We start from the raw sequence: 60948 nt of genomic DNA on the forward strand, positions 1-60948 counted from the left end.
GGCATGGGAGGATCTATGGGAGGTTCCGATAACATTCAATAGCATCTCGGCCAGTGCTCCATAGGCTGTGCAGCTCTCTAAAGGTTTGGGGCTGGGCGGCGGCGGTGCTTATGGTTTCCTTTCTGCTGTTGCGCTTCTGTTTCCCGAAGTGCCCCGCACCACAGGGTAAAGGCAAGAGGAGCCTTGCTGTTATTTGGCTGTCTTTTGACAGTTCTGGGGAAGAGCTGAAAGGGTTAGGATTGAGATTAAGGTTCTAAGTCGTTTGCTCAGTCATCTGTGGATCTTAATCCTCCCAGCTGTCACTAAGGAGTTAACTCCCACAGAGCAGTTTTTTCATCACATCTCCGAGGGGAACAATTGCTTAAGTATGTGGGTTCCCCTTCCTCACCTCAAAAATACCAGGAGGAAATGTTGCAAGCAGCCTGGTGGGGCTGCTTCTGGAAAGAAGTGTGGTAAGATGCATGTCTTCTGTAAAGACACTTCTGGGGAAGAGCTTTCCCTCAGGTGGAGTCAGTTTGGGGTGGCCAAATTTCAGGGAGACAGGGCAGACCAGGACCATAATGAGGAAACAGGGTAGACACCCTGCCCCCCCGCCCCCCAGCACTGGGGGTCCCAGCTGGATCAGTGCTACAAAATCACTGTGATCCCAGTTGATTATGTACAACGTGCCAGGCACTTCACATACACACACTCATTTAATACCCATTAAACGAGAGCAAATATAGACCCACTTCACAGAGGAAGAAGCTGCATTTCAGAGGCACTAGTAACTGCTCCAGGTCATAGTGCTCGTAGTGGCAGACCCAGGATTCATGCCTGTGCAACCACCTAGCACGGCCTCCCTGCTCAGTCTCGGGGCTGCCCCCTTACCCTTCACCCTTTGTCAGGGATGGGGCAGACACCCTGTGAGCTGGTTTCTATTTCTCTTCCCAAAGAACCACTCCAGTGTATTTCTTTTCCTTTCCAGGGCCTGGAAGTGAAAAATACAGTGATGACACCAAATACACTGGTCAGTATTTCCTGGTTTGTGTGTTTGCTTATTTTTAAAGCAGTGGAGGGTTCTCCTGGGATAAGTGCGTGTGGGTCGCCTCCTGTGGTCTAACTCCCAAGTCCCTTCAGGAGACCCCACCTTAGAAACCCCCTTCCAGTACCCCACTCAGAAGGGCCCCCAATAACAAGTCCTGGGTGCCATTTTTTGAATCAGTCAGACAAGGAAAGAAAGGTAAGTGCACCGTGTTTTGTGAAAAGAGGTCCTCCCTGGAGCAGACCAACAGAGCTTGGTGCCTCTTTTTCTTTTCTTAATTAAAGTACAGGCTAAAGACCAGCTAGGAACGTGAGAGATTCTTTTTCCCACAAGGCAGCAGACTGATTTTTTTCAGGCAGCCAAAGGTGGAATAGTAACATCTGGGTTTTTCCAACAGGCCTCAGTTGGGTTTCTCAGCTTAGGGAGGGAGCCAAGCTCTGTGTCCTGGTCCAGGCCCCTCCTGGGCTGGCAGGCACAGAGCTGCCCTGGGCCCTGGGGTGAGGGTCAGCATGTATGGTCTTGTTTCCTTAGATGGCCTGCCTGTGGCTGACCTGACCCCCCCACCGCTGAAGCCCAGGAAGGTCTGGATCATCTACTCAGCTGACCACCCCCTCTACGTGGACGTGGTCCTGAAATTCGCCCAGTTCCTGCTCACCGCCTGCGGCACGGAAGTGGCCCTGGACCTACTGGAAGAGCAGGCCATCTCGGAGGCGGGAGTCATGACCTGGGTGGGCCGTCAGAAGCAGGAGATGGTGGAGAGCAACTCTAAGATCATCATCCTGTGCTCCCGCGGCACGCGTGCCAAGTGGCAGGCGCTCCTGGGCCGGGGGGCGTCTGTGCGGCTGCGCTGCGACCGCGGGAAGCCCGTGGGGGACCTGTTCACCGCAGCCATGAACATGATCCTCCCGGACTTCAAGAGGCCAGCCTGCTTCGGCACCTACGTAGTTTGCTACTTCAGCGAGGTCAGCTGTGACGGCGACGTCCCCGACCTGTTCGGCGCGGCGCCGCGGTACCCGCTCATGGACAGGTTCGAGGAGGTGTACTTCCGCATCCAGGACCTGGAGATGTTCCAGCCGGGCCGCATGCACCGCGTGGGGGAGCTGTCGGGGGACAACTACCTGCGAAGCCCGGGCGGCAGGCAGCTCCGCGCCGCCCTGGACAGGTTCCGGGACTGGCAGGTCCGCTGCCCCGACTGGTTCGAACGTGAGAACCTCTACTCGGCCGATGACCAGGATGCCCCGTCCCTGGACGAAGAGGTGTTTGAGGAGCCACTGCTGCCTCCGGGAACCGGCATCGTGAAGCGGGCGCCCCTGGTGCGCGAGCCTGGCTCCCAGGCCTGCCTGGCCATAGACCTCCTGATCAGAGAGGAAGGAGGATCAGCAGTGGCAAAGCTGGAACCTCACCTGCAGCCCCGGGGTCAGCCAGCACCGCAGCCCCTCCACACCCTGGTGCTTGCCGCAGAGGAGGGGGCCCTGGTGGCCGCGGTGGAGCCTGGGCCCCTGGCTGACGGTGCCGCAGTCCGGCTGGCACTGGCGGAGGAGGGCGAGGCCTGCCCGCTGCTGGGCAGCCCGGGCGCTGGGCGAAATAGCGTCCTCTTCCTCCCTGTGGACTCCGAGGACTCATCCCTTGGCAGCACCCCCATGGCGTCTCCTGACCTGCTTCCGGAGGACGTGAGGGAGCACCTCGAAGACTTGATGCTCTCGCTCTTCCAGCAGAGTCTGAACTGCCAGGCCCAGGGGGGCTGCAGTAGACCCGCCATGGTCCTCAAAGACCCACACACGCCTTACGAGGAGGAGCAGCGGCAGTCAGTGCAGTCTGACCAGGGCTACATCTCCAGGAGCTCCCCGCAGCCCCCCGACGGACTCACGGAAATGGAGGAAGAGGAAGAAGAGGAGCAGGACCCAGGGAAGCCGGCCCTGCCGCTCTCTCCCGAGGACCTGGAGAGCCTGAGGAGCCTCCAGCGGCAGCTGCTTTTCCGCCAGCTGCAGAAGAACTCGGGCTGGGACACGGTGGGGTCAGAGTCAGAGAGGCCCAGTGCATGAGGGCGGCTCCCCAGGGACTGCCCAGATCCCAGCCTTGAGAGGAGTGTGTGTGCACGTGGGTGCACAAGTATTCATCTGTGTGTACATGTCTGCCTGTGTATATGTTCGTGTGTGAAATGTAGGCTTTAAAATGTAAATGTCTGGATTTTAATCCCAGGCATCCCTCCTAACTTTTCTTTGTGCCTCGGTCTGGTTATCGTCTATCCCCAGGGGAATCCACACAGCCGGCTCCCAGGAGCTAATGGTAGAGCGTCCTTGAGGCGCCATCATTCATTCATTCAGCATTTATTGTGCACCTACTATGTGCCAGGCATTTGGGATACCAAGATAAATTGCATGTGGCATGGCCCCAGCCATGAAGGAACTTAACCGCTAGTGCCAATGGGCCGGGCACGGTGGCTCATGCCTGTAATCCCAGCACATTGGGAGGCCGAGGCAGGTGGATCACTCTGAGGTCAGGAGTTCGAGACCAGCCTGGCCAACATGGTGAAACCCCATCTCCACTAAAAATACAAAAATTAGCCGGGCGTGGTGACACATGCCTGTAGTCCTAGCTACTTGGGAGGCTGAGGCAGGAGAATTGCTTGAACCTGGGAGGCAGAGGTTGCAGTGAGCCGAGATTGTGCCATTGCACTGCAGCCTGGATGACAGAGCGAGACTCCATCTCAAAAAAAAAAAAAAAAAAAAGAATGGTCACATGGGATGTAAACACTGAATGGGCCAGGTGCAGTGGCTCATGCTTGTAATCCCAGCTCTTTGGGAAGCCGAGGCAGGTGGATTGCTTGAGCTCAGGAGTTCAAGACCAGCCTGGGAAACAATAGTGAGACCTCGTCTCTACCAAAATTTTTTTTTTAGTCAGTCATGGTGGCACATGCCTGTAGTCCCAGCTACTCGGGAGGCTGCTGCGAGATGATCACTTGAGCCCAGGAGGTGGAGGCTGCAGTGAGCTATAATGGTACCGTTGCAATCCAGCCTGGGCAACAGAGTGAGACCCTGTCTCAAAAAAAATAAAAAAGTAGAAAGATGGAGTGGAAGCCTGCCCAGGGCTGTGAGCATGCACGGGAAAGGCACCCAGGCCAGGGAGGTCCCCGAGATGCCTGAGCTGAAGGATTGTGGTTGGGGAACGCGTAGTCCCGGCAAGGAAGCAGCCTGTGGGTAAGTGCTGGGAGGTGAGTGGAGTGAGCGTGTCAGGGAGCTGCTGGTGGAGCCTGGAGGGGAAGGAGGGAGGCAGTGAGAGAGATTGGGGTGGGGGTTGGGGGGATGTCACCAGAGCTCAGGCTGGCGACAGCCTTGTGCGCATCAGTCCCGAGGCCTGGGGCACCTTTTGTCTGATGAGCCTCTGCGTGGAGAGAGACTGAGGGCTAAACACAGCTGGATGTCACCTGAGCTCATTTATAGGAAGAGAGAAATGTTGAGGTGAAACATAAAAGCATCTGGCAGGAAGGTGAGTCTGAAGCCCTGCACCCGCATTCCGACTGTCAGTGGGGAGCTGTTAGCACGCAGGATTCTTCAGAGCAGCTGGGCTGGAGCTCCCCTGAGCTCAGGAAGCTCCAGGGTGCAAGGGCAAGGAAAGGAGGGGTGGTGGGTCAGTGAAGATATGGGCAGACCTTGTGTGGGGAGAGGAAGGGGTGCTGCTGTGACTTCAGGGTCTGAGGTCCAAAGACAGCATTTGAAAAGAGGCTCTGAAGCCAGTGTTTGAAGAATTTGTTCCTGAAGTACCTCCTGGGGGTAGGCTGGAAGCTTCTGGCTCAGGGTCCTGAAGAACACATTGACACTGACACAGTGCCGTCTGACACTGGAATAGGGTGCCCTTCATTCCTACGCCTGAGTCCTTAACCTTATTTCCAACCTCCAGTGAGGGGGAGAAGATTCGAAAATGTGACAGGAGAGCAAACAGGACAGTTTGCATGTGTATGTGTGTGCGCATGTGTGTGTACACACATACGTGTACGTGAAAGAGATTATCAATAAAAGTGCATAAATGTGTTGATCTGGTAAGAGTTTCTAGCAGGAGTTTCGAGCCACATATTGTAGGTCAAGAAGTTGCTAGTTGCAGAGTTTTTTGTTGCAGTTAAGACTTTACCTAGTGGCAGCAGGGCCACCAAAGCTCTGTGTCCCAGATGGTGCATGGCCCATAATCCACCCAACAGCAGCAAAGGACCAGGCAAAGGAGAACAGGAGCGGAGGCCTCCCAGCCACTAGCCTTTTGGGCTCAGTCTCTCCTCCAGTAATCCCGGAGAGGGGCTTTGTTGGGTCTGGACACCTGCCGTGCATTCTCTGACCTTTCCCCAGCTTCCAATAAACACCTATTCGACGCCCAGAGTATAGGATGCCACGATGCCCTCTTCCCTGCGTGCAGCACGTGTTCCCGTCTGCTCCCATTCCTCAGGAGCCTTGAATTCTAGCTCTGCTGGCCTTTGAGCCCATGCCAGTAAATGTCCCGATGGGCATTGCCTACTATGTCCAGGGCAGCTGCCTTTGTTCTCCCAACAGCTTTATTGGAATACAATGCACTTACCATATGATCCACAATTGACCCTGCACAATTTGATGCCAGTTTAGTATAGTCGCAGTTCAGCAGCCATCAGCACAGTCAGTCTTAGAGTTTATTACCCCCAAAAGAAATCCAGCCCCCCTTAGTCACCACCCCAACCTCCCCATCCCTAGGCACCCCTAGGCTACTTTGATCTCTGTAGAGTTGCCTCTTCTGGACGTGACATATAGAAAGGAGTCATAAATTCTCCAGGGTGTCTATTTCTTCTTTAATGTCATTCCCTGTTTCTCCTCACATTCCCTCCCTGTTTCCTGGGCCCAGTCTCACACTGTTCATTGCTTACCCTAAATGCTATTAATTCCATCACTCTGAGTATGGTGTCCGCTGTCTGCCGAATGCCAAGAGCTCCAAGAGTGTGTGTAAATAAAGCCACACCTTTATTTTTGTATTATTCTGAACCATGGCTAATAAATTGTTTCACCAAGAAATGTCTCTCTAAGAAGAGATGCCCTCCACGCTGGGGTTGCTCTGCCCCTCCCACCTCTTCAGCTCCTCTCCTGAGTGTGCAGAGGTGGTTCCGGCTGGGAAAGAAGCAGCGGAGCATCTAACCAGGCCTGTGTCCAGGCCAGTTATGCATGCGCCCACCAGCAAGCTACTTTTTCCTGCCTACTATCTTGATCCTAGTTTTTTGTTTTTTTTTTTAAAGGAATAGTTACTTCTTTGATTCAAAACCAATTTCTCTTTTCTGCGTAGGAAGGTCCTTGAAGGTGTTTAGGGTCTAAAAAGAGTGGTGTTCAGTCTCTGAAACATCCATTCAGCAGTTTGAGCTGGGATCTCTGAATGCAAGGGTATGATGGATATACTTCTTTCTTGCTTTTGTTGTGTTTTGGTTTTCTGTTTGTTTTTAAGTCAGGGTCTCTCTGTCACCAGGCTGTATTACAGTGGTGCAATCATGGCTCACTGCAGCCTCGACCTCCCAGGCTCAAGCAATCCTTCCACCTCAGCCTGCTCAGTGGCTAGAACTACAGGCGCGCACCACTGTGCCCGGCTAATGTGTGTGTGTGTGTATTTTTTGTAGAAATGGGGTTTCACCATGTTATCCAGGCTGGTCACGAACTCCTGGGCTCAAGCCATCTGCCCGCCTCAGCCTCCCAAAGTGCTGGGATTGTAGGCCGGAGCCCACCGTGCCTGGCCTTTCCTGTTTATCTTTGAAAATTAAATAGGGCATAAGAGAGAAGAAGATGTACTTACAATGCAGTGGGCAGTTTTAACTCTATAGCCTTTGGTCTCTGTGGTTGGTGCTCCCCTTCCTAAATAAACAGGTATGCAGGCCCTCTTCTGCCTTAGCGCCCTGCCAGCTGGGACTCCAGCAAGGCCCGGGGCACCTGAGGGCAGAGTGAGATGGAGGGCCGCTGCTCCAGCAGCCAGGCCTGCATCCCACAAGTCAAGTGTGTCGGACAGAGGGTCCTTACAAAGAAGAGGCAGCAGGATTGGGGGCTGGCCAGCTGCTCGTCCGCCCTAGGTAGCTTGCTCATCTGTAAAGTGGGTGGGGCAGGAGTTCCCACCTCATGGGGTCCTAGGAAGCCTGCAGTATCCCTGAGTGGCACCAGCCTGCTTCTGGGGCAGAGCAGTTTGTGCCCCCTGAGGTACCACTGATCCTCTTTCCCTGCTGTTAGGTATTGCTCTCTCCCTCCGGTGTTTGCCTTTTCAGATTATAAAAGTACTATGTGTTCCCACATTTGGTGTCTCTCAGGAGCTCAGGAAGTACTTGGCTGAGTGAACATGTCCACTGTGGAAAAATGGCAACAATATGGATTCCATGGGTATATTTTATAGAAGAATATGAAGAAAAGCAGCTACCCCTAAACCCATGGCACAGGCTGTTCATGGTAATTCTGTACCCGACACTTTCCCCACGGGACCTCCCCTCACTCTGAAATGGCATCCAGGTCCATCTTGCCCTCCACCTCTGCCTGGCTCTTCATGCCCCATCGTCTCTCCCAGATCCTAGCACTGGGGCCACACTCCCGCCCTGTCCATTTAGGTTGATGAAGGCAGGCAGTCACCCGGGTGGGCCAGTCGCGCCTGTAAGAGGAACATGCAGTCTTCTGTCTCATGGTTTGAAGGGTGCCAGGAAGCCTGGCCCAGCCCACCTCCCCCTGGAGTCCTTCCCAGGAGGAATAGCCCCTTAGGTCATTGACCGTAGGATGAGTTCGCTCACTGGATCCTTCCTCTCTGATGAGACAGGAAGAAGGTACACAGTGACTGGGTAGGAGGAGGAGAGGGAGTAGAAAGGATGGATGCGGGTGGCTGGTCCCTGCATTTGCCTGCTTCCTTGCATGGGTGTCCCACTGGCCGCCTCTGCTCCCCAGTGTCATGGGATTCTCTCAGAAGATGAAAACAGCCCCTGCTTTTTTGCTAGAATGGCTGAGCTTTCATGGAAAGGAAGCTGGACCCAAGCAACAGCCGACTACTAAAGGTTGCCTGGAGCAGTGCAGATGTGGGAGGAAGAAGGGCCTTGGTGCACACTGGCTTTTCTTCCTGACTGCAATGTGGCATTGTGCCAGCTACCTCCTCTTTCTGGGCCTCAGGAAAATGGAGAGAAAGCAGCCCTGAAGGTGGCTGCAACAAGGGAAGGGGCAGAGGGCCTGACAGTCAACCACGCACTATATTTTCCTATTCTTCCTTAGGGCAAGAACTGCATGGCCAGACTCAGGCAAGGCCTAGGTGTGGGCTGGGCATTGCCTACACGTGAAGAGATCACTCCGTGTTCCTACTGCACCTGTCACAAAGCGCCTTCTGATATGCCTGGCAAACCAAAATCGGTGAGCGCCACCTTGCTTCCCTGGAAGACATTTCTAAATATTCATAACATGCTTGGTCAAATCACCTTATTTTACATCCATTCCAGGGAGAAATGAAGACATGGTCCTACGCTGTTCTGTAATTATTTTCTATGTAAATTTTGTTCCTTGTTACAATTATACGTGTCTTAGGGGAAAGGACCATTTCACATGTGTCACGTCATGTGATTCTCACCACAGCCCTGTAATTGCTCCTGTTTTATAAATAACGACATAGTTCCAGTTGATGGCCAAAGCCACAGTTAACGAGAGGCAGAGAGAGCTCAGGCTCCCAGGAGCTTCCACTCTCAGACCTTGCCTCCCGGGCTCTCCTGAGTCAAACCCCTGCGTAGCATTTGGCACAGCCAGAAGCAGCAAGCTAGGGTCACAACACACAGAGGGGCTGTGTAATACTGGCTGCCTCTGTGCTAAGAATATCACTATGTGTTTATTTTGGTGCAGACCCAATGTTCTTCCTTAGACTTAATACTACGCTTCATGTTAAAATAAAACCAAACAAAAACCCATGGCCTTGTTCTTCTTATTCATAAGTAAGAATTTGTGCTTCTGGCTGGGGCAAGAGTGATAGAGGAGGGCACGGTATTTAAAAATTAGTTTCTCAAGATGTTCCCCCTTTGGAAAGCTACTCTTAGAAAGAAATGGGAAGCCAGGCGTGGTGGCACACTTCTGTAGTCCCAGCTACTTGGGAGGCTGAGGCAGGAGGATTGTTTGAGCCCAGGAGTTTGAGGCTGCAGTGAACTATGACGGCGCCACTGCACTCCAGCCCGGGTGACAGAGTGAGATCCTGTCTCAAAAAGAAAGAAAAAGAAAGAAAGAAGGAAAGAAAGAAAAGTGCGAGAGAGAGCCCAGGGTGATGAGAAAAAATCGTTCTCAGGCTGAGTCCATTAGAGCTGAGTGGCTGTGCCAACAAAGCCTGTCAAGACACTCACCAGCTCCAGGCCACAGCTTCACTGCCTCCCTGAAAAACATGCCAACTGCCTAGAAGGAAAGGGCCAAGGTGTACTCATAATGTTAACACAAACTTACAAAATAATGGCGAATGTCACAGTGACATTTAAGAATTTTGTAAGGAAACCAGGACAGAAAAGATCTTAAAACAAACCACACAGGAAGCTTGTCACAAGTCTCAAGTTTTTTATTTTCAGAACAGAGTCTGGTTTTATTTTTAAAAAGAGAAGGAAAAAAGTGATAAATGCTAGTGAGGTGCCACTTCCCTCCTTCTTCCAGGCTCTAACCGCCAGCTAGCTCTCTTTCACAAAACCCACGGATGCAGAATCAGGGCATGTTAAAATGGAACAGTCTTTAGAGAGGGTCTACTCGTTTTAAAATAAGTAAGGATTTGGGGACTAACAGAGAGGAAGCCCCTGACTTGCTGAAATGTTAGGAGCAGGCAGTTCTCGAGATTCTGAGCCCAGGATCCTTTCCTGTGAACCATGCACATGCTAGCACTTGCCTCAGGAGACAGTGCCCTGCCTTGGCTGTCAGGTCCATGGGGAAATCTCAGGTTTGCCCCTTCACTAGGGATGCCCTAGAAAGCAAGGGCAAAGGAAGCTTTAGGAGTCATCGTGACTGGCGCAGGGGAAGTGGGTGCAAGGACTCAAGAAAAACACAGCAGAGGAAGGGACTGACCCTCTGAGCACACGGTGGTTGGCCCACATGTGTAAAAGAGGGTGACTGGGGCTGAACTGGGGGCCTGGTGTCTGCCAGAATTGGCCAAGTTGCCATCAGCTTCTTGACATATCCAGGGAAGTGGCAGCTCATTGGAACTTATCACAGCCTCCTACCAAAAACCTAACAGTACAGAGATTTTACAGTCAGGGAGGCCCAGCAGGAGATGGCCATCCAAACAATAGAAGGGGGGCCGGTCAGGGGCCAGCCAGAGGCTGGCCATGGCTCAGACACAATGTCCTTTCACAGTCACTGAGATTAGGTAGCAGAGAAACAGAGCAAAGCTGGACAGAGGACATGGGAACAGGGAGCAGCTGTTGGTACCCACCCAGGGCCCAGGCCCCAGAACCTTGAGTACAATCAAAGGGAGAGGAGAGGAGTCAGTGGGGGCAGGGGAACAAGGCAGAAAAAAATACCAATTAAGTGTGAAATCCAGCCAGCTATTGGGCCACATAGGGTGAGGGACTGGAAGCACAGATTGTGCATGGAGTGTAAACATTTTCCCCCGCTGTTCCCTGCTCTGAGAGCATGAGGAGGCTCAAGAGAACTCTGGTCAAGCCTTCTGCCCCTCTTATGTCTGTCTACAAGGGTGTCTTCTGCCCCAAGCCCCCAAGCAGTTGGAAGAGGGGGCTTCAAGCGGGAGGCAGGGGCTTGGCCTGGGTGCTGAGTTAACGGCCAGTGACTTGGCACTTCTGGCCCTCCAGAGTGCCAGGCCCTGCCCCACACCCAGCCCAGGCACCCAAGCCCTCCCTCCGGCCTTCTCTGCTGGGGCTTCACACACCCAGTGCAGAGCAGGGAATGTTCTGCAAGTGCAGCCTGGCTGGCTTCTCTCCCAGCCACCTTTACAGGGAGCATCAGGACCAGGGCTTTCAAGAGCCACAAACTCTAAAGAATGTGAGAGTTGAAATTACCTTCAACCTTAGAGATCACTCATCTAACTTCTACTTTTTTAATGTGAGAAAACAGGCCCAGGAAATAAAAATGATATGTCACTCAAAGCCAATGAGTGACAGAATCAGAACTAGAATCCACATCTTCTGGTAACTCGTCTAGAGTTTATTACACTACATAAAACTTCCCAAACGTAAGAATGGAGAAGGGGAAACAAAAATTCTTCAAGTTTCACCCCCACCACATCCCGTTGAGGGTGGAGGGAAGTGAGTATTTCCTGGCCTTGTTAGCTGCTGTCCTCCTGCCCCCTTAAAATACGTAAAAATACTTATCCTGCCTCAAAGACTGCAAGAGTGACATTCCACACCAAGACTGTAAGTGCACAGTCCCCAGATGTCTCTTGTCATCACCCTCAATGAGAGGAAGAGGGAAAGTTCTGCAGCCTGCCTTGGCCCTAACGAGACTCTTAACCAGACCAGAGGTGGGAGGTCACCACCTCACTTTCTGATCTACACTTCCTAGAGGAAAGACAGGTGGGGAATGGGGCTTCCTACTCCCTTGGGCCCATGGGAGGCCCAACTTCACACCCATCCAGGAACCCCACCGAAGCTATTACTCTAAGCCCAGATCCGACCCAGTTGGCACCAAACCACAGGAATGATAAGAGTTCTAGGTGCAGAGGGAGGAACAGAGAGAGGCCAAGCCAATGGCTGATACTCCGCAGACCCTGTAATAACACTGGCACCAAAACCCAGCTGGAGCCAGTGGCCATGGCAAATGCAACTTCTGAGTATTTTGTCTTCATTTTTTGCAAGCAGCATCAGTGCATGATGCAACAAAAGTTGAAAGCACGGAGGTAGAAATGCTCACTCACCCAAGAAAGGGTGCAGTTTGGTCCTTAGAGAATGGATCCCCTCCTCTCCCTGAGCTGAGAAGAGAGGAGCAGTATTGAGGAAGATCCTGGGTGAGATTCTCCCTTCAGGGGGAGTACCTGGGCAGCTCCCAGGGGCCCAGCTCTTCCTGGGAATTCATGGTCACAAATCCAGGCAGAAAAGAGGAGGGTAGTGATAAGTATGGTGTAGGGGGCAGGGCCTCCCCAGATCTCCTACCCATTGCAAAGGGCCACAGGGTGGACACGAGAAAACAACACTACACACACAGAGACATACACTTTGTATCTATCACCTGGAAGAAATCCGATAGACACATCAGTGGAAAGGGGGTTCTGGGTCAATTTCAAGGCATGGGACAATGGCCACTAACCACAGCCTAAAAGAGGCTGGCACTTCTAAGCAAGGGAGAAGGTCCAAGGCCCAGCACCCCTCTCCTCCTAATGGGAATTAGGATGGGAATTAGAGTGGACGTGGGCAAAGCAAGAAGCGGAGGTACCAGCCCCTTGGAAGTCAGCACTGGGGTAGGATAGAAGAGAGGAGAGGGTAAGTGCACCTACCTCTCTCACCGTTAACTGCTGGTCTCCCTCCAAGCGGTCCTCACCCCAGGGGTGCAGAAGGACACCCTGGCCCTTAGCCCTGAAAAGGGTTACCTCTTCCAAATAGACCCTGATCAAATCTGGGTGACAGAAGGTAGAAGACAAGGGGGTTGGGGACTCTCAAGCCAAAACCAAGGACCCGTGCCCTTCACCCTCAATTCTGGGAGGCCACAGCCAGGGTGTTGACATAGCCATGAGCCCCTCCTTCGTTCTCCGAGATGCAGTGGCCCAGCTGGGAGCCTCCCTGAGGTGGTGGCGGAGGTGGTGGAGGGGCGGAGGGCGGAGCACCGTAGCCCCCTCTGGCCCGACTCGGGGAGGCCCGACTGCCCCGGTCCCAGCAGCCCTCCAGGGCCTCCAGGCCCCGGCAGCCGAGGAAGAAGAGGTTCTTGAGCATGAAGATGGAGAGGGGCTGCTGGTAGCTGACCACCAGGAGGCAGCGCAGCGCCAGCAAGGGCACGTCCACCAGGCAGCCGCCCAGCAGGCGCAGAAGGCGGCTGCAGCTGCCAGGCCCGGAGGCCTGGCCCCAGGATGCAGCCGCTGCGGCCGCGGCGTTGAGCTCGTAGAGCCAGAGCACCGGCGAGGCGAGGGTGAGGAAGTAGACGGCGATGAGCAGGTAGCGCAGGTGCGCGGGCAGCGGCACGCGGCCCTCCAGCATCAGCTCCACCAGCGTGAAGCTGTCGAGCAGGTCCAGGCACGTGCCCAGGAAGCATCCGGCCGCGCGGTGCCGCTGGGGCTGCAGCAGCAGGGGTCCTGCCGATCCCGGGGGCGCGCCCGCCTCGCTGATGGCCCGCACCAAGCTGTAGAGCAGGGGCACCGACAGCGCCATGGTGAGACGGAAGCCCGTGGTGCCGAAGGGCGCGCGCAGCTCGATGAGGTCTAGGATGGACGTGCCCAGGATCAGCACCACCTTGGGAGTGAAGGCGATGGAGTAGATAAGCCAGGCCAGGTAGGCGAAGGCGAACTCGCCCGCTGCCGCGGCCGCCCCCAGGCCGCCCCCCGCGCCGCCGGCGCCCCCGCGGGCTCCGCGTGCCTTGGCCCCAGCGGTAGCGGCCGAGGGAGCGGGCAGGTGCAGGGGCGGCGCGGCGTGGTGGTGGTGCAGGTGGTGGTTGTGCGCGCCGCTGGCCGCGCCGCCCCGACGGCCCCGGCTGTTCTTGGCGAAGAAGATGGCCCAGCCCACCACCACCACCAGGTCAGTGGCGATCCAGGAGCACCAGTACAGGTCGGTTACGGCGATGAGGTACAGGTCCAGCAGGCCGCCCTGCGCCAGCAGCAGCACCACGGACAGCGCCTGGTAGCCCCAGCGGCACCTGGGACTGGGGGCGCAGCCGCGGCGCCGACCCCTGCGGCTGGGGCGGTCTGGGCAGCCGCAGCAGCAGCAACACGGGCAGCAGGAGGCGCCGCTGCCGGTCCCGGTGCCGCCCGCGCCCCCCGCCGAGCGGCTCCCGGGGCCCCCGACGGCCCCGGCCGCTGCGCCCCCGCCGAAGTCCGCGGCTGTCATGCTGCAGGAGGAGGTGGGCGTGGAGGTGGAGGAGGAGGTGGCGGCTGAGGAGGAGAAGGCGACAGGCGCAGGGCCGGCCGGGGCGCCCACCTGAGCCGGCGGCCCCAGGAGCGCGGCGTTGGGCACCAGCGGCTTGCTGACGCTGAGGCTCTCGTCGTCGTCCTCGCGCTCGGCGCCCGTGCTGCTGCTCGGGGAGCCGCCGCCCCCGCCACGTCTGCCGCCGCCTCCCCCGCGGCTGGTGCTGGTGCTGGTGCTGCTGTCGCCCGAGCCTCTCCGGCCGCGGAAGGAGCCCCCGCGGAGGAAGAGGGGCTGCAGCCGGGCGGCGGCCGGGGGCGGCGGGAAGGAACCGGACGCGGTGGAGACCGAGCGAGGGTGGCCGAGCGCCGGGCGCATTGTCCTCCGAGGGGCTCTGGGGCCGCCCAGCTGTTCCCTCCCCGCCAACCCTGGGCGGGCGAGGCGGGCTAGGCGGCCGAGGGGAGCCGGGGCCCGCCGCCTCCCCAGCAGTGGGGACTCGCACCTGGGCCGGGCGGCGGCGAGATCCGGACTGGAGCCACTGGACTGGGCGAGCCGGGCCGGGCTGCAGGGAGCGGGGGCAGGCGGGGAACCGAGCGGACCGCGGTGAAGGCAGGCGAGGCGGGGGCGGGGCGGGGCGGGGAGCGAGTCCCGCCGGGAGGGAGGGAGGCTGGCGGCGGGGAAACCAGGACTGGATTCGAGGGGGAGAGGAGGCAGCGAGACCAGAGGAGGAGAAAGCGCGGCACGCTGGATCAACGGGAAGAGAAGGGGCGGCGGTGCCGTGCGTCACAGTCGGGTCGGGAGCCCCGTGGCCTGGAGGAAGCGGGAAGAGGCGCGGGCAGCCGCCAGGGCGAGGCGATCCGGTGCGGGGGCACTCCCATGGAGCGCGGACTCCTAAGGAAGTCGCTGGGAGTCCCACCGGCTGCACCGCAGGGCGTTAGTACCTAGATGGCTTCGGTGCCCCCAAACGATGGGCTCAAGCTACAGGGCAGGCTTTGCACCTGGCCTTCTCAGCTCTGAGGCAGGCAGTGGGCAGCCTCGCCTCCACCCTCCGTCCAGCGCCCTTCCCATGGGGCCATCCGCCTCTCCCTAAGGCACTAAAAACCAGTGGAGGAGTCAGGCCATGTTGGCAAAAAGGCCCAGGGCAGCAGCCCCAGACCTATAGTCCTAAATATCCATGTACCCAGCCCTGGGGTCACGAGCCATCTCAGGGACGACCCGATTCCAGCGGATGGAGAAGTTCCCTGAAAACACCTGCCTGGGAGGAGAGACTAGGGAACAGGATTGGGCAAGTGGCATCCGCCCAGCGGGCTTCTCAAAGGTTTTTAAAGCAGAATGGGACATAACAGGAAGATGTGTCTAGCAGAGAGGAAAATAAAGGGGCATTTAGAGGTGTGGGCACCTGGATGAAAACAAAGGCTCCAAAGGGATGATGGTGAGGGTTACAGCCCATCACAGTAGACAGAGACACCAAGGAAGGAATGCAGTCAGTGGCCCTGCGTAGACAGGCTCAGGAGAGAGCACACCAGCTCACCCCAGGTGAGCTAGGACTGGATGTCGATGCAGCAACTCTGGAAGGCAGAAGGTAGAGTGCTGCCTTTAGGGGTTTAAGGGAGAAAGAAATGACTAGAGCAGTCGGGGCTCGAAAACAATCTGAGGTTCACCAATAATGGAGACATCCCATTCCCAGCCCCATGAAAACAAGACAGAAAGCCTGCCTGCCCTGTTCGCCTCCACACCCTTCTGGGGCCTGTGGGCTCCCTGATTTCATGACCTTTGAAGCTGCTGCTGCGGGCTCATCTCCCCTAGGTAACAGCTTGCAGCATGATAATACCATGCAGTGTGAGGGAGCTGCATGCAGTGGAGCCGCAGGGGTTAGTCAGGCCTCGCCCCTAAATCCGCCTCTTGAATAAGGGTCAGTTTCAGCCAAACCTGTCTTTTCCAGTTCCCTGGAGGTCAGTCTGCACAGCCAATCCCTGGTAAATATACAATTTAGAACCTGCACCATCTCCACCTCCTCCACACACACCACCTTTGGAAAGCTGGCACGGTGGTGAGGGCAGGAGCTCTGTGGCCGCCATCCCAGCTGTGCCACTTAACACCTTTGTGGTCTTAGCCTGAATATTTCACCTCAGAATGTCGATCTGTGAAAAGGACCCCACCCCAGCCGGGCATGGTGGCTCACGCCTGTAATCCCAGCACTTTGGGAGGCCGAGGCGGGCGGATCACCTGAGGTCGGGAGTTTGAGACCAGCCTGACCAACATGGAGAAACCCCATCTCTATTGAAAATACAAAACTAGCCGGGCATGGTGGCGCATGCCTGTAATCCCAGCTACTCGGGAGGCTGAGGCAGAAGAATCGCTTGAACCCGGGAGGCAGAGGTTGCAGTGAGCCAAGATTGTGCCATTGCACTCCTGCCTGGGCAACAAGAATAAAACTCCATCTCAAAAAAGAAATTGTTAAAGGACCTCACTCCTACCTTAAGGGATTGTTTTGAGTATGAAGACAGATCACGTGTGCAACCTCTCTTCGATGACAGAGCCAGTCCCTGGCTCACAGTCCATGCTCAGTTAAAGGTCTCTGTGTTATCATCATTCCATTAGCCCATGCCTTAGCCTCCCAGGGAACATCGACTCATAGCAGGGGCCACCAATGGCTGTTTTCTGCCTGGATTCTGAGTCCTGCTCCCCAACAGCGTTGCACTTTGGTAAGTGCCCAGGAGCAAAGCTGCCATGGTTAGGAGCACTGGTTCTTGGAGCCGGTCTTCTCAGGCTCACAGTGTGAGACATCCAGGGTGCCAGTTGGGGCCACCCATGTGGGGCAGGGTGGAAAGTGAACAGTCTAGCGGGTACAGTCACCACTCAGGGTGAGCAACACAGCAGGCCTGGCAGCTACCAGGGCTAAGCCAGTCCAGGTCAAAGAGTGGTCTTATTGGGGAGCTGCCAGTTGCTAATGGGGGTGATTATAGCAGCCTCCCCATCCCTCCAGGGGAACACCAGCCAGCAGCTCACGCGGAAGCTGGCCCAGGCCTCTTGCACAAATAAGTAAAGTGGTGGAAGAAGGAAGCAGCTGGTGGGGCGCGGTGGCTCACGCCTGCAATCCCAGCAATTTGGGAGGCAGAGGTGGGCAGATCACGTGAGGTCAGGAGTTTGAGACCAGCCTGGCCAACACAGTGAAACTCCGCCTCTACTAATAATACAAAAATTAGCCAGGGGTGGTGGCATGCACCTGTAATCCCAGCTACTCGGGAAGGCTAAGGCAGGAGAATCACTTGAACCCGGGAGGCGGAGCTTGCAGTGAGCCGAGATCGCGCCATTTCACTCCAGCCTGGGCAACAGAGTGAAACTGTGTCTCAAAAAAAAAAAAAAGAAAGAAAAGAAAAGAAAAAGGAAGCAGCTGATGAAGCAAGAGCTGGACTCCTGAGAGCCAGGGAAGAGCACCCTCCCACTCCCCAGCGCACACCCTACCCTGTCTCAAAACAAAACAAAACTAAACTAAAAGTAAAAAATAAACCGGCTGGGCGCAGTGGCTCACGCCTGTAATCCCAGCACTTTGGGAGGCTGAGGCAGGTGGATCACCTGAGGTCAGGAGTTTGAGACCAGCCTGAACAATATGATGAAACCCTGTCTCTACTAAAAATACAAAAATTAGCCAGGCCTGGTAGCATGCACCTGTAATCCCAGCTACTTGGGAGGCTGAGACAGGAGAATCTCTTGAACCCGGGAGGCAGAGGTTGTGGTAAGCTGAGATCACACCATTGCACTCTAGCCGGGACAACTCCTCCTTTTGAGAAGGAGTGAAACATATAACCAATTAAGCACAATGAAGTATTATGAATATTATGACCAAATTCAGAGTCCAGAAGAGATACAAAATAGGAGTGGGGCAGCAAAGCCTTCACAGAGGACAAGACGAGAGAGCTGTTTTGAAGGCTGAGCAGGTGTTGGGTAGCAGATAGGAGGTAGAGCTGGATCAGAAGAGCATTCCAGGAGCAAGATGGACAAAGGGCCTAAGGCATACAGTAGCAGGCCCTATACAGTTACAAATATTGGCTCTGCTTGAATATGAAGTACAAGAGAGCATGCAATGAAAGGCACAGCTGAGGAAAACAGGTAGGGCTAAGTTACAGTGGGCCTCGGACTCTAAGCCGAACCTGGGCTGCATTCTAAGGCAGGAAGGGACTCTTGAAAGCAGAAGTATACCAAGCACGGAGCTGCGTGTTAGAAAAGTTGCTCTGTAATGCAGACAATGGATTAGAGGGAATGAAAAATGGAGGTACAGAGACTATGTTCTGGTTCTGGCAATACTGTGAACTAAATCATATAAAAACTCCCCAGTTTACCAAAAAAAACAACACTCAATGAAATACAACATTCTTTAAATGCATAGTTAATCTCAAAGAGTAAGGGAAACTCTTGGAACCATAAATGAAGAGGAAACCAGACTGGAAAGTGAAATAAATGAGGCTGTGAGTGCCTTCAGATATATAGTCAGTCTCACTTAGCCACATTGTCTAATATGGTGGGGACTGGCCACATGCGGCTCTCTAACTTTAAATTTAGGCCAGGCACGGTGGCTTACGCCTGTAATCCCAGCACTTCGGGAGACCGAGGCAGTTGGATCACCTGAAGTCAGAAGTTCGAGACCAGCCTGGTCAACATGGCAAAACCCCGTCTCTACTAAAAATACAAAAATTAGCGGGGCTTGATGGCATGGGCCTGTAGTCCTAGCTACTCAGGAGGCTGAGATGGGAGAATCGTTTGAACACGGGAGGCAGAGGTTGCAGTGAGCCAAGATGGTGCCACTGCACTTTAGCCTGTGTGATAGAGCAAGACTCCATCCCCTCAAAAAAAAGTTTCAAAAAAAAAGTGTCTTGCATATTTCTTCTCCTTTCTTCTCTTAATTTATTCAAAAAGCAATTGCATAAAACTGTAATTGTATTGTTGGGCCTTAACATATAGAAATGTAATAGGTTTGACAATAATAGCACAAAGAAGGTAGTTGAGGGCAAAGCTGTATTAAGGCAAGGAAATGACATAAGATGGTAACTCAAATCCACAGAAATAAATGAAGACAGCCAGAAATGGTAAAATACAGATATAGATAAATATTTTTTAATATCTTACATATAGGCCAAGCATGGTAGCTCACATCTGTAATCCCAGAACTTTGGGAGGCCAAGGCATATGGATTGCTTGAGCTCAGAAGTTTGAGACCAGCCTAGGTAACATGGTGAAACCCCATCTCTACAAAAAATATTTTAAAAATTAGCCAGGCGTCAAAAACAAGTAAATAAATAAATAAAAATTAGCCGGGCGTGGTGGTGCATGCCTATAGTTCCAGCTACTTGACTTGGGAGGCTGAGGCAGGAGAACTGCTTGAACCCCGGAAGTGGATCTTGCAGTGAGCCAAGATCCACCACTGCACTCCAGCCTGAGCAACAGAGTGAGACCCCATCTCAAAAAAAAAAAAAAAAAAAAAAAAATTAGCCCGGTTTGGTGGCACATGCCTGTAGTTCCAGCCACTTAGGAGGCTGAGGTAGGAGGATCACTTGAGCCCAGGAGATTGAGGCTACAGTGAGCCCCGATCGTGCCATTGCACTCCAGCCTGAGTGACAAAGCAAGACCCTGTCTCAAAAAAAATGTTATATATGTATAATGTATAATAATAATGGCACCAAAAAGGCAAAGAAGGAATAGAGCTATCTAGAAACGAAGTCTCTTTATCTCACTGGAATTAAGTTGGTATAAATCTGAAGTTAATTTTGATAAGCTAATATGTATAAGCTCTAGAGCGACACTAAGAAAATAACTCAAAAAGTAGTTTAGAAATCATTAAAGGAATTAAAATGTTACACTATGAAAACTCACTCAATACAAAAAAGAAAAGAAATATTAAAAAAAAAAAAAAAACTAGCCAGGCGTAGTGGCTCATGCCTGTAATCCCAGCACTTTGGGAGGCAGAGGCGGGTGGATCACCTGAGGTCAGAGTTCAAGACCAGCCTGATCAATACAGTGTTTCACCAATACTCCGTCTGGGGGGAAAGCAAACAAACAAACACTTCAGTCCTACCTGAGGTGCTCAAAAATAAACAAACAAACAAAAAACCTGGCCGGGTACATTTGAGATCAGCCTGGGCAAGATAGCAAGACCTCATCTCTAAGAATAATTTTTTTTTTTCAAGACAGAATCTTGCTCTATCCCCCAGGCTGTAGTGCAGTGGCACGATCTCGGCTCACTGCAACCTCCGCCTCCCGGGTTCAAGCGATTCTCATGCCTCAGCCTCCCAAGCAGCTGGGATTACAGGCGCCCGCCACCACACCAGGCTTATTTTTGTATTTTTAGTAGAGACAGTGTTTCTCTATCTTGGTCAGGCTGGTCCCAAACTCCCGACCTCAGGTGATCTGCACGCCTCAGCCTCCCAAAGTGCTGGGATTACAGGCGTGAGCCACCATGACTGGCCATAAAAATAATTTTTTTTTTTTAAGTAGCCGGACATAGTGGCATGTGCCTGTAGTCCTAGCCACCCAGGAGGCTAAAGTGGGAGGGTCATTTGAGGCCAGGAGTTTGAAGTTACAATGAGCTATGATCATGCCACTGTACTCCAGCTTGGGTGACAGAGCAAGACTGTGTCTCAAAAAAAAGAAAAGAAAAGAAACCTTCAGATTTCAAGTATATAGTAGTCCTCCCTTTATCCGTGAGGGATTCATTCCAAGACCTCCAGTGGATGCCTGAAACTGAAGATATACATATACTATGTTTATTTTCCTATACATACCTATGATAAAGTTTAATTTATAAATTAGGTACAGTAAGAGATTAAGAATAGTAACTAATAATAGAACAATTATAACAATATAATAAAAGTGTATGTGAATGTGGTGCCTCTCTATCTCAAAATATCTTAATATTTTCAGACAGTGCTTTACCACGGAACTGAAACCATGAAAACTGAAACTGCAAATAGGAGAGACTGCTGTATAGTCACTGAAAAAATTTAATGGATGAGCTCAACAGCAAATTAGACACAACTGAAGTGAGTACATTTAACAATATATATGAAGACATTCTCTAGAATGTAGTACAGAGAGCTAGAGACTGAAAATATCTAGGAGACAAGAGACATGAGAGATAGATTGGAATATCCAAAATATGTCTAACAGAAGCTCCAGAGAGAGAATATAAAAGAATAAGGGAAAGACAATACAGAAATGTGAACTGAGAATTTTCCAAAATTGGTGAAAGAACTTCTCCAACCCACAGATTTAGGAATTGCAATGAATCCTAAACAGGATGAATAAAAATAAACATGCTCCGAGATGTTTTCAAGTAAAATCGTAGAACTCTAGACAAGAAAAAGATCTTAAGAGAAATCAAACAGTAAAAAACAAATTACTTACAACAAACAACAATTAGATTAATGGCAGACTTCTCATCAGAAATAACAGAAGTCAGAATGCAGTGGATGGTAGAAATAAAGCTAAATAATCAGTAATCACAATAGATGTCATATTAAACAACAGATGATCAGATTGGATTTTTTTTAAATGTCCAGTTATAGGCTTTTACAAGAAATATCCCATGGCCTGGCATGGTGGTTCACGCCTGTAATCCCAGCACTTTGGGAGGCTGAAGCAGAAGGAACCCTCGAGCCCAGACTGGGCAACAAAGTGAGATGCCATTTCTAAAAAAAAAAAAAAAAAAGAATCGGTTTTTTTTTTTGGCGGGGGGCGGGGGTTTGTTTTTGTGTTTGTTTTTTTAATGAAGTTTCGCTCTTGTTGCCCAGGCTGGAGTGCAATGGTGAGATCTCAGCTCACCACAACCTCCTCCTCCCAGGATCAAGCGATTCTTCCGCCTCAGCCTCCCGAGTAGCTGGGATTACAGGCATGCGCCACCATACCCAGCTAATTTTGTATTTTTAGTAGTGACAGGGTTTCTCTATGTTGGTCAGGCTGATCTCGAACTCCTGACCTCAGGTGATCCTCCCACCTCGGCCTCCCAGAATGCTGGGATTACAGGCATGAGCCACCATGCCCGGCCTTCAAAAAATCGTTTTTAATTAGCCAGGTGTAGTGATACATGCCTGTAGTCCCAGCTAGTCAGAAGGCTGAAGTGGGAGGATCCCTTGAGCCCAGGAGTTGGAGGTTGCAGTGAGCTATGATCACACCATTGCACCCCAGCCTGGGTGACAGAGCAAGACCGTGTCTCAAAAATAAATAAATAAAAGAAAAAGAGAAATATCCCTAAAATATAAAGACAAAGTAAAAAAGGGCTGAAGAAAAAAATACACAAATATAATTTAATGCATGTATATAATTAAACTAGGCAAATATCAACTTTAAAAAGTGGGTTCGGCAATATTAATACCAGAAAAAATAAACCATACGACAAAGAATATTCTTAGGGATAACGAAGTTCACTATATAATGATGAAAGACAGTACACCACAGTAGTGAAGGGCACACACTCTATAGCCAGACTACCTGGATTCAAACCCTGACTCCACCATTTAGTTTCATTTTACTTTTATTTTTTTTTATTTTTTGGAGACGGAGCCTCACTTTGTCACCCAGGCTCGAGTGCAGTGGCACGATCTTGGCTCACTGCAACCTCTGCCTCCCAGGTTCAAGCAATTCTCCTGTCTCAGCCTCCCAAGTAGCTGGGATTATAGGCGCCTGCCACCACACCCAGCTAATTTTTTTTTTTGTATTTTTAGTAGAGACAGAGTTTCGCCATGTTGGCCAGGCTGGTCTGGAACTCCTGACCTCAGGTGATCTGCCCGCCTTGGCCTCCCAAAGTGCTGGGATTACAGACGTGAGCCACCGCGCCCAGCTGACTCCACCATTTAGAAGCTGAGTGACCTTAGGCAAATTACTTAATCTCTCTTTCCTTGATTTTCCCACCAGAAAATGGGGAAAATAATAGTACCCACTTCATAGAGTTGTTATGAGGAGTAAATGAATTAATATATAGAAAGTGCTCAGCACTTCTGCAGCAAAAACATATTATACATTGTATTTAGTAACATGATCATTAATTTCACTCTTTATTTCAATATGTATGCATGTTGACTTATGCCGATCTAATTTCTTTCTGCTTTACAAATATTCTATTTTATCCATTCAAAATATTTAGAAACAAGATATGGAATTTTGTAGATTTAGCTAATGAATTATAAGAATTCTTGAAATGTCACTATGAAAGTAAGAAAAACAGACTAGAATACTTCAAAATTAAATTCTGGTGCTTCATTTATACATATAAAGAGAGATGGAGAGATTATGAAATGGAAATGTTTCAATCAAAGCAAAAAAAATGAAATTTAACATCAATAAACAGTAGAAAGAAGAGAAAAATCTCAAAAAAAAAAAAAAAAAGAAAGTGCTCAGCACAAAGTGCTATATAAATATTTGCTGCTGTAAAAGGACCAAGTTCCAGAAAGACTATAGTTCTGAATGTGTATGTATTCAATAACATAGCCCTAAAATATATAAATAAAAATGGATAATATTTATGAGACATTGGCAAATAACCTAATGATAGTGAGAAATATAAACACATCTCTCAGTAATTGATAGTTCAAACAGATAAAACATTGGTACAGATGTATACAAGTTGAACCATATCATTAACAAGCTTGATCTAAACGGCTGAATTTAGAGCTCTGTACCTCCAAAATTAGATACTACACATTGTTTACAATTTTACATGCAACATTTACAAAGCCTGACCATGTACAGACCAATCCTTTGACCTCACAACAATTAGATTAGAATAAAATCACAAAACGATGACCAACCACCCCCCACATATTTGGAAGTTTAAAGACATACTTCCAAATGAATCATCCAAAAATTAGAAAATATTTAGAACTAAATGAACATAAAAACACCACCTGTCAAAATGGATGGGACATAGCCAAAGCAGAAGCAGAACAGTTATAGCCTTAAATGTTTGTGTTACAAAAGGAGAAAATTGAACATTTAATAAGGTAAACATCCAACTTAATAAATTGGCTGAGCACAGTGGTTTGTCATCCCAGCACTTTGGGAGGCTAAGGCAGGAGGGTCACTTGAGGCTAGTAGTTTGAGATCAGCCTGGGTAACATAGCAAGACGTTGTCTCTATAAAAAATTAAAATATCAGCCAGGCATGATGGTACATGCCTGTAGCCCCAGCTACTTGGGAGGCTGAGGTGAAGGACCTCTTGAGCCCAGCAGTTTGAGGCTACAGTGATCCATGATCACACCACTTCCAGCCTAGGCAACAGAGTGAGATCCTGTCTCAAAATAAATAAATAAAAGTTGGAGAAAGAAAAGCAAGTACAATGAAAACACAAAGAAGGAAATATGATTGGGTATGGTGGCTCATGCTTGTAATCCTAACACTTTGTTTTTTGTTTGTTTGTTTTGTTTTGAGATGGAGTCTCACTCTGTCGCCCAGGCTGGAGTGCAGTGGTGCGATCTCAGCTCACTGCAACCTCTGCCTCCTGGGTTCAAGCAATTATCCTGCCTCAGCCTCCTGAGTAGCTGGGACTACAGGCGCACGCCATCATGCCCGGCTAATTTTTGTATTTGTAGTAGAGACAGGGTTTCACCATGTTAACCAGGATGGTCTTGATCTCCTGACCTCGTGATCTGCCAGCCTCAGCCTCCCAAAGTGCTGGGATTACAGGCGTGAGCCACCGCACCCAGCAATCCTAGCACTTTGAGAGGCCAAGGCATCAACTTTCAAACTGGGTAACGGATAGAGGCTGAAAGAGATTTGAGGTGTATGCTAGAAATGTGGACATTAAGGGTGATACTGATGAGGACTCAGAAAGAAAAGAGGAGAGCTGTAGCGAAACCTCAATCTTCTTAGAGAATACCTAAGTAATCTTGAACAGAATGCTGGTGGGAATATACAGTAAGGCCATTCTTTTTTTTTTTTTTTTTTTTTTTAAACAGAGTCTCACTCTGTCGCCCAGGCTGAAGTGTAATGGCGTGATCTTGCTGCAACCTCCACTTCCTGAGTTCAAGTGATTCTCCTGCCTCAGCCGCCCGAGTAGTTGGGACTACAGCTGCATGCCACCACACCCGGCTAATTTTTGTATTTTTAGTAAAGACGGGGTTTCACCATGTTGACCAGGCTGGTCTAGAACTCCTGACCTCAAGTGATGCACCCGCCTTGACCTCCCAAAGTGCTGGGATTACAGGCAGTAAGACCATTCTGATGGGGCCACAGATGGAAATGAAGAACATTTACTGGAAGCTGGACAAAAGGCCATCCTTGTTAGGAAGAAGCAAAGAACTTGGCTAAATTGTGTTCATGTTCTATCATTTTGTGGAGGTAACAATTGCAAGCAATGAAACTTGCAATTGGATGTTTGGCTTAGGAAATCTCTAAACAAAGTATTGAACGAGTTACCTAGCTCCTTCTGACTGCTTCCAGTAAAATTCAAGAGAGACATAAATGACTTAAAGACAGAACTGTTAAGCAAAAAGTAATAAGAACTTGAAATTCTGAAAAATGATCAGCCCATCCATATAGAAAAGAACAAGAACCCCGTCTGGAGAGAGCACTAATGGTGTTGCTGTGTTGCCAAGCTCCTTTAGTAAGATTAGTATGGATCAGCCATTGCAACAGAAGCTAGGAGCTATTCTCCAAGATAATGGAAGAAGGACCCTGAAGGCAATTCAGAGATCATGACAGCTGGCACTCTCATCACCGGCCCAGAGTGCAAGGACCCACAGTGCAGAGCAGATTCAAAGGCTGGCCACCTCTCTGATCCAGGCCAGCCAAGAAGCAGGAATTAGGCCCTCACCAGACACCAAATCTGCTGATGATGCCTTGATCTTGGACGGTCCAGTCTCCAAAAGTATGAGAAATAAATTTATGTTTTCACAGGACACCCAGTCTATGGTCTTCTAATAGCCTGAATGGACTAAGACATAGACCAATTGCACTTATGAACATAGACAAAGAACTCCTGAACAAATTACCAGCAGTAGCGGCCAGCGACATGTAACATAACCAATTTGGTTTTATCCCAGGGACGAAAGAAAGAGTTAAAGATGAAAACAGGCTGGGCGTAGTGACTCACGCCTGTTATCCCAACATTCTGGAGGCCAAGGTGGGAGGGGCGCTTGAAGCCCAGGAGTTTGAGAGCCGCCTAGGCAACATGGCAAGACCTCGCCTCTACAAAAAATAAAAAAATAAAATTAGCTGGGGTGTGGTGGCACATACCTGTAGTCCCAGCTACTTGGGAGGCTGAGGCGGGAGAATTGCTTAAGCCCGGGAGGTCGAGGCTGCCGTGAGCCAGGACTGAGCAACTGCACTGCAACCTGGGTGACAGAGAGAGACCCTGTCTCCAAGAAAAAAAAAAAGATGAAAACAAAATATATTAATATAGTTTACCATATTAACAGATTAAAGGAGAAGAACACTTAAGATCAACTCAACAGAGAAACAAACATTTAATATCTATTCATGAATTTCAACAAACATTGAGCAAAACAAAATTTTTTGCTCCATTGGTCTTGCTCTGTTGTCCAGACCAGAGTGCGGTGGCACAATCATAGCTCACTGCAGCTTTGAATCCTAGGCTCAAGCAACCCTCCTGCCTCAGCCTTCCAAGTAGCTGTGACTACAAGCATGTGCCACCATGCCCAGCTATTTTTTTGTTTGTTTGTAGAGAGAGGGTCTCCCTATGTTGCCCGGGCTGGTCTCAAACTCCTGGACTCAAGAGATCCTCCTGCTTCTGCCTCCCAGAGTGCTGGGATTATAGGTGTGAGCCACCAAGCCTGGTCAGAATTTCTTTATTCCTAGTAAATAGTAATATGGCAACAGAGACAGACTAGATGCTGTCCAATCCCATTTCCTCTTCCTAGACAGAGAAAGACCACATTTCCCATGCTCTTTGTAGTCACATTAGAACCATGTGGCTAGCCAATAAACATGCACACATGTGGCATCCACCACAGCCTGGTTCGGCCATAAATCCCTTCGCAGTTATCCATTCACGCTGTCTCCCACAGACCTTGGACCCATGTGTGGAAGACGACAGCATCACCAACTGGAGGGTGCCTGGATCCCTTAGTCACCACTTGCAGTGAAAAGGTCAAGAGTAGCCACCTGACCCATATCAGGCTATGAAGTGAGTAAGAAAGAAAGATTTTGTGAAGCCACATTTTCATACATGTGTAGGTCTGTTTCTGGGTACTCTACTTTGTGCCATTGGTTTGTATCTCTCCCTCTGCCAGTAGAACAGTGTCTTAATTATTGTAACTTTATAAAAATGCTTGATATCTGATAGGCAAGTCCAATGTCGAGACACAATGAATTCCTCTAGAACAAGGGCAGTTTCTCATTTCTTTTCTTTTCTTTCTTTTTTTTTTGAGATGGAGTCTCACTCTGTCATCCAGGCTGGAGTGCAATGGTGCAATCTCGGCTCACTGCAACCTCCGCCTCTTGGTTTCAAGTGATTCTCCTGCCTCAGCCTCCCGAGTGGCTGGGATTACAAGCACGTGCCACCTGCCTGGTAATTTTTTTTTTTTTTTTTTTTTTTTTTTTTTTTAGCCTGTAATCCCAGCACTTTGGGAGGCCGAGGCAGGCGGATCACGAGGTCAGGAGATGCAGACCATCCTGGCTAACACAGTGAAACCCCGTCTCTACTAAAAATACAAAAAAAAGTTAGCCGGGCGTGGTGGTGGGCGCCTGTAGTCCCAGCTACTTGGGAGGCTAAGGCAGGAGAATCACTTGAAACCGAGAGGCCGGAGGTTGCCGTGAGCCGAGATTGCACCATTGCACTCCAGCCTGGATGACAGAGTGAGACTCCATCTCAAGAAAAAAAGAAAGAAAGAAAGAAAAGAAAAGAAATGAGAAACTCCCTTGTTCTAGAGGAATTCATCCTGTTGGGCGGGCAAATCATGAGGTCAGGAGATTGAGACCACCCTGGCTAACATGGTGAAACCCCGTGTCTACTAAAAATACAAAAAAAAATTAGCCGGGCGTGGTGGCGGGTGCCTGTAGTCCCAGCTACTCGGGAGGCTGAGGCAGGAGAATGGCGTGAACCCGGGAGTCGGAGCTTGCAGTGAGTCGAGATCACGCCACTGCCCTCCAGCCTGGGCGACAGAGCAAGACTCCGTCTCAAGAAGAAAAAAAAAAAAGGAAAAAAGAAAAAAGACCAAAGGAAGAAGCAGACAAGAAAGGAAGAAAGAACACCCCTCCCCTCTCCAAAGAGACAGCTCCAGGAATGCCAAGGCTGCTCGCCTAGGGATGCAGAGCCAGAAAACTCAAGTCAGAGTGGGAGGAGGTAGGGAAGGAGTTTCAAGCTAGACTCCTATTCTCTCTCTCCACCCCCTCTCTCACCCCAAAAAGAGAGAAAATGACACGAGGCTTTGGAACCAAGAGCTGGAGGAACCTGGAAGCAAAAGCTGAGGCTGTCAGCTGCCCAGCAGTTAACACCCTGAGACCATCTTCCCACTTCCAACACCCACAGAAGCTGCCTCCCAAGGGCCCCTGTGTCCCCGCATGGCCCACCTCAGCAGTATGATGCAGCACTGGGGAAGTGACAGAATGTGAAAAAAACTATTATAGCTGAGATATTTTAAAATTCCGCCCTCCAGGCAGCATCTGGTTGCTACAGCAACCCCAGCTCTGCAGGGTGTCCCGATTACCAGCAGGCTCCCTGCACCTGCCTCAGGCTGAGAGCAGGCGGCTGCCGCCAAGGGGAACACCAAGGAAATGCCCATGTTCTGATTCCAAGGTAATGGCTCAGACCCAAGGGGATTTTTGTCTGTTCCATGTGCAACCTGATGAAGTTTTGTCCCATGTTAATAATTTCATTAAAAATATGGCCTTACGTCCTATTCGATGCACTCACAGTCTTTTTTTTTATTCACTCAGCTCTATCAAAACACAAAAAGATAACATTTTCATTCATTTGGGATTGAGCAAATGAAAGCAGCTGGATGAGTTTTGGTTCCAGGGTTTAGACAAAGCCCCTAAGGGACAAAATTGGAATCAGAGCTGAGTGGCTGGCCCTGCTCTCTAGATTTGCATAAGTCATGTGGCAGGACACTTGCTCTTTTGCACCCAGCCTAAAATAGCTTATGATATCTTTAGGAAGCCCGAACAAGTAATAAATAGGGGGCTGAGCACCATGGCTCACGCCTGTTATCCCAACACTTTGGAAGGCTGAGGCAGGGGTATCACTTGAGCCCAGGAGTTCCAGACCAGCCTGGGTAACATAGCAAGTTCCTGTCTCAACAAAAAAATTACAGGCTGGGCGCGGTGGTTCACGCCTGTAATCCCTGCACTTTGGGAGGCTGAGGCAGGTGGATCACCTGAGGTCAGGAGTTTGAGACCAGCCTGGCCAACATTGTGAGACTCCATCTCTATTAAAAATACAAAAAATTAGCTGGGTGTTGTGGCTGGCGCCTGCAAGCCCAGCTACTCGGGAGGCCGAGGTGGGAGAATCACTTGAACTCGGGAGGCGGAGGTTGCAGTGAGCCGAGATTGCGCCACTGCACTCCAGCCTGGGCGATAGAGCGAGACTCCATCTCAAAAAAAAAAAAAAAAATTACATTAGCTGGTCGTGGTTGTGCACACCTGTAGTCCCAGCTATTTGGGAGGGTGAGGTGGGAGCATCACTAGAGCCCAAGGAAGTCAAGGCTGCAGTGAGCCATGATCACGCCACTGCACTCTAGCCAGAGTGTGTGGTGTGTGGTGATACACACCTGTAATCCCAGCACTTCAGGAGGCTGAGGAGGGAGAATCGCTTGAGCCCAGGAGTTCAAGACCAGCTGGGTCAACATAGCGGGACCCCATCTCAAAATATAATAAATAAATAAGTGAAATTAAATGAGAAAGAATGAATGGCTTCTGACTTTGTGCCCTCATTTCTGAAAATGGCGTAGATAAGAATTCTCTCTCCATGAGGGGCTTCGTGAGGCTCTAACAAAGTAGGAACGGATGACACCTGTTTCAAAATGCTTTGGAAAATGCTAACCACCATGCAAATGTGAGCCAGCAAGACTGTGTCCTGGCCAGCAGCTCAGACGGCCAACACAAAGGTGCTTCAGAGGTCAGGGACTGGTCTTCAGAGACTCAGAGACTTGCGTCATGTCCTGGAGCAGCTGCTCTGGGTGCAGCCCAGACGAGCTCGCAGGTCAGATAGGTCAACAGGTCAACCTCACCACGCAGATTGACAGAATAACCCAGCTCAGTGCCTTGGTGCTGTTGGCGCCACAAGGCACCTGCCCAACACGCACCCCATGAGCCTTTCACACACAACCCGAATTTTGTTTGAGCAACAATGTGCCAGTCCCTGCCTGCTTGTCACTGGGGGTGTCTGTGTGACCCCCTCATCATCACCTGCAGAACTGGAGGTCAGAAGGGGGCACTCCTGGGGATGAAGCTCCATGAGCTCTGCTCTGGGCCCTTCCCTCCCTCCCCCCTCCCAGTGGGGCTGAGGGGCTTGCACATGTAAGGGGGCCACCTTGCCACTGGACAAAGCACACGTGCTGAGGATGGTGGGGTGGGCACTGAGTCCTCCAGGATAGCCTGGCACGGCTCCCAGCCCTGACATGCCACTTCTGACCTTCCCATCACTTAGAAAAATAACCTCCTGTTGGGTCAAGCCACCAATCAAACTTCTGTTAGAGGCCAGGTGCAGTGGCTCATGCTTGCAATCCCAGCACTTTGGGAAGCCAAGGCGGAAGGATCACTTGATGCCAGTTCGAGACCAGTCTGAGCAACATGGTGAGACCCCATCTCTTAAAAAAAAAAAAAAAATTAATTAGCTGGGTGCAGTGGGGCACACCTCTACTCCTAGCTACTCAGAAGGCTGAGGTGGGAGAATCACTTGAGCCTGGGAAATAGAGGCTGCAGTAAGCAGTGATTGTGCCACTGCACTTCAGCCTGGGTGACACAGCAAGACCCCAGACTCTAAAAGAAAAAGACCAAAAAGATTTCTGTTAGGAACAGAACATAATCTGAAATGATACAGAACTGTACTTATAACAGCTCATTTATTTCTCAGATAGTCCTATGAAACAAACATTGCCAATGCCAATTTCATGGGTGAGAAAATGGAAGCTTGGAGGAGTGAAGGAAGTTGCCCAAGGCCATATAGCTAGTGGATGGCCGGGCTGGGACTCCATCGCCAGGCCTGCAGTCCTTTCACTTCTGCCACGCTCCCTAGGGAGTGAAAGCAGAGGGAGGCGTGTTCGTGTCCAAGGGCCCTGTGGAGGACTCACCATAGGAGGGTCTCAGGGGCCATCTACTATCATCTTTTGAAGCCTGCCAAGTGCCAGGCATGCAGGCGTGGGGACGCGATTATGAACCAATACGGACAGAGTCCATGGAGTTGTAGAAGACATAGAATCAGCAAGTATATGTGGCTCATGGGGTGGTAGGTACCATGAAAACATTAAGTAGGGTAAGGATGATGGTGCTACGTTTACAGAAAGTCAAGGAAATTGGAATGGCACATCCATCAGACCCATAAGTGGGTCTGGGAAAAAAAGAAAGAGACGCTTGGCCGGGCACAGTGGTTCACGCCTGTAATCCCAGTACTTTGGGAGGCCGAGGCGGGCGGATCATGAGGTCAGGAGTTCGAGACCAGCCTGGCCAACATAGTGAAACTCCGTCTCTGCTAAAAATAAAAAAATTAGCCAGGTGTGGTGGCGTGCACCTGTAGTCCCAGCTACTTGGGAGGCTGAAGCAGGAGAATCGCTTGAACCCAGGAGGCGGAGGTTGCAGTGAGCCAAAACCTTGCCACTGCATTCCAGTCTGGGGGACAGATCAACACTTCGTCTCAAAAAAAAAAAAATAAAAGGAAGGGATGGCATGAGCCACATGGACACTGTGGCCCGGCAGAGCGGCTGCAAGAGGCCCTAGGCAGGAGTGAACGTGGAGAAGGGTAGCGGGTGTGAATGATGATGAGGAAAGCAGCAGGTGAGGTCCCGGGGGTAGCTGTGGGACAGGATGAAGAGGCATTTGTGCCATGGTAAGAAATCACTGCTTTTGCTCTGAGTCAGATGTCACTGGAGGGCTATCATCAGAGAACAGACCATGTGATCTGCCAATAAGTGAGCACAGCAGGTGGGAGAGAAAAGGGTGGAGGTGGGGAGGCCATTAAGTGTGGCTGCAACAGCTCAGGTGAGGCCAGGGGCCTAGCTGGGGTGGGGCGTGGTGGGTAGCAGAGCTCACTTGGGAAATTAAGAGGAGCTCAGCAGGACACCAGGCCCTCAGCCTAGACAAGGAGAGGAAGGAGCTGTCGCAGCCACCTAAGCTGGGGAAGACAGTTAAGCAGGAGGTGTGGACTGCACTCAGTGTCTGGTCGTAGTGTGTCTACGCTTACACCGAAGGAATGAGCACAGCTCCTCAGCACTCAGCCACTCAGCCTCCAAGACACCAGCTCTCCTGTTTCATAGCCACTGTCTCAACCTCCTTTGCTCCCTGACCTCTAAACACCTCTGAGGCATCCAAGCAAAGGTGTCAAGAAATCAGTTGAGGGCCGGGCGCAGTAGCTCATGCCTGTAATCCCAGCACTTTAGGAGGTAGAGGCAGGCAGATCACCTGAGGCCAGGAGGTTGAGACCAGCCTGGCTAACAGTGAAACCCCGTTTCTACTAAAAATACAAAAAATTAGCTGGGAGTGGTGGCGCGTGCCTGTAATGCCAGCTACTCAGGGGGCTGAGGCAGAATTGCTTGAACCTGGGAGGTGGAGGTTGCAGTGAGCCAAGATCACGCCATTGCACTCCAGCTTGAGAAACAAGAGCGAAACTCCTGTCTCAAAAAAAAAAAGAAAGAAAGAAATCAGTTGAGGCCGGGAGCAGTGGCTCATGCCTGTAATCCCAGCGCTTTGAGGGGCCGAGGGCGGATCACTTGAGGTCAGGAGTTCGAGACCAGCCTGGCCAACATGGCAAAACCCCGTCTCTACCAAAAATACAAAAATTAGCTGGCCAGGAGTGGTGGCAGGCGCCTGTAATCCCAGCTACTCGGGAGGCTGAGGCACAAAAATTGCTTGAACCCGGAGGTGGAGGCTGCAGTGAGCCAAGATCACGTCACTGCACTCCAGCCTGGATGACAGAGTGAGACTCCATCTCAAAAAAAAAAAAAAAAAAAAAAAAAAAAAGACTAGTCAGGTGCGGACAGCCAAGAGGGCTTTAAGAATGAGGGAGGGAGGCCGGGCGTGGAGGCTCACGCCTGTAATGCCAGCACTTTGGGACACCAAGGCAGGCAGATCATTTGAGGTCAAGAGTTTTAGACAAGCCTGGCCAACATGGTGAAACCCTGTCTCTACCAAAAAAAAAAAAAAATTAGCTAGGTGTGGTGGCGTGTGCCTGTAGTGCCAGGTACTCAGGAGGCTGAGGTGGAATTGCTTGAACCCGGGAGGTTCAAGTGAGCCATGATTGTGCCACTGCACTCCAGCCTGGGTGACAGAGCAAGACTCCATCTCTAAAAAATAAAAAAAGAACAAGGGAGGGAGGCATCAGCTATGTCAAACACAAACGGCTACGGGAGTAAAATGAGGACGACAACTGACTGGGGGATTTGCAGATGCTGAGGCCATGGGTGACACAGACAAATGAAGAAATGAAGTTGGTTACTCCTAGAGGAAGGGATGCAAGAAGTAGCATGTTTTCTAGAATCACTGCAGGAAGAGCTGCTTCCTTCAGAACAAACCAGTAACAAGATCCCTCTTCTTTTCCACACCAGGGAAGTTGCTAAGTATATGCCAAAGCCAGGCATAACTCATTCCTAGACAGCCTCAGGCTTCACAGCCCAGAATGGGTGTGGACTTGGGGGCGGGAGGTAGGAAAGGAGATGTGGGCACCTCGCGGAGCTGAAATGCCACCCATCTCCCAGCCCCTGGGCCGCCCACACCACTCACTCCTTCTCCTTTCCCCACAGGACTTTTAGTGCATTCCAGACAGAGCTTCACAAGAGACAGCATCATGAATATTTATGATGATTATTTTATTAAAAAAAATAAGCCCCACATCTCCGGGCAATAAACTACAATACAGTAAAAAGTAGCATCTGGTGTTAGACACTCTGCCGACAGGCTGCATGCCTTCAGTGCCGGCAAAGGCTCTGCACAGACGTCCACAGTATTCTACACTGCCTCCCCCATTTCAGAAGTCCCTACTGAAGTGAGAAGGACACTGAGGCACACGGGGGAAGAGAATGGCCTGAGGTTAGACTGCCAGGGAAGGCACATGGGAACTGGGCCCAGAAAATTCCGACCGTTCCATACAAAATGCTACCCAGCAGGGAAGAAGAGCCACTGTCTTCTTCCAAGTGACCAGTAATGCCACACTCATGGGGCAGCAAGAAGGGTGGCAAGGGAATCAAGCCCTGACCTGAGCCCAGTGATCAGGCCAGAGCCCAGCTGATGGGACTCGCCCACAGGTCCAGGCTCACCCCCTCACCTCCACCGCACTGCCCTCACTCCAAAGCCCAGCCCTCCTTGCGGAAGACCAGCTGCACAGCCTCATTCACGTCATTCACCACGTGGGAGGCCTCCATGAGCCCTGGACTGAAGCATAAGTCTCGGTGCCCGTGGAATGGAGGCTCCCCTCCTCCAAGGACAGGCTCCGTGGACTGTGGGTTCCTGGGATTGTAGACGCCTGTGCACACCAGGATGGAGATGCAGCTCTGGCTTGCTGAGGGCTGTTGCTGCCGTGGGCCCCCGGCCCCCAGTTCTGGCGCCCCATCATGCGTTGCCTTCTGCAGGTACTGGTGGAACAGGTTGGCGCCATATACGTCAGACATAGGGTTATCACTGGCAGGGGCAGCCACACCAGAAAAGGAAAAAGGAGAAAACCCTAAATCAATGTTGCAAAGCAAAGGGAGCAGAGAAGAGTTTCGGGGCAGAAGAGTGAATTAGATATAGGGAAACGGGGGTGAGAGTAGAGAGGGAGGGAGGGAAGGGGATGTCATAAAAGGGAAGAAGGAGGGGGAGCAGAGCCTACCCCACAGCATAGAGCTTCCGGATGGGGGCGGCCCAGCCCCGCCTCTCCGCCTGTCGCCTGATCAGGTCCTCGGCATACTGGTAAGTGAGGATGCTGGGTTTGCCCATCAGGCCCTCGTATCTCAGCTCCTTGCCTGTCACTTTCTGGTAAATGGCTTCCAGGCACAGCAGAAAGGTGCCATGTCCAAACCTGACAGAAACGAGCACGCAGCAGTTCAGTCTTCCTGATCTCCAGGTTCTTCTAGAGAACAGGACTGCCATTGTCTAAGCAGCAAACACACAGACCAGCCTTTTCCCCAGGGTAAGAGCTGACATGTAGCAGACGCTGTGCAGGCACTGGAGGCAGCATTTCACATTTCCCTCTCAGAAAAACTCTTATGAGATGACACTATTTGTAAAACGAGGAAACCAAGGCACAGCAAGATTAAGTAACTTGTTCAAGAGGGCAGAGCTAGGATTACAACTCAGTCTGAGTCCAGAGCTTAAACCCTGCTGTAGAGCTGAGGCAGACTACGGTTGCGCTTCTCCCCTTCTTTGCTGGTGTCCATTTTCAGCTGACCATATTGCCACTAGGTGTGAAAAAGACCTTCCCTTGCCTCCCCCTTCCAGCGAGGCGTGGCCATGTGACTAAGCTACAGTCAAGGAAAGCAGAAATGCTGGGCTAAACTTTCAATAAGCATCCTTAAAATTGGGGATAGGGGGCCAGGCGCAGTGGCTCACGCCTGTAATCTCAGCACTTTGGGAGGCCAAGGCAGGTGGATCACCTGAGGTCAGGAGTTCAAGACCAGTCTGGCCAACATGGTGAAACCCCGTCTCTACTAAAAATGCAAAAATTAGCTGGGTGTGGTGGCACATGCCTGTAGTCCCAGCTACTTGGGGGGCTGAGGCAGGAGAATCACTTGAACTCGGGAGGCGGAGGTTGCAGTGGGCCAAGATTGCACCACTGCATTCCAGCCTGGGCAAAAGAGCGAGACTCCGTCTAAAAAAAAAAACAACAAACAAACAAACAAACTGGGGACAGAGTATTCTTCTCTGCCCGCTCTGCCCTCCCCAACTCCTTCTTTATACCTGGAATGCTGATATGATGGCTGGCGCCTGGGCACAATCTCGGCTCACCGCAACCTCCACCTCCCGGGTTCAAGCGATTCTCCTGCCTCAGCCTCCGAGTAGCTGGGATTACAGGCAACCGCCACCATGCCCGGCTAATTTTTATATTTTTAGTAGAGACGGGGTTTTGCCATGTTGGCCAGGCTGATCTTGAACTGACCTCAAGTGATCCACCCACCTCAGCCTCCCGAAGTGTTGGGATTACAAGCATGAGCCACCACATTTTTCAGTGTCATTTATGTAAAGAATTCTATTTGTAATTAGAAAAGTTCATCTAAAATCTGGTTTTTAAATTGAAAGCTGCCCCTTGCTTTTCAGTTCACAGAGACATAACCAACCAAGCCCACTGATCTAGTGTCAGCATACCCGCCTCTAGGAATAATACTTCAGAGACAATGCCAAGCCTCCAGCCACATACATACACTTTAAAAGTGACAAGAGCATACCATACCCCGTCTCTCTGGGACTACTGAGACGGGCCCTGAGGCAGTACTGGGCCATGCCCACCCTCTGCTGACGAGCACTGTTGACTGGGGGTCAACAGCAGGCTGAGACTCAAGAGACTGGCCATGCAGATAACAGCAACCGAACAGTACACAGCAGCTGTCAGCTGGCCTTCAAGCAAGCACCTTGAGGGCCAAAAAAGAGCTGCCTCTATCTGTGCTAGCCCCAGAATAAGACAGGACAGATGATACCAACACAGCTGAGCAGGGAGTGTAGGCACCTGCATGCCCCTGAGAAAGCCACTTATCTGCTGGATCTCAGTTCTCTGGTCTATATGACTATCAGAACAATCCTTGGCCGGAATGATGGTGCACGCTTGTAATCCCTGCACTTTTGGAGGCTGAGGCAGGGGGAATCACTTGAGGCCAGGAGTTCAAGGCTGCAGTGAGCTATGACTGCACCACTGCACTCCAGCCTGGATGAGAGTGAGACACTGTCCCCGCAAAAACAAAAAGACAAATCCTTGCTTCCTCCTGCTCTATGTCTTAAGGGTAAAAGGAAACCAGAAGTGAAAGAACCAGTGCTACAGGGTGGAGCCAAGGAAGGAAGAGCAGGTGAATAATGTGCACAGATACAGTACGAAAGTGCCCATGGTTTGGGATCCACCAGACATGAAGAGCATGTTCTGTTAAGATTATAGGGGGCAGGGGTCACGTGTGAAACATCCTCTCAATACATCCTCAGACTCCATAATCTGTAGTTTAGGTTTAGTAACTAATATGTGGTGGAGTGGTCCTTGAAAACCCTTCCAAAGGCCAGGTTACTGCAGCAACAACAGGGCCTACCTAAGTAAGGTCCCAGCACCCCGGGTGTCAGGACGGGTGGGAATTGCCTGCAGGACTGCCCAGGTAGCAGCCAGGAGTGGACCACCAGGCCAAGGCTGGGAGCTGTGTGTCCTCACCTGGGCATCTTGGCTTCAGCCATCCACAGGAGATCCATGTTGCTGGCTAGGACAGGGAGGTGGGGGTAGGGGGGTGTCGCCAGGCCAGCCCCAGGGCTCCCATTGCTGAGGAGGACATCCATGATCAGCTGCAGGCTGGTCTCCCAGCGGACTGGCTCCCCTAGGAGGAGCACCCCTTTAAAGAACAGAGGCGCAGGTGAGGGCTGCAGGGCAGATGGCAGGTGGAAGGCCCTCAGGATGCCAGCTAGGGCTACCCACCCACAAGCCCTCCACCCATGGTACACCCAGCTGGGCAGGGGCACAGCTCCCCAACAAGCCTAGTAGAGCCCCTTACGCATTCACCCTGGGTGCACAAGGCCCAGGGCCCAGGAAGGAGATTCCTGAGGGCTCCCATTCTGACTTCAGTCCACTGGTGCTTCACAGAAGAGGTTACAAAACAAAAGCAGCATGTCTCAGGACTACTTTTCCTTGCTGGCTGGGACTCTGCCACCACACTCTCCCTCACATGACTTAGCAAGGGCTCCTGTTCCCTCAGTCACTTCTCTCTGAGCCCCAGGGACCAGCAGAACCTAACAGCCAGGACAGGGGGTGTGGAGTGATAAGAGATTTGAACCCCAACCTGGACTCCACCGATTCTCCTGTATGACTGTGGCTGAGTAACTTCTCTTCCCTAAGCCTCAGCTTCCTCAACTGCAACTACATAACAGCAACACTACTTACAATGCTGTTGTGAGGAGAAAAATGAGCTATATCATCAGTAAACAGCCCAGGACTAGACACACAGTAAGCACTAGGCAAACGACACTGCTGACACTAAGGTACAGGGCCGGTGAACTGCACCAGACCAGTGATTCTCAATGGGGCAGCACTGCCCCAGATGAGGTGCTTTACAAATCAGAGACAATTTTAGTTGTCACAGTGACTAAAACCTGCAAGTGAAGGTTGTGGGAAGGGGCCAGGGATGCTACATACTCAGGACAATCCTGTGCAATCAAAAACTATCCCACACTAAAATTAATTTTTAAAAAAACCATCCCATGGCTGCGTGCGGTGGCTTGTGTCTGTAATTCCAGCACTTTGGGAGGCCAAAGTGGTAGGATTGCTTGAGCCCAGGAGTTTGAGACCAGCCTGGGCAACATAGTGAAAGCCCGCCTCTACAAAACAAGAAGAAGAAAAAGAAAAAACTTTCCCATGTCCTAACAACATTCGAATGTCCCACCTGATATCCTGATATCCACATAGGTGAACAACCTTTTCAGAATTACTTGAACAATTCTATTTTACATACAATCACAAAGTATTTTTGTACAGTTTCAATAAACAACAATTTTTCCAAAAATACAACCAGATTTTTCCAAAAATACAACCATTGTGTAAGTCGAGAGAAGACTGTACTTTGCCTTTTCAAAACTCTACCAAGAATTGTTCCCTATTTTGGAAAATTACTTGACCAGTGGCAATGCTGCCCCTAATTTCTGAGTCACCAATAAAACACACCTGTCACACCTATAAACACACATCAGCCTGCATTTGTAGCTGTTAACATTCATGGTGATTCTGTTTAGTGCAACCATTTTACTTCTTGGATAATTACTACATACTGAAATACATTATCTTCTTACTAAAAATGTTTCCTTTTATATCCCCCTATTACAGTTAGGGCTTTGTACTGAAGTAATTTTTAATATGTGTGTATGGAAGTTATATTACCTATGAATCTCACTTCAGGATAATAAAGGGGATATTCCAATGTTCTTGCTATAAAAAGGGGAGAACTGGGTTTAAAAGTTGAGAAACACTAGACTACATCACCTCTAGGTGCCTTTCCACCGCTAAGATTCTCTAAGCTTACGGTTTTCCTGGAATAGTGAGTGGCACGGGGAAGGAAAGACTAACAAGTCTCAGAGGTGGTGAGTGGCAGATCCAGACCAGAGCCCGTGTGTCCTGACTCCAAGGCCCCCTTGCTGCTGAACCAGGCTGCAGGCAGTCACACTGAGACAGCCTGAGGGCCAGAGAGGAGAGGGAGAAAAGACCTCACAACTCATCAAAGAAGACCTCTCTTACCTTCAATGCGGGGGAAGTCATTCCTCAGGAGGGGCTGCAGAGAGACAAAGGAGAGGCTATCAACACAAGTCGCCTTCCACTCCTAGAGAACCACACCCCCACCTCCAGGGTGCTGGGAGGGCAGGGGAGACACACTCCACAGACTCCACACCCGTAGTCAAGCCCAAGCCAAGGAGAAGCTGGAGAGGAATGAGAAGGATGCGAGAAAGGCGAAAAGACAATGGCCAGGGGGGCCACAGAACAGGCAGGACACCACGGGTGAAGTCACCGGGAGGAAGGGTGGTCAGCTGTCTTTCTCTGGTGGGAGAGGACACAAGATACAGCCAAGCAAGAGTCTAAAATCAGGCAGCTAAGGTGAGCCCGTGGGGACGAAGGCGGCATCACGCCTGATGGGCCATTTCTCCTCATGTCGGTTCTTGAGCAGGCAGCTTCACTCGATCAGCCTCGAGGGTCCATTCCATCCCCAGGCCATGGTAGTCTTGGCTCTGCCACTAACCAACTATGTGACCCGGGACAGGTCACTCCCCTGTGTGGGGCTGTCTCTGAGCTATTCCGAGATCTGTTCCAACTCTGACATTCTGGTTCTCCACAGAACTTGCACAGGTCAGGGAGAAAGCCCTCACAGGGGAGGAAGTGCTCTGTTCCATCAGAAAGCTCTGGAGGAGGAAGGACTTAAGCTACATCAGCAAATAAAAAGTAAGTTATCTGTTTATAACTGCATGTCGTCAAACTGTGAGAATGGTCTGACTCAAGACCTGGGCTATGTGATACGCAGACGGTGCGATGAGGAGAAAGTGAGCCAATGGGCACCTCAAGAGATGGCAGTCATGCTGCAGAGGATCACCAAGGGATCAGATGAGACAGGGAACAAAGTCATTGCTCAAAAATGAGCCCAGCGCACAGGGCACCTGGGCATATGTGCAGATTGACCACTGCTTCCTCTGCAAGCAAGCTGCCTCTCCCGAGGGCAGCTCAGTGCCAGGCCTCAGGATCGCTAACTTTACAATGGTCAGCTCTTCTGGGCAGCACTGGGAAGGCCAGCCAGTAAGTCTGGAACTCCTTGTTGGACGGGATGCTGCGACTCTGAAACAGGTTCCCAGCTAATTACAAGCAATACAGAGAGGACAGGGCGTAAAGCCGTTTGCTTCTCTGGGCTTTTTCCTTTTTTTTTTTTGAGACAGGGTCTCACTCAGCCGCCAAGACTGGAGTGCAGTGATCACAGCTCACTGCAGCCTCCAACGCCTGGGCTTAAGCAACCCTCCTCCCTCAGCCTCCTGAGTAGCTGGGACTATAGGCATGAGCCACCATATACGGTTTTTTTTTTTTTTTTTTTGAGACGGAGTGTCACTCTGTTGCCCAGGCTGGAGTGCAATGGCGTGATCTCAGCTCACTGCAACCTCTGCCTCCCAAGTTCAAGCGATTCTCCTGCCTCTGCCTCCCAAGTAGCTGGGATTATAGGCATCCATCACTGTGCTCGGCTAATTTTTGTATTTTTAGTAGAGACAGGGTTTCACCATGTTGGCCAGGCTGGTCTGGAACTCCCAACCTCAGGCGATCTACCAGCCTTGGCCTCCCAAAGTGCTGGAATTACAGGCGTGACCCACCATGCCTGGCCAATTTCTTTTATTTTTTTGTAGAGACGGGGTCTCACTATGTTGCCCAGGCTGGTCTTGAACTCCTGGGCTCAAACAGTCCTCCTGCTTCAGCCTCCCAAAGCGTTGGGATTACAGGTGTAAGCCACCGCAGCCAGCCTCTGGGCCATTCTCATAAATCCAGGGAACAAAACCCTTAGCCAGATGTGCCTCCAAAGAGGCATGGACAAATCACAGCTCTGCAGGAGGGCTTGCAAGGTCAGCGACACAGCCAATGCAGGGCACTGGAGGAGTGAAGGATGACACAGCCCAACCCGTGCTCCTTATTACCGTGGTCTTTAGCCGCCGCTCCAGGTCCACCATGTCTAGCAGAGGGAAGGCCATCCGCAGCTCATCCATGGTAACGACATTTCGGAAGCCCAGTCTGGAGCAAGCTCAGGAAGTAATGCTGGACAGTTCTTGGGGAAGATGCCTTTCTGAATGCATCAAATCACAAGTGAAGGGAACACAACCCACTCCTGATCAAGCCAGGCAGGAGGGCACCAAGCAGAGCCCAGCAAGGATGGCATAAATCCTGCAGGTGCTGGCAGGCAGGCTGTAACTGCACAGGCAGAGTAGAGAGGGCAGCTCCTCAGTAACCCACCAGCAGTCACCAGGCACATGCCAGCTACCAGGTCCTATGCTGGGCACAGCCTAGGGGGCAAAGGCACATAAGAATCTCTGTCCCCAGCCGGGTGCAGTGGCTCATGCCTGAAATCCCAGCACTTTGGGAGGCTGAGGCAGGAGGATGGCTTGAGCCCAGGAGTTCCAGGTCAGCCCGGGCAACATAGTGAGACCTTGTCTCTACAAATAAAGTCAGCTAGGCATGGTGGTGCACACCTATAGTCTACTCAGGAGGCTACTCAGGAGGCTGGGGCAGGAGGATCACTTGAGCCCAGGAGGTCAAGGCTACAGTGAGCTATGATTGCACCACTGCACACCAACTTGGGCAACAGAGTGTGACCCTGTCTCAAAAAAAAAAAAAAAAAAAAAAAACTCTGTCCCCAAGGAGCCTAGCACATTCAGAGCCCATCAAAACCAGTGTTCTGAGAACAGTGCTGCCAGTCAGTGCTGAGTTCAGAAGAGACTCCTCAGTGGGCTGGGGAGTCCAGAGGAGTCATGGAGAAGTAGGGCTGGAGCTAAAATCCTAAAGGATGAACCCAAATCAGCAAGGAAGAGGAGGCCTTGGGGAGGGGCAAGCCAGCTTCAGCCTATCTCCTCTAAGATCTGCCTCCATTTTCCTGTCCTCAATTCCAACTTGCCATCTTAACTGGACATGGTTTCGGATTACTCTCAAAATGAATTTCCCCAAAATCCTGATTCTGTCAGATTGCCCCATCAGCAACAAAGCCTGCCCTGCCTTCCACTGCCCTGAGAAGTCGGTCAGACTCCTCAAGTTTACTTCCAAGGTTCCCGACACCCTGGCACCACCCTTCCTGTTCTTTCATTCCTCTCCCCATCCCATTCCCAACCTCCTAGTTCCCCTGCCTAGGAAAGCTTAGCCATCTCCTGGGGCTCCGCTGTACCCCTCCAAGAAGCCACAGGCAACTCCTGCCCCAGGGATGCTCCAACTCCTCCCCTTAACACCTGTGGCACAGCTCCTATGAGCTTATAGGCCTTCAATCATACGCCATCGCCAACGCTCCTTTATTGCTCATGGTGTTATTCTTGCCTCCTCAAGCACAAGCCCTTGATGTATTCGTAAGCCCTACGCCCTCATCCTGGTCCTCATCCCATTCAGAGTGTGCGGCAGACCGCTGGGACACAGGACGTGCTCAGCACAACTCAGTTGCTTGAAACGGGCCAGGTATTATTCCGCAGGCTCCCAGAGACAGGCTCCCGGTAGCTGCTTCACTACCACTGGCTAATAAACTGACTGGGCACCCCAAGGAAGAGGCTAGAGCAGGGGTTCCCAAACCTAGCTACAGAACCACTAAGAAAGGTGTTTTGTTTTTTAAAAAATACAGATTCCTGAGTTTTACCCTAGACCTAGTGAATTAGGGCTCCAGCACAGATACCCTGGAATCTGTATTTTAAGCTCCCCAGAGGATTCTGATGCAGGGGTATGAGGCCTGGCTTTTGGAAACCACCAGACATGAGGACTGACCACAATCGGGAGCTGTCCTCCCTTCCCTGAGCCCACAACATCACCTGCATACCCTAGCACCCAGCACTCCTCACTACAGTCCCCACTCAGCTAAGGGAGGAAACGCCCCAGCCCTGCCCCTTCCCTTCAGCCAGAGTTAAGACCAAAAGGATACCCCTGGGCATTTTCCACCACGGGCCCCTGCCCAGACACCAGCATCCGCTTCTCATGGTACTCTGAGAAGAGTTTCATGGGGCTGTGAGAGAGGATAACTTGGTCTGCATCCACCTGTAGGGACAGCCAAGACAGGCGAGGGCAGAGGAAGACAGAACTGTTGAGGGAAATAATGAGACAGATGGCAGGTCCTTTAGCCTAGGGAAGGGAAAAACCTGCTCAGAAAAAGAAAGGGGAGCAAAGCCCTTTCTAGCACCCAGCAGCACTTCTAAAAGGCACCCAAACAGATCTGAGAAGAACCTGTCTCATTTGGTTCTTGCCACACAAAAGACCACAGATGTGGGTTCTGACCACTTGCCATGGCCACCCCGTCAGGTTCAGTTTGGATTTCCCAAGCCCCTACTTGGAAGCCACAGGGTTCATGTGTGCTCCCTGTCACTGTCGCAGAAACTGGTCTTTTACTTTCTATTTCCATTTCTGCTAAGACTTAGCTGCTTAACATTTATACTAACCCTAACAATGCAGCCTTTACTTGGAAGGTTTTTAGAATTCTCTCTGGAAATCACAGTAAGGAACCAATTTTATTCCGTCACATTTTACATGCAGCTTTGAGCAGCAGCATCTAATCATCACATTTTACATGCAACTTTGAGCAGCATCATCTAATCAATCAGTATTTTATTTACTCTCCTGGTTCCAAAGGACTCTTTGCAAAAGCTGAATTCACCCTCAACAAACAAGAATGCATCAAAGTTGGGATATGGTGCAGGGCCGCAGGTGGCTGAAGAGGACAGCACTCCTTCAGGTGTACACATCATACCCAGGAAAGCCAAGGTGTGACTCCAGAGCCACACCTGCTATTCCTGCTATGCAGAGTTCCAGACATGTGTGTGACCTTTGCTTTTCCAGGGACTCACACCCCCAATGCCCAGAAGAAAAGAAACAGATACAAGGACATAATCTACAACTGCCAAATACACAGGCAGGATTTCTGTGTTCAGCTGTGGCCATGACCTAGGACCAGGTGATTCCATATCCCAACCCAGGGGAAAGGGACTTGGAGCTGGGGCAGGGGGTCCATTAGGAACCAGGTCCTTGGGCTTCCATGCCTCTGGCTGCCTTCTCACCTCGCACCCCAGCAGGGCTGACAGCTCCTGAGCTTTGCTGTGTTGTAAGATGTTCCCAGCATTTGTAACAAAAACCACGGGCACCCGCAGCTGCCCCTGGGAGTTCACCAGCCTTCGGAAGGCTTCCAGAGCAGCAGGGATCACTCTGTGGCCCCGCACAAGCACTCCATCGATGTCCAACAGGAACCCAAAGGTAGGTGGGCTCTGCAGAGATGGTAAGACAATTACCAGTACGTGAGTAACAAAGAAACAACCCTTACAAAGACAGGCTCAACACCATCCTCGGGTCACTCATGTCCCTTGAAAACCTATGTCAGAAAGAACAAAAAAATGAAGACGGGATTCTGATAGGGCAATCTTTAAATAGAAAACAGAGAAATCCAAAGAAAATATAATCCCAACACTTATTTTTAATCATTTGTTTTTACAGACAGAGTCTTCCCATTGCCCAGACTGGAGTACAGTGGCATAATCACGGCTCACTGCAGCCTTGACCCACTGGGCTCAAGGGATCCTCCCGCCTCAGCTTCCCAAAGTGCTAGGATTATTAGGCGTGAGCCACCTAGTCCAGCCTAATCCCAACACTTTAAAACAACCAATTAATAGTTTCCCTTTTTTCTCTATTCTCATATTTGTCTTGTAGCTACAAATGTACTATATGCTATTTTACATCATCTCGTTCTTTTTTGCTTGACATATCATAAATATTTTTACGGATAACAAGTCTTTATAACCATCTTTTAAGATTTTATTATAGCAAAAAGTTAAAAACAAAATAACCTCAATCACTACAGACAATATAAACATGTTTCAAAAGTTTCTTGTCTCCAACTTACTTAGTCCTATTCCTGTCTTGCATAATTTCCAGAAGGCTTTTATAAATCTCTAGTATACACACCTTTCTAATCTTAACACACACATAGAATCATGTTGACTTTGTTTTCCATCTTACTTTTTTAGTTGGTATCTCTTGGCTGTCTTTTTTTTTTTTTTTTTTTTTTTTTTGAGAGAGAGTCTTGCTCTGTCGCCGAGGCTGGAGTGCAGCAGCGTGATCTCAGTTCATCGCAACCTCTGCCTCCCACGTTCAAGTGATTCTTCTGCCTCACTCTCCCAAATAGCTGGGATTACAGGTGCGCCCCACCATGCCCATCTAATATTTGTGTTTTTAGTGGAGACAAGGTTATGCCATGTTGACCGGGCTGGTCTCGAACTCCTGACCTTAGGTGATCCACCCACCTTGACCTCTCAAAGTGTTGGGATTACAGGCTTGAGCCACTGCACCCTTCCCTATCATTCCATATTAACTATGCACAGCTCTATTTCCTAAATATCATTTCTGGCTATATACTATTCTGAGTGAATAATTCACTAATATTGTTCTCTATATTTTGGACAGTTAGGTTTTTCCACAATTTTGCTATGAAAAATAATGCTACAAGGAACCTCTTCAGGAATACTGATTTTTTTCCCATATTACGGGTATTTCCTTGAGCTAGATTCTTAAAAATAGGAGTAATAAATCAGAGAGCAAATGTAATTACGTAAACACCTACTGACAAACTGCTGTTCAAAAACATGTCCACTGGCAACGTACTTTACCCTTACAATATTGATTTTTACAACTATTAATTATCAAACTTTTTGATAATTTAAAGGTAAAAAAATTATCTCTTTTCTATCTGCATTTCTTGGATTTATAAAGTTGAATGCTGTTTTTAAAAATCATTCCATTTCTCGTTTTATAAACTGCCTGTTAACATACAAGATGTTCTTCAATCGTCAAAAAAATCTAACCTAACTTGTTTGCTATTTTTCTTTTGTTGGTGCCAACTAGGTCAAGTCATTCTTACTGACACACCTACTCTACGCACAGAGCTCCCTTTATAAAGAGCAACCAGAAACAGAAATGGCGCTACAGGCCGGGTGTGGTGGCTCACGCCTGTAATCCCAGCACTTTGGGAGGCTCAAGAGGGTGGATCACTTGAGGTCAGGAGTTCAAGACCAGCCTGGCCAACATGGTGAAACCCCGCCTCTACTAAAATTACAAAAATTAGCTGGGCATGGTGGTGGGCAGCTGTCAGCACAGCTACTCGGGAGGCTGAGGCAGGAGAATCACTTGAACCTGGGAGGCGGAGGTTGCAGTGAGCCGGGATCATGCCACTGCACTTAAGCCTGGCCGACAAAGCTAGACTCCATTAAAAAAAAAAAAAAGAAGAAAGAAAGAAAGAAAAGAAAAGAAATGGCGCTCCAGTCCCTAGTTTTTTAGCTAGGGTGACAGAGCAAACAACCAGCCTAGAAAGCAAACTCTAAACCAGCAGCATTTTTGCAAGTGCAAATCAATTCTAGGTAAGTTCTAAATAAATAAACAGAATTAAACAAAGGCAGTTTCTTCAAAGAGAATTTTGAGCCAGACAATGAAAGTGTTAAATACACCCTGTAACAAAACTCTTTGCACTCCCCAGTCACCCCCAGACTAGATGAGTGGTTCCTGCCTGCCTACATGGTTCAATGAGAAGACAATTAGACAAGCAGCCCCAGGACAGTCTACAGAGAGCCTTGCACTAAGAGATGGGCCCACACCAGGGGAACCTGACCCACAGGGGTGAGGAAGATTGGCCATCACAGGTCTCCTAGGCCAATTTAAGGAGTTTGAAAACGGAAAGTGGTATCATCAGACCTGAACTATAGAAAAAAATTTGGCTGCAGAGAAAAGACTGCATTGGGTGGACTGAAGGGAGTTAACTAAAGACCAGGTGGGACCAAACGCAACCCAAGACAGAGAAGATGGAGGTTTTACCTGGGAGAGTGGTGATAAGAATGGAGATCAGGCGGCATTATCAGAGACAGAACAGTCATGACTTGGTAACCATCCAGATACAGGGGTAGAGGGAAGAGGGAGCCACACGGACTCCCATGCTTTTTTACTTTGGTCTGGGAACCCGGGAGGATGGATGCGGGTATGAGTCACTGAACCAAAGGGCACAGTAGGAGCGGGCAGTGAGAGGTCACTGGAGGATACAAGGTTAAGTCCCACTTTGGACCTGGGAGACAGGCAAGTGGAGACATCAGCACTGGACAGGTCCCGGAGATGAAAATTTTGGAAGGTCTCGCCTCTCAGAGAACCAGGAAGAACAATACTACTTAATAATGGACCACACAAGACCTGCCAGCAAAAGACAGTGCAAGGAGGAAAACCAAGAGCGTGTGGGGTCCAGGAAGCTGAGGTATGTCTTGGGGTCCAGTAAAATAGGGACTGGAGTAGCTGCAATGATCCCATCTTCTTTCCACTAAACAGGCAAGACCCCCGGAGAGGCAATCTTCCAGCTCCTCCTCCATGTTAGCTTGTACACAAGCCCTCCAAGCTTGGACAGTGACAGCTACAGAGCCAAGCAGGAGGAGGGCAGGGACCCTGGAAAAACAGGAGGAAGCAACTTGAGCCAACAAGATATCACACCTGAACACCAAAAAACAGCTGCCAAGAGAAGACTGACCAAGCCCCACATGCCACACAGGAAATGCCTGGACAAATGGTGCCTCTAACCCTTGGCTTCACAGGCTTATGCTGTTGCACCCAGACCTGTCACTGTCCCAAGCACTCAGCCAGACATGTAACAAAGGCATTTTTATGTATTCTTTTTGGCAGCCCTTTGGGGAAGTGTCAGCATCTCCAAATGGCCTTGCCTAGCAAGATGTGCCTGGTTTAAACAAGGTGTTCAATATACAGGCACTAAATTACCTGACTGGACAAATAAGATACCAACCTCAGAGAGAACTCAGCAAGGGTCACCCAGTTCACAAGTGCTGGATTCAGGATTCAACCTCAAATTCAGCTGGCAACTCAGCAGCACCTCAGAGAAAACAGGGGACCCCAAGACTGCTTCCCCCACCTCCTGCCAGCCCCCAGCTGTGAGTTCCATTTCTTCTCTCTTCTCAATACACTCATGTACCCTCAAAGATCCCTGGAGCCCCTCCCTAGTCCCCAAGAAATCTCACTAGAATGGGAGTCCTAACCTAGGCCCACAGATAGATTTCAGGATGGCCATAAATCCCCTCTAAACACTATATGCATTTTTCCTGGGAAAAGTAACCATAGCACTTTTCAGATTTCATTTTCTTATTCTTCTCAAGGAGAATCACTACCTGGGCTTAAAGGGAGGAGGGGATGTGATTTGCCCTTTACCCCATACTTGGCACAGTGCTTAGACTCACAGGTGATCGACAAAAGGCTGACTGCATGCTGAATGACCCAAAGGATAAATGGTTAGGGAGAAATAAGACACTTCCCGACCACCCTATCCCTTTCTGAAGGAAAAGAGTGGCTCTTAGAAAGTAAGTCCCTGGAGGTAAGGACTGGGTGATTCCAACACCTTTTTGTGGCGTGATCTTGGCTCGCCACAACTTCTGCCACCTGGGCTCAAGCGATCCTCCCACCTCAGCCTCCCAAGTAGCTGGGACTATAGGTGCACACCACCACACCCACCTAATTTTTGTATTTGGCAGAGACGCGGTTTCGCCATGTTGGTCTTGTTTCAAAGCTGGTCTCGAACTCCCAACCTCAGGTGATCTGCCCACCTCGGCCTCCCAAAGTGCTGGGATTACAGGCATGAGCCACTGCGCCCAGCCAACACTTTTTTTAAGAAACAGCCTTGGCTGGGCACGGTAGCTCACGCCTGTAATCCCAGCACTTTGGGAGGCCGAGGTGGGCAGATCGCCTGAGGTTGGGAGATCGAGACTAGCCTGACCAACATGGAGAAACCCTGCCTCTATTAAAAATACAAAATTAGCTGGGCGTGGTGGCACATGCCTGTAATCCCAGCTACTCGGAAGGCTGAGGCAGGAGAATTGCTTGAACTCGGGAGATGGAGTTTGCAGTAAGCCAAGATCACATCGTTGCACTCCAGCCTGGGCAACAAGAGGGAAACTCCATCTCAAAAAATAAATAAATAAAAACAAAAAATAAATTAAAAAAATTTTAAAAGACCTAGATTTTAAGTGATATTAAGGAATTACTAATGTATGATATTGGCATTGTGGTTATGTTCAGAATGTCCTTATTTTCTTTTTTTTTTTTTGGTTGAGACAAGACAGGGTCGCACTCTGTCACCAAGGCTGGGTGCACTAGTGTCATCTCAGCTCACTGCAACCTCAACCTCCTGAGCTCAAAGGATCCTCTTGCTTCAGCTTCCCAAGTAGCTGGGACTACAAGCATGTGCCACCACATGCCTGGCTAATTTTTTTTTTTCTTTCTTTTGTAGAGACAGGGTCTCCCTATGTTGCCTGGGCTGGTCTGGAGCTCCTGGGCTCAAGTAATCCTTCCAACTCCCAAAGTGCTCAGATTACAGGTGTGAGCCATGGCACCCAGCCAGAACGTCCTTATTTTCTCAGAGGTACACACAGAAGAATTTAGGGTTGAAATGACAAGAAATCAGATATTTACTTTAAAATCTTAGAGCCACAAAAAAAGGAGGAGGGAGATAAGCAAAGTAGGTATGGAAAAATGTTAATCATTGCTCAATCTGGGAGATGGGCACAGGGGTTCATATTATTCCCCATTTTTGAATATTTGAAAACTTACGTAGTTAAAAAAAAAAAAAACAGCTCATTTGTACAATGGTTGCAAAATTTACCATACATAGTTTTAATGGTCATTGCCTAAATAGTCACAAGATTTGCTTTCCTTTTTTTTTTTTTTTGTTTGGTTGGTTGGTTTTTTTTGAGACGGAGTCTCACTGTCACCCAGGCTAGAGTGCAGTGGTGCAATCTCAACTCACTACAACCTCCGCCTCCTGGGTTCAAGCGATTCTCCTGCCTCAGCCTCTCAAGTAGCTGGGACTACAGATGCGTGCCAACACACCCGGCTTATTTTTTATATTTTTAGTAGAGACAGGGTTTCACCATATTGGCCAGGCTGGTCTCAAACTCCTGACCTCGTGATCCGCCCGTCCCGGCCTCCCAAAGTGCTGGGATTACAGGCATGACCCACCGTGCCCAGCCCAAGATCTGCTTTCTTAAAAATAAGAATCCATAGCCCCTGCTACTTAGAACAGCAAAGTTTTCAGGAAAATTGAGCAATATCCATAACGCTTCCTCACCCATCACTCCAACCCCTCCCCAACCTTCAGGATGTACACAGAGAACCAGCCACCCAGTACCATAAAAAGTGAAGGTAGGTGTACATCAATTATAATAAATGTACCACACTAATGCAAGATGGTAATACAGTCACGCACCATAACGATGTTTCAGTCAATGACACACTGCATATACAATGGTCCCTTAAGATTATAATGGAACAGGAACTCATAGCTGAAGAAGAGGCAAGAGAAAAGGTAGCTGCATAAAGAAAAGAAGAATGAACATCCAAGAAAATTCACAGTGAAGGGTTCAGCAGAAGCTTTTACAGACCTCAAGTTCCTTAAAAAGTCTGAAACATGAACTCCAACACCAAAAGGTTTTCATTACTGGAGAAGAATATTTATGGTACATTATCTGCTTACAAGCAAACCTATGACAAAAAAAGAAACCAAGCAAACCACAATGGACATATTTCTGGTAAGAGTGACACCTCAAGAGCCTCAGAGAGGTCCTTCAGAAGATATCCAGAAGAAGGCACTGTTATCACAGATGACAGTTCCATGCATATGACTGCCCCCTAAAGACCTTCCAATGGGACATGGTGTGAAGGTGGAAGACAGTGATATCAGTTACCTGACCTGACCCTGTGTAGGCCTGGGCTAGTAGGTGTTTGTGTCTTCATTTTTAATAAAAGTTAAAAAAAATTTTTTTAAGGTAGGGAACGGTGGCTCACACCTGTAATCCCAGCACTCTGGGAGGCCAAGGCGGGCGGATCATGAGGTCAGGAGTTCGAGACCAGTCTGGCCAACATGGTGAAACCCCATCTCTACCAAAGATACAAAAAATTAGCCGGGCGTGATGGTGCACACCTGTTAACTTTTTTAAATAGAAAAAAGCTGCCTGTAATCCCAGCACGTTGCAAGGCTGAGGTGGGCGGATCACAAGGTTAGGAGATCGAGACCATCCTGGCTAACACAGTGAAACCCCATCTCTACTAAAAATCCAAAAAATTAGCCAGGCGTGGTGGCGGGCGCCTATACTCCCAGTTACTCCGGAGGCTGAGGCAGGAGAATGGTGTCAACCTGGGAGGCAGAGCTTGCAGTGAGCCGAGATCACACCACTCCACTCCAGCCTGGGCAACAGAGCAAGCGAGACTCCGTCTCAAAAAAAAAAAAAAAAAAAAAAAAAAAAAGCTGGCTGGGCACACGGTGGCTCATGCTTGTAATCCCAATACTTTGGGAGACCAAGGCAGGCGGATCATGAGGTCAGGAGTTCAAGACCAGCCTGGCCAACACAGTGAAACCCCGTCTCTACTAAAAATACAAAAATTAGCTGGGCGTGGTGGCAGGCGCCTGTAATCCCATCTACTTGGGAGGCTGAGGCAGGCGAATCACTTGAACCCGGGAGGCAGAGATTGCAGTGGACCGAGATGGCGCCACTGCACTCCAGCCCGGGCAACAGAGCTAGACACCGTCACACACACACACACACACACGCACACGCACACACACAAAAAAATTAAAAAGCTATAAAACAATGATATAAATGAAGATATTTAGTACAGCTGTACAATGTGTTGTGTTTTAAACTAAGTGCTATTACAAAAGAGTAAAAAATTTTAAAAATTAAAAACTTGGTAAAGCAAAAAAATTAAACTAAGGTTAATTTTCTTTCTTTTTTTTTTTTTTTTTTGATGGAGTCTGGCTCCGTTGCCCGGGCTGGAGTGCAGTGGCCCAATCTCCGCTCACTGCAACCTCCCTCCCAGGTTCAAGGGATTCTCCTGCCTCAGCCTCCCCAGTAGCTGGGATTACAAGTAATAGATTCATTACACAGATGGGGAAACTGAGCTTGGAAAGCTAAGTAAATTGCCATAAGTGAAGCTGCTAACAGACTGCACAGGATTCAATTCTAAAGCTCGTGCTCAAACTCTACGTCATCCTGCATTCTTCTTTTTCTACTCTACCAGAAGAGTCACTTAGAGACATTTCAGGACTCTGCAGAGATGCTAGAGCCAATACAATAGTTATAAATAAGGGCGATATTTCCTTATATTTATATCCTGACAGTCTGTAAGTCCTTTTATCAACACATTCTCATTTCATTCTTCCACCTTGGTCACTTCTAGCTATGTGACACTGGCCAAGTCACTCAGCTGCTTTGAACCTTAGCTGCTCCATATGTAAAAATCATAAAAATAATACAACTGTTAAGAGCTTAGACTCTGGCACCAGACTACCTGAGTTCCAGATTCTGCCACTTACCAGCTGTGTGCCCTTGGGTAAGCTGCTTAACCTCTCTGTGCCTCTTCTCCATCTATAAAACGGGAAGACTAATAATAGTACTTTCCTCGGAGTTGTTATAAAGATTATACGAATAACTGTGAAGTACTTAGAATAGTGCCTGGCACAAAGTAAGCACTATGTGTTTTTTTAATGCAAGTAATTTGGCCAGGCGCACTGGCTCACGCCTGTAATCTCACCACTCTGGGAGGCCAAGATGGGCGGATCATCTGAGGTCAAAAGTTCGAGACCAGCCTGGCCAACATGGTGAAACCCCGCCTCTACGAAAAATACAAAAATTAGCCGGATGTGGTGGCGGGTGCCTGTAATCCCAGCTACTCGGGAGGCTGAGGCAGAAGAATCGCTTGAACCCGGGAGGCGGAGGTTGCAGTGAGCAGAGATTGCGCCATTGCACTCCAGCCTGGTGACAGAGACACCGTCTAAAAAAAAAATGCAAGGATTACTGTGAAATCAGTATGTTAACGTAAAATATTACTTGTGGGTTTAGAAGACAAAGTGATTCCTTTTTCCAGAAAAGGCAAAACGGCCCAAGGGAGCGTGAGAGCCGTGGATATGACCAACCTGGTTTAGTGTCCTGTGCCGTCTCCCAGCTACAGGACCTGAGAAAACGTACTTGAAAACTCGTCAAGCTTCGGCTTCCTCACCACACAAGGTCACACCTTCTCAGAAGTTGCGGGGAAGCTCACACATCACTACCGCGCCGGGCACACAGCAGGGGCCGGCTCCAGCCCTCCTGCTCCCGCCCGCGGAGCCTCCAGCGCTCAGCCGAGGTCACCGCGAGCTGAACTGAACCCAAGGCCCGCACCAAACCCACACGCACTTGGGGACGGAGCACCCGCAGGCGCGGCTCCCGGCGCGCGGCCCAGTTTCCTCCACATGCAGATGAAAATCACGACCCAAACGTCCTCATGGTGGAAATTAGAAGACGCGCAGGGAAAACAGGGACGACGAAACTGCCGGGAAGCGCAGGGGCTGACGAGCAGCCTGGCTGAGGCCGTCCCGACGAGCGCTCTCCCGCGGGAGTAGCGTTTCCGAGGCCGCCGGCGAGTCAGGGGTAGGGAGGGCACATCCGCCCTCCAGCAAGAACGCGATGCACTCAGGCGCGACGACGGTCCAGGCAGTTCCCAGGAGGCGGGGATGCCAGCCCGGCCGCCCCTCCTTCCCCGCGGCTCCCCGCCCCGCCTCCGGCCCTGAGTGGCGAGTGGCTCGGCCGGAACCCGGACGTCCTCACCTGAGCGGGGCCCACAGCATAGCACCTGCGAGAAGGGCGGCCGGGGAGCCCCGCAGCCGCGCGCGCCGCCCGCCAGCAAAGCCCGCGCGCCGCCCCGAGCGCAGCCACACAGCCCCACGCAGCCATTCGGCCGTCGCCGTGCGCACGTGCACAGCGTGCGGCCCGCCCTCGAGTCTCGCCGATGCACAGCCAGTCAGCGGTCGGCGCGCGCGGCATCACGGGAGTCGTAGTCCTGTAAGCGCGCGGAGCCGGTCGGGCGCCTATGGAACTCGACCTGCAGGCCAAAGGGGCTCCGTTGCAAGGAAGAAGTGCGGGGTCCCGCCGCCTCCTAGACCGAGATCGCGGTGAGCAGGCCGCGGCGCACGGTGGGCACGGCCTGGGCGGCGGCGCCTGCACTGTCGCCCCGCGCCTGCGGATCCCAGAAACATTGCGCGGCAGGCCCCAGGCCGGCCTCCCTCAGCTTCGCCGACTGTCTGGGCCGGGGGTCTCAACCTTGACTTAAGGGCCTGGTCGCTGGGGCAGACCCTTAGTGATGTTCCGGTCCTCTGGGCCCCTGTCAGTCAAGGGACGCTCGTCGCGCGCCAATTGTTACGTCTTTCATTGTTTCTGTAAACCCGCTGACGCCCTCCCAGCGCATAGGGAGACTGCGCACGTGAGTCCGCCCCCGCGCGCACTGCGGAGAGGTAGAGGCAGGAATGTAGTACAAGGTACAAAATAACTACTCCAGAGAGGGCCAGATGACTAAGTCAGCAAACGCTTAGGGAACACGACTGTGTCCGCTGCGCGGCTCCCGGAGTAGACACAAGGGTGAATGAACAAAGAATGGATTTCGGTCACTGAGAGTGGAGAGGAAGCCAACTCCGTCCGTGGAGGCCCTTAGCAGAGCTAGATCTGGTAGTCCCCCGGTCATGAGGGGAGATTTTGCTGGAGGAAAGAGAAGTCTCCATTCCCACCGTTTGAAATGTGTAGGATGCCCTCAGATTCTTTGGCCCATTCATAGGTATAGCTACGCTAAAAACGCGGGAGCCTACAGTGTACTTAGGGCTAGCAGACAGGGAGTTGAGGATATGGACAGAGACTGCACTAGCTCACACGTTAGCAGGCCAGGGTGCGGTGGCTCACCCCTGTAATCCCAGAACTTTGGGAGACTAAGGCGAAGTGGATCACGAGGTCAGGGGTTCAAAACCACCTAGCCAAGATGGTGAAACCCTGTCTCTGCTGAAAACTACAAAAATTAGCCAGGCGCGGTGGCAGGCGCCTCAAATCCCAGCTATTCGGGAGGCTGAGGCAGGAGAATCGCTTGAACCCGGGCAGCAGAAGTTGCAGTGAGCCGAGAGTGCGCCAGTGCACTCCAGCCTGGGTGACGGAGTGAGACTCCGTCTTGAAAAAATAAAAATAATAATAATAAAATAAAAAGAAGAAGAAGTTAGCGGTGTCCTTTGGTCCTCAGCTTTGAAGGGCAAGCTCTGAATTCAGTTCAACTACAGTTAATCAGAATTTGGAAGACTAACTCAAGTCAGTCAAACTCGCAATAGCCCAACACTTAAACCCTGCCAGGGGACATAGCTCTCTAGGATTGCAATGTTCCTAATCCCTTCCTTCTATTAAACTACCTAGAAACTGATTTAGTCATTAGAAATTTCTTGGTATGATGGCTTTTAAATATGCCCACAGTTTTTTTGACAATCGGCTCCTCAAAAGCATAGCCAGGCGTGGTGGCTCACACCTGTAATCCCAGCACTTTGGGAGGCCAAGGCAGGCAGATCATCTGAGATCAGGAGTTCAAGACCAGCCTGGCCAACGTGGCGAAACCCGTCTCTACTAAAAATACAAAAATTAGCTGGTCATGCACCTATAATCCCAGCTACTTGGGAAGCTGAGGCAGGAGGATTGCTTGAACCCGGGAGGTGGAGGTTGCAGTGAGCCGAAATCGCGCCACTGTACTCCAGCCTGGGCAACACAGTAAGACTCGATCTCAAAAAAAAAAGAAAGAAAAAAAAGGCCGGGCACAGTGGCTCATGCCTGTAATCCCAGCACTTTGGGAGGCCAAGGTAGGTGGATCATCTGAGGTCAGGAGTTTGAGACCAGCCTGGCCAACATGGTGAAACTCTGTCTCTACTAAAAATACAAAAATTAGCCAGGCATGGTGGTGTGTGCCTGTAATCCCAGCTACTTGGGAGGCTGAGGCAGGAGAATTGCTTGAACCTGGGAGGCAGAGGTTGCAGAGAGCTGAGCTGAGATTGAGCCACTGCACTCCAGCCTGAGTGATAGAGCAGGACTCTGTCTCCAAAAAAAAAAAAAAGCTGGAGTTGGGTGGGTATGGTGGTTCATGCCTGTAATCCCAACACTTGGGAAGCCGAGGCAGGTGGATCACTTGAGTCCAGGAATTCCAGACCAGCCTGGGTAACACGACAAAACCCTGTCTCCACAAAAAATATATATAAGAAAAAAATTAGCTAGGCATGGTGACACACACCTGTAGTCCCAGCTATTCTAGGAGGCTAAGGTGGGAGGATCACTTGAGCTCAGGAGGCAGAGGTTGCAGTGAGCCAAGATTGTGCTACTATACTCCAGCCTGAGCAACAGAGTGAGACTCTGTCTCAAAAAAAAAAAGCAAAAAAAAAAGCTGGAGTCTAATTCTAATTCCCCTCCCATTGAGTGTGGGCTGGACTTCACTGACTTTTTAATAAATAACATGGGACAGAAGTAAGTGTAGTTGATTTCCAAGGCTAGGTCATAAAAGATACTGTGACTTCCACATTGCCCACATTTAGATGACTCATTCTAGGAAAGCTAGACGCATAGTAGAGATGTCATGTGGTGAGGCCCTCAAGCAGCCCTATAGAAAGGCCCACCTGGTGAGGATCTGAGGCATCCTACCAGTAGTCAGGAGAGAGAATCTTCTTGGAGGTGGAGCTTCCATTCCTGGCAGACCCCTTGACCAAAACCTCATGAACCACCCTGAGGCAAAACCACCCAGCTAAGTCACTCCTGAATTCCTAACCCTCAGAAACAGGGAGATAATGAAGGTTTGTTGTTTTAAGTCATTACACTTTGGGGTAATTCGTTATACAGCAAAAGATAACTAATATACTTGGTGATCAGGACTGTGTCACACTTAGTGTTGTTAATCTTCGGGAGTTTCAGCCTAAGTCAGCAGTGTTCCCCACATGGGCCTGCCTTGCTTTTATTCTTCCTCCATTGTGGACTGAATGCCATAAGACCATTCCAGCCCATCCAAAGCAGGAACCAGAAATGGGCTGGGTTTTGCTGTTGTTTTAGTTGGTTTGGTTTGTTTGTTTGTTTCGGGGAAAGATGACAGAAGGTGTGCTTTGGGAGATTCCAACATGATTATTGAATCAAAGACTGTGTGTGTATGTGATAAGTCTTTATTAGATTCTCTGGGTTCATAAGCCAGTAAAAGGTAAGAACCATCCTCTAAGGAGAAATCTCACAGCTAAGGCTTGCCATGTTAGAGAGTTTGCACTTCCAGGAACAAGGGCACTCACGTCTACCCTGTACTGTTCTAGGTGTCTTCCCATCCTGCCAGATTCACAGAGCACATATTCTGCCACCCCTAGCTCTATCCTTTGGGCAGTGCTGAATAAACACTAACAAACTCAGGCTCTGTGGCTTACATTGTAAGCAGACCCCCTGCCCTGCTGTTACTTAACACATCTTTATTTTGATTCCCAGTCATGTTACGACACGATCACATTAAGATGTTTTTTCATATTCAGGTTCAGAATATTTGCTCTGCTCACTTGATTTAATTTGGAGACTTCCAAAGTCTTTATATGAGCACGTCTTCTGAGTTTATCCAGATTATGTTTTGTACCCTCTGTTGTACAAATGGACCATCGATGTTAAGTAGAAGGGCCTCGCCAGTCTTCAATCACATGTTACTCATGGGGTTTGTTAAATTAGCTTTTGTCTCAGAGGGGGCTTCGGTGCTTGGATTACACTATATTTGGAATTTGTAGCCTTCTATGCACTGACTTGCCCCACCTTGCTACCTGGCTTCAGAAGTCCAGGATTCTCTAACTTGAGCATCCATCAGAATCACCTGGCGGTCTCCTAAAAACACAGATTGATGGCGCTCCCTTTGGAGTTTGGATGTGCATATCTGATCAGCTCCCCAGGATGCTCATGCTGCTGACCCACTTTAGGAAGCTCTCCTTTAGGAATCAGCATGTCTCTGAGCAGACTCTGGACCAGTATGTTCTGGAGACCATGCGCTTCCCATCCCGGAACAGATGCTGCTCCCTGTTCTCTATCCCCAGCCCCCAGCCACACCTATATGACCAGCACTGATATCTGTGGGCCCTGCTCATCTCAAGTGATCCATATTTTTCTCCCAGGCCTGCCTTGCTTTCAGTCATCCTCAGTTGTGGCCCGAACCCCATAAAACAGCAGCCATTCCTGGCCGGAATCCGAGGTGAGCCAGTTCTTTTCAGGAAAGGTAACAGAACAGAAGATACACTGTGGGAAGTTCCAGCCTCACACGTGTACAAGCTCGATGCCCTGGACTCTAAGCTGCTTGAGGGCAGTGTCTCTCTGATTCACCTCTGTCTCCCTCACAGGTCCTGTCATGCATGATGCCTTGCACATGATGGGTGCTCAGTTAACATTAATAGGCAGGTGAGGCCAGGCATGGTGGCTCACGCCTGTAATCCCAACACTTTGGGAGGTGGAGGCGGGCAGATCACCTGAGGTCAGGAGTTCGAGACCAGCCTGGCCAACAAGGTGAAACCACGTCTCTACTAAAAATCCGAAAATTAGCTGGGCATGGTGGCACACATCTGTAATCCCAGCTACTCAGTAGGCCGAGGCTGAGGAATCGCTTGAATCCAGGAGGTGGAGGTTGCAGTGAGCCAAAACCGTGCCACTGCACTCCAGCCTAAGCGACAGAGTGAGACTCCATCTCAAAAAAAAAAAAAAAAAAAAAAGCAACTGTTCATACTCCTACTTTCTCCACAAACTTGCACAATTGTGTCTGCATCTAGACGTCTGTAAACCTGCTAACACCTACACACATTTTCTATTAGTTAGGATTAGGTTTGGCTGTAAGTCACAGAAACCTCCAAAGAGCAGTGGCTTAAATAAGAAAGAAATGTGTTTCTCTCACATAAACGAAGTAGTTGGGAGAGAACAATACAGCCTTGGTATTGTGGTTCCACAAACTTGTTAGGTACCCAGGCTCCTATTTTGCTCCTTTACGGCCTTCACTGCACAGCTGCCACTTCATGGTCTAAGATAGCTGCTCAGGCTCCAGCCCTTATGTTCACATTCCAGCCACCAGGAAAGAGACAAAAAGGGGTAGCCCATTTCCCTACAGGTGCACTTCCAAGGAGTCTCTTATACCACTTCTGCTTACACCTCATTGGCCAAAACTTAACCACATGGCCATGCCTAGCAGCAAAGAAGGCTAGAAAATATAGCCTTATGACTGGCTAAAAGTCATGGTTGCTTTTTCACATGAGAAGGAATAAAGGATAAAAAGGAGGGAAACTGGCATATCCCACCTCACACCAGTAGGAGGCAGACGAAAGAAAAGAGAAGTTGGTTCCCAGTACAGGAATGGCAGGCAAGCTGTGGCTGGAAGAACAGGGGTGGAGGATGGCCAACAGGCCACAGAGAGATGGGCAGGTCCCCCTGGCTGGGGTCAGGAAGGGCTTGCAGGAGGGTTTACTGCTCACTGTCTCTCTCTCTATCTCTCTCTCTTTCTGTCTATCTCTCTCCATCTCTCTCATCACACACACACAAACTCAGTCTTGCTGAGGGAGAATTCTGAGAAGGTGGAGTTCTCTGTAGGGAAGGGATATGTATTTCCTACTCATGTTTCCCTGAAAATGGGACTTCTATTAATAATACTCCTGGCCTCTCTCTACCTGGAGAAGAGGAAACGTGACTTACCTGAGAAAAGCTGGGAAGAACGAACCAAGCATACATGACTTAGTCCCCTCTCCTCTTTAGGAGCCAGCTGGTCCACCGGAAGTGTGTGTTCTGCCTGTCCCTGCAGCCCGGAGGGCTGGGCTTTATACCTGTGCCAAGGACAGGTGGATACCTGTAATCAAGGGTAGCATCAGCAAGCCCGTGTTGTCTCCCAAATAAATGGTGTTCTCCAACAAGCTTTTAGCAGTAATAAAGCTGACATTTTTATTCTCATCTGTCCCTTGTTTCTTTTTCAATGATTTAGATTTAAGCAGGAAAGCCTGGGTTCCTTTTGTGTGTGTGTGTGACAGGGTCTCTGTCGCTCAAGATGGAGTGCAGTGGCACAATCAAAGTTCACTGCAATCTTGACCTCAAGCAATCCTCCCACCTCAGCCTCCAAGTAGCTGGGATCACAGGCATGCATCACCATGCCCAACTAATTTTTTTTTTCTAGACACGGTCTCACTATGTCACTCAGGCTGGTCTAGAACTCCTGGCCTCAAGTAATTCTCCTGCCTCCACCTCCCAAAGTGCTGGGATTACAGGTATGAGCCACCATACCTTGCCTTTTTTTTGAGATGGAGTCTGACTCTGTCACCCAGGCTGGAGTGCAGTGGCACGATCTCAGCTCACTGCAACCTCCACCTCCTGGCTTCAAGCGATTCTCCTGCCTCAGCCTCCAGAGTAACTAGGATTACAGGCGTGCGCCACCACGCCTGGCTAATTTTTGCATTTTTAGTAGAGACAAGTTTTCACCATGGGCTCCAGTTTCACCATGTTGGCCAGGCTGGTCTTGAACTCCTGACCTCAAGTGATCTGCCCACCTTGGCCTCCCAAAGTGCTGGGATTACAGGCATGAGCCACTGCA

General features: G+C 50.1%; 3 protein-coding genes and 1 long non-coding RNA gene across 7 annotated transcripts in view; 2 read left to right on the forward strand and 2 right to left on the reverse strand.

Annotated features, from left to right (window-relative positions):
* The window catches only part of IL17RA (interleukin 17 receptor A), a 26951-nt gene extending 21898 nt beyond the window's left edge, over positions 1-5053 (forward strand). For both annotated transcript variants that reach the window (XM_024240065.3, XM_054543013.2), the window contains 2 exons: positions 968-1009; positions 1556-5053. In XM_024240065.3, coding sequence (XP_024095833.3) covers positions 968-1009; positions 1556-3066 — 1553 coding nt within the window. In that variant the 3' untranslated portion in view covers positions 3067-5053. The remainder of the gene's footprint in view (positions 1-967; positions 1010-1555) is intronic.
* Positions 5054-9030: 3977 nt separating this feature from the next.
* TMEM121B (transmembrane protein 121B) lies at positions 9031-16307 on the reverse strand. Its single transcript, XM_024239969.3, has one exon. It carries the CDS (start codon positions 14361-14363, stop codon positions 12627-12629), a length of 1737 nt encoding a protein of 578 aa, XP_024095737.1. The 5' UTR covers positions 14364-16307; the 3' UTR covers positions 9031-12626.
* A 17618-nt stretch (positions 16308-33925) lies between these two features.
* Positions 33926-56117, reverse strand: HDHD5 (haloacid dehalogenase like hydrolase domain containing 5). Of its 3 annotated transcripts, none has more exons than XM_024240033.3 (8): positions 54147-56117; positions 44541-44744; positions 43415-43527; positions 41445-41538; positions 39523-39556; positions 37459-37633; positions 34948-35136; positions 33926-34757 (listed from the first exon to the last, which is right to left on the reverse strand). In XM_024240033.3, the coding sequence occupies exons 1-8, from the start codon at positions 54360-54362 to the stop codon at positions 34421-34423; spliced, it is 1362 nt and encodes a 453-aa protein (XP_024095801.3). In that variant the 5' UTR covers positions 54363-56117; the 3' UTR covers positions 33926-34420. The 3 variants fall into 3 exon arrangements, with proteins under 3 accessions (XP_024095801.3, XP_054398989.2, XP_054398990.2); XM_054543014.2 differs by having other exon boundaries at positions 43415-43611; XM_054543015.2 differs by lacking the exons at positions 41445-41538; positions 43415-43527.
* Positions 56117-60314, forward strand: LOC100449652 (uncharacterized). Its single transcript, XR_008517548.2, has 3 exons — positions 56117-57175; positions 58508-58584; positions 60123-60314. It is a non-coding gene; the product is annotated as an uncharacterized LOC100449652 (long non-coding RNA).
* The last annotated feature ends 634 nt before the right edge of the window (positions 60315-60948 follow it).

This window comes from Pongo abelii, chromosome 23, assembly GCF_028885655.2.
Source record: "Pongo abelii isolate AG06213 chromosome 23, NHGRI_mPonAbe1-v2.0_pri, whole genome shotgun sequence".
In the NCBI taxonomy this organism is placed as follows: Eukaryota; Metazoa; Chordata; class Mammalia; order Primates; family Hominidae; genus Pongo; species Pongo abelii.

What these genes read in the sequence shown, in the direction of transcription:
- TMEM121B (XM_024239969.3), bottom strand. Translation starts at nt 14,363, where the DNA reads ATGCGCCCGGCGCTCGGCCACCCTCGCTCGGTCTCCACCGCGTCCGGT.
- HDHD5 (XM_054543014.2), bottom strand. Translation starts at nt 54,362, where the DNA reads ATGCCGCGCGCGCCGACCGCTGACTGGCTGTGCATCGGCGAGACTCGA. An exon ending in TGACTTCCCCCGCATTGAAG is followed by an intron (nt 37,634 to 39,522) that starts GTAAGAGAGGTC and finishes TGTTCTTTAAAG; the next exon opens with GGGTGCTCCTCCTAGGGGAG. An exon ending in CGGAAGCTCTATGCTGTGGG is followed by an intron (nt 34,758 to 34,947) that starts GTAGGCTCTGCT and finishes TGCCCCTGCCAG; the next exon opens with TGATAACCCTATGTCTGACG.